At 48.3% G+C, this 71,872-nt stretch overlaps 3 protein-coding genes and 1 long non-coding RNA gene across 5 annotated transcripts; 3 read left to right on the top strand and 1 right to left on the bottom strand.

Annotated features, from left to right (window-relative positions):
• Nucleotides 1-30,220: 30,220 nt before the first annotated feature.
• Nucleotides 30,221-48,959, bottom strand: LOC125538681. Of its 2 annotated transcripts, XR_007296493.1 has the most exons (5): nucleotides 48,505-48,959; nucleotides 48,337-48,411; nucleotides 30,878-31,008; nucleotides 30,715-30,795; nucleotides 30,221-30,623 (listed from the first exon to the last, which is right to left on the bottom strand). It is a non-coding gene; the product is annotated as an uncharacterized LOC125538681 (long non-coding RNA). The 2 variants fall into 2 exon arrangements; XR_007296492.1 differs by having other exon boundaries at nucleotides 48,337-48,959.
• Nucleotides 41,423-42,165, top strand: LOC125538680 (disease resistance protein RGA5-like). The gene is made up of 2 exons (XM_048701948.1): nucleotides 41,423-41,565; nucleotides 41,715-42,165. The coding sequence occupies exons 1-2, from the start codon at nucleotides 41,560-41,562 to the stop codon at nucleotides 42,093-42,095; spliced, it is 387 nt and encodes a 128-aa protein (XP_048557905.1). The 5' UTR covers nucleotides 41,423-41,559; the 3' UTR covers nucleotides 42,096-42,165.
• Nucleotides 48,960-55,277: 6,318 nt separating the features above from the next.
• LOC125533623 (heavy metal-associated isoprenylated plant protein 46-like) lies at nucleotides 55,278-56,052 on the top strand. Its single transcript, XM_048697004.1, has 2 exons — nucleotides 55,278-55,442; nucleotides 55,588-56,052. The coding sequence occupies exons 1-2, from the start codon at nucleotides 55,437-55,439 to the stop codon at nucleotides 55,963-55,965; spliced, it is 384 nt and encodes a 127-aa protein (XP_048552961.1). The 5' UTR covers nucleotides 55,278-55,436; the 3' UTR covers nucleotides 55,966-56,052.
• An 860-nt stretch (nucleotides 56,053-56,912) lies between these two features.
• On the top strand, nucleotides 56,913-57,571 carry LOC125533622 (ethylene-responsive transcription factor RAP2-2-like). Its single transcript, XM_048697003.1, has one exon. The coding sequence runs from the start codon at nucleotides 56,913-56,915 to the stop codon at nucleotides 57,498-57,500; it is 588 nt and encodes a 195-aa protein (XP_048552960.1). The 3' UTR covers nucleotides 57,501-57,571.
• The last annotated feature ends 14,301 nt before the right edge of the window (nucleotides 57,572-71,872 follow it).

Raw genomic sequence — 71,872 nt, 5'->3', positions numbered from 1 at the left:
CCCGTCCCAGACAACCAGTCGGAAGCGGCTGCGGAAGCCATCCGACAGGCTGATATGATGATGGAGCGGGTGAAGATAGTGCACGAGAGCAGTCAGGCTGCTTACGGCACTAGTGCCGCCCTTCGGGCCAATGTCCAGGTGAGTATACTTTCCGACTGCTTTTGTTCTCGAAAAATCTTCTTCTGCACAATCTTCTGTTGTTTGCGTAGAATTAGAGCACCCACTGGGTGTCGCTGTCATTTTTGGTAGCTTCATTCTTCCACTCGGTCTAGGCGAGTGGGACCAGAACTGGTGGGGGCACGCTAAGTGCACCCACTGGGTGTAGTCCCCGAGACCGCGGTCGACTGCTGGCAGTCGACTGTGGTCTGAGTTCTTCTTTCTTGACGGTGCAATTGTTCTCTCTTTTCCTCTTTTTTTTGCACTCGACTCCGGCGGGCCGGTCGAGCAGGATCAGAACCGGTGGGGGCACGCCAAGTGCACGCACTGGGTGTAGTCCCCGAGACCGCGGTCGACTGCTGGCAGTCGACTGGGGTCTGAACAGCTTGTTGCCCACTTCTTTAGGTTTTATTCACTCGGAAATGAACTGCCTTCGATCCTATCGGTTGATCTGTCTTTTGCCTTCTGCAAAAGTCTTGTACCCTTATTTCCAAGTTTGCTGAACTCGAAGAGAAGCAGAGGCAACTCAACTTAGACTTGGAAAATTGGCTCAGCAAAATCTGAAAAAGCTCAATACGAGGCCGCTAGTATGGAAGGTAACTGATTGTCGACTGAATTTCAATATATCTCTTTGACCTCTTCTTTGATTCGATTACTTCTTTTGCAGAGAAAATGAAGTTGGCTCTGGACAAGAAGGGCTCGGACCTCGCCGCCGCGCAAAAAGCAGCCCAAGACAAAACCGCTCTCGCAGACAAGAAGCTTGCTTCAATCGGAATGCTTGAAGGAGAGGTGAATAAACTGAAATCTTGTCTTAATGAAGCTAACCGAAAAGTGAACAGCCTGAAGAAGGACACGGTCGTCCTGAACGAAAAGTTGGAGTCTGCGATCCGCAAGAGGAATGACACAGAAGCTTATCTGAGGACCCTCGCCAAGAAGCTTTATCTCGCGTTGGAAGGTATTTCTTTTAATCCGACTATGCTGATGCTTGCAATCGGATTTTGCTTGGTTGATGAACTGACTTTTGGCTGCAGAACTTTGCCGAGACTTCGACGAAGAAACTGGAAGGGTCGAGACGGGTCTGGACCCTATCGCTTCCCCAGTCTGCGACGAAACTGCGATGAACATGCTCCGACTGGAGTCCCGTATCGCCAGCGCCACAAGCTACCTCGCACGCCTGAAGGAGGTTGTCTCTCGAATCGACTCGACGCTTTGGCCGGGGGCGACGCTTCAGAATGATCTGGAATCTCTGATGACTCGACTGAACGAGATCCCTGACTGAGTGCAAGAATGGAAGAAATCCTCCGCCCGATGTGGTGCTGATGTGGCGTTGTCCCTGGTGCGAGTCCATTGCAAGGAGGCTCGTGAAGACAAGCTGGCTGCGATCAAAGTCGCTAACACCAAAAAGCACGACTTCTAGTCCTTCATGGAGACTTTCATTGCTGCTGCCACTCGGATCGCTGATGAGATCGATCTGGACTCATTCGTGGAGCCTGCCAGCCCTCCTCCGGCCGAGTGAACAATCTTATGAAACTTGGATACGCTTTAAATTTGCCTCGAAATGCCGAGTGGTTTCTGTAACCGTTAAACTCCTTCAGGCTTGGTGCCCGAGTACTTTTGATTTGCTGCTTGGAACTTTTTTAGGATTTATCTGAATTTGGTTTATCTCTGAATGTGCTTGTGTTTGCCTTCGGATGGACTTTGCTTGCTGCACCTCGTCGTCCTTGCGGATAGGGATGGAGCGGACGTTGTATTTGTGCCGCAGCTCCGAAGGAGGAGGTTGCAGTCGACCTGCACCTCGTCATCCTTGCGGATAAGGATTGAGCGGATGTTGTATTTGTGCCGCAGCTCCGAAGGAGAAGGTTGCAATCAACCTGCACCTCGTCGTCCTTGCGGATAGGGATGGAGCGGACGTTGTATTTGTGTCGCAGCTCCGAAGGAGAAGGCTGCAGTCGACCTGCACCTCGTCGTCCTTGCGGATAGGAATGGGTCTCAAACTTAGGCGAGTACTGGACTGCAGCTAAGCCCCCGAGTGGGAGGATTGCTCTCCACTCGGTAGGATTTTTCCAAACTTAGGCGAGTGCTGGACTGCCGTTAAGCCTCTTAGTGAGAGAACTTAGGCGAGTGCTCGACTGCAGTTAAGCCCCCCGAGTGGGAGGATTGCTCTCCACTCAGAAGGGTTTTTTCAAACTTAGGCGAGTGCTGGACTGCCGTTAAGCCTCTTAGTGAGAGAACTTAGGCGAGTACTCGACTGCAGCTAAGCCCCCGAGTGGGAGGATTGTTCTCCACTTGGTAGGATTTTTCCAAATTTAGGCGAGTGCTGGACTGCCGTTAAGCCTCTTAGTGAGAGAACTTAGGCGAGTGCTCGACTGTAGCTAAGCCCCCCGAGTGGGAGGATTGCTCTCCACTCGGAAGGGTTTTTTCAAACTTAGGCGAGTGCTGGACTGCCATTAAGCCTCTTAGTGAGAGAACTTAGGCAAGTACTCGACTGCAGCTAAGCCCCCCGAGTGGGAGGATTGCTCTCCACTCGGTAGGATTTTTTTCAAACTTAGACGAGTGCTGGACTGCTGTTAAGCCTCTTAGTGAAAGAACTTAGGCGAGTACTCGACTGCAGCTAAGCCCCCCGAGTGGGAGGATTGCTCTCCACTCGGAAGGGTTTTCTCAAACTTAGGCGAGTGCTGGACTGCCGTTAAGCCTCTTAGTGAGAGAACTTAGGCGAGTACTCGACTGCAACTAAGCCCCCCGAGTGGGAGGATTGCTCTCCACTTGGTAGGATTTTTTCAAACTTAGGCGAGTGTTGGACTGCCGTTAAGCCTCTTAGTGAGAGAACTTAGGCGAGTGCTCGACTGCAGCTAAGCCCCCGAGTGGGAGGATTGCTCTCCACTCGGTAGGATTTTTTCAAACTTAGGCGAGTGCTCGACTACCGTTAAGTCTCTTAGTGAGAGAACTTAGGCGAGTGCTCGACTGCAGCTAAGCCCCCGAGTGGGAGGATTGCTCTCCACTCGGTGGGATTTTTTTCAAACTTAGGCGAGTGGTCGACTGCCGTTAAGTCTCTTAGTGAGAGAACTTAGGCGAGTGCTCGACTGCAGCTAAGCCCCCGAGTGGGAGGGTTGCTCTCCACTCGGTGGGATTTTTTCAAACTTAGGCGAGTGCTGGACTGCCGTTAAGTCTCTTAGTGAGAGAACTTAGGCGGGTGCTCAACTGCAGCTAAGCCCCCGAGTGGGAGGGTTGCTCTCCACTCGGTGGGATTTTTTCAAACTTAGGCGAGTGCTGGACTGCCGTTAAGTCTCTTAGTGAGAGAACTTAGGCGGGTGCTCAACTGCAGCTAAGCCCCCGAGTGGGAGGGTTGCTCTCCACTCGGTGGGATTTTTTTCAAACTTAGGCGAGTGCTCGACTGCCGTTAAGTCTCTTAGTGAGAGAACTTAGGCGAGTGCTCGATTGCAGCTAAGCCCCCGAGTGGGAGGATTGCTCTCCACTCGGTGGGATTTTTTCAAACTTAGGCGAGTGCTCGACTGCCGTTAAGTCTCTTAGTGAGAGAACTTAGGCGAGTGCTCGACTGCAGCTAAGCCCCCGAGTGGGAGAGTTGCTCTCCACTTGGTAGGATTTTTTCAAACTTAGGCCAGTGCTTGACTGCCGTTAAGTCTCTTAGTGAGAGAACTTAGGCGATTGCTCGATTCCAGCTAAGCCTCCGAGTGGGAGAGTTGCTCTCCACTCGGTAGGATATTTTTAAACTTAGGCGAGTGCTCGACTGCCGTTAAGTCTCTTAGTGAGAGAACTTAGGTGAGTGCTCGACTACAGCTAAGCCCCCGAGTGGGAGGGTTGCTCTCCACTCGGTAGGATTTTCTCGAACTTAGGCGGAACGGATTCGCGACTAAGCCCACCCACTGGGGGATTTGAAAAGCAAATAAGAACAACACAATCGAATGAGAGAACCATAAGCTCTTGTCTTTGATAAACGAATTATAAAAGGTGTTGCTTATTACATTTTATTCGAGCGAGTGTTTAAGTATAAAAGGGGCGGAGCAGCTCCGCGTTTCAAGCCCGTGGCTCGTCTTTCTGATGCTCGATACTGTAAAGATGGTATGCTTCGTTGTGGAGAACTTTGGTGACGATGAAGGGGCCTTCCCAAGTTGGAGCGAGCTTGTGTGGTTTCTGCTGATCCACTCGAAGAACCAAGTCTCCTTCTTGAAAGGCCCGACCCCTCACATTCCTGGCGTGGAATCGACGCAAATCTTGCTGATAAATGGTCGAGTGGATCAAGGCCATCTCTCTTTCCTCCTCTAAGAGATCGACTGAATCTTGCCGGGCCTGCTCTTCTTCCGTTTTGGAGAAGAGTTCAACTTGGGGTGCATTGTGGAGCAAGTCACTTGGCAGAACAGCTTCGGCTCCATAGACTAAGAAGAAAGGAGTTCTTCCTGTCGACCGATTAGGAGTTGTCCTTAAACTCCACAGAACTGACGGAAGTTCATCAACCCAAGCACCTGTTGCGTGTTTGAGATCACGCATCAGTCGGGGTTTCAATCTTTTGAGAATTAGGCCATTGTCTCTTTCTGCTTGTCCGTTCGACTGCGGGTGAGCAATAGAAGCATAGTCGACTCGAGTGCCCTGAGAGGCGCAGAAAGCTCTGAACTCATCGGAATCGAAGTTCGATCCGTTGTCTGTGATGATGCTGTGTGGGACTCCATATCTGAATGTCAATTCTCTGATAAAACTGACAATGATGCTAGCGTCAAGGTTCTTGATAGGTTTAGCTTCGATCCATTTGGTAAACTTGTCGACTGCAACGAGCACATGAGTGAAGCCGCTTTTGCCGGTTCTCAGCGGTCCAACCATATCTAGTCCCCAAACAGCGAAGGGCCAGACGAGGGGATGGTCTTTAGGGCTGACACTGGCTTGTGAGACATATCGGAGTAAAATTGACAGCCTTCACATCTGTCGACTATATCTTTCGCCATCTCATTTGCTCGTGGCCAATAGAACCCAGCTCGGTATGCTTTAGCCACGATGGCCCGAGAGGACGCATGGTGACCACAGGTCCCCGAGTGGATGTCATTGAGGATCATTCGACCTTCTTCTGGTGTTATGCACTTCTGACCGACTCCAGTCACACTTTCTCTGAACAGCTGCCCTCTTATCACAGTAAAAGCTTTGGATCGACGGACGATCTATCGATCTTCTTCTTCATCCTCTGGGAGCTCTTTCATGAGGATGTACGCAATGTAGGGCACCGTCCAGTCGGGGGTAATGGCCAGAACCTCCATGATCAGGTCGACCACAGCTGGGACCTTGACTTCAGTCGGATCCGTGGCACTCTTAGGTTGTGGAGGCTCTTCGGTGAAAGGGTCTTCCTGAACTATCGGCGTGTGAATATGCTCCAAGAACACATTGCTGGGAATGGCTTCTCTCTTGGAACCTATATTTGCCAATTCATCGGCTGCTTGATTTTTCAATCGGGGGATGTGGTGGAGTTCTAACCCCTCGAACTTCTTCTCAAGCTTTCTCACCGCGTTGTAGTAACCAGTCATGGCTGGACTTCTGAAGTCCCACTCCTTCATCACTTGATTAACTACCAAATCTGAGTCGCCATAGACCATGAGGCAACGGACGCCGACTGAGATGGCCATGCGCAACCCATACATGAGTGCTTCATATTCTGCTCATTGTTGGAGGAATCAAAGTGAATCTGGAGGACATATCTGAGCTTGTCTCCTCGGGGGGATACCAAAACTACTCCAGCACCAGAACTGTTCAACATCTTGGATCCGTCAAAGAACATGGTCCAGTGCTCAGAGTGAACTTGAGTCGGCAGTTGCTGTTCGATCCACTCGGCGATGAAATCTGCCCTTGCTTGGGACTTGATAGCTTTCTTTGCCTCAAACTTGATATCCAAGGGAAGGAGTTCAATCGCCCATTTTGCCACTCGACCAGTTGCATCCCTGTTGTGCAGAATTTCTGACAATGGAGCATCGTTGACGACTGTAACAAAGTGATCTGAGAAGTAGTGTGTAACCTTCTTCGTGGTCATGTAAACTCCATAGACAAGCTTCTGATAGTGAGGATATCTCTGCTTTGACGGGGTCAGGACTTCAGAAATATAATAAACTGGGCGTTGAACTTTGTACGCTTTTCCTTCTTCTTCCCGCTCGACCGTAAGTACTGTACTGACGACTTGTCCAGTGGCTGCTATATAAAGCAATAGAGGCTCTTTGCTGATTGGAGCAGCAACCACCGGCTGGGTGGAAAGCAGGGCTTTTAGCTCTGCAAATGTTGTATCAGCTTCTGGAGTCCACTCGAACTTATCTAATTTCTTCATCAGTCGGTAAAGAGGCAGCGCCTTTTCACCAAGGCGAGAAATGAATCGACTTAGGGCGGCCAAGCAACCGGTAGGCTTCTGGACATCATGCACACGCACAGGGCATTTCATTCGGAGTATAGCGCCTACTTTCTCTGGGTTAGCATCCATTCCTTGTTCGGAAACAAGAAAACCGAGTAACTTGCCTCCTGGAACTCCAAACGTGCACTTTGATGGATTGAGCTTAATATCATACCTTCGGAGGTTGGCAAAGGTTTTAGCGAGGTCGGTTAGCAGGTCGGAACCTTTACGTGACTTGACCACAATGTCATCCATGTATGCTTCCACATTCCGACTGATCTGAGTGAGCAGGCACTTCTGAATCATCCGCATAAATGTGGCCCCGGCGTTCTTCAAGCCGAATGGCATTGTGACATAACAGAAGCACCCGAACGGGGTGATAAAAGTTGTCTTTATTTCGTCGGGTCCGTATAGACGGATCTGGTGGTACCCGGAGTAGGCGTCCAAAAAGGACAAACACTCGCACCCAGCAGTCGAATCGACTATCTGATCGATGCGAGGGAGAGGGAAGCGATCTTTCGGGCAGGCCCGATTGATATGCTTGAAATCGATGCACATGTGGAGTGAGTCATCTTTCTTTGGGACCATGACAACATTTTCTAACCACTCGGAGTGGTAAATCTCTCGGATAAACTCAGCTGCCAAAAGCCGAGCCACCTCTTCGCCGATTGCTTTTCTTTTCTGGACGGCGGACCGTCGGAGATGCTCTTTGACTGTTTTCACTTTCGGGTCGACTCACAAACGATGCTCAGCCAGTCCCCTGGGGACACCTGGCATGTCAGAAGGCTTCCATGCAAAGATGTCCCAGTTCTCACGGAGGAACTGGATGAGCGCTTCTTCCTATTTGGAGTCGAGTGTGGTTGAAATGTGGGTCAGAGCTGCGTTGGGGTCCGTCGGGTGAATGTGAACAGACTTCGTCTCGCCATATGACTGGAATGCTGAATCTGTGGCTGGCTTCTTGGCCCGCAGCAAGTCACTCGGGTCTGCATTTTTCTGGTATTCTTGCAATTCTACTATGGCCATCTGGGCATCAGCGATCTTTGAGCCCTTCTGGAAGCACTCTTCCGCCTTTTTCCGATTACCAGAGATAGTGATCACTCCTCTGGGACTAGGCATCTTCAGTTTGAGGTACATGTAACAAGGTCGAGCCATGAATCGTGCATAAGCTGGCCTGCCTAGAATTGCATGATACGCACTCTGAAAATCCACGACTTCAAACGCCAACTTTTCTTTGCGGTAATTTTTGGCATCACCGAAAACCACGTCGAGTGAAATCTGACCGAGGGACGCAGCCTTCTTGCCTGGAATGACCCCATGGAAACTCATATGGCTTTCGGCGAGTCTGGACATCGGAATGCCCATTCCTTTCAACGTTTCTGCATACAGAATGTTCAGGCCACTGCCACCGTCCATCAGGACCTTTGTCAGTCGAGTGCCTTCGACCACCGGGTCGACCACCAGCGCTTGCCTCCCAGGGGTGGCGATGTGCGCTGGATGATCAGACTGGTCGAATGTAATGGCAGTCTGTGACCATTTCAAGTAACTGGGTGTCGCCGGAGCGACCGTGTTCACTTCTCTGTTGATGACTTTCAATCGACTTTTGCTTTCAACATCAGCAAAAATCATCAGAGTGGAATTTACGTGAGGATAACCATCATCATCCTCTCCTTCACTCTCAGCCTTGTTTGCCTCCTTCTCCTTTTCCTTGGGATGTTTCTCTCGGAACTGCTGGATCAAGAGCCGACACTGTCGAGTGAAATGTTTTGGGTAAATGAAATTACCTTGTTCGTCTTTTTTGGTGTGGATATGGCACGGCAGATCCAACACGTCATTTCCATCTTGATCTTTTACTTTCTTGGGGTTCCACGGCCCTTTCGGCTTCCCCTTGAACTTTCCTTGAACCACAGCCAAGGCTTCACCCGGAGCAGCTGGTTCGGCCTTGCGTTTCTGTTTTCGACTGGAGTTCCCTCCCCCGGCTTCGTGGGCGACTGCTTTGTGTTTGCCGCTCCGGAGTTGCTCTTCCTCTTCACCATTGGCATACTTGGTGGCAATTTCCATCATCCGAGTCAGGGTCATGTTTCCTGTCCGACCGAATTTCAGATTCAACTCTCGGTACCTGACTGTTGGAAATATGCCCTAGAGGTAATAATAAATTAGTTATTATTATATTTCCTTGTTCATGATAATCGTTTATTATCCATGCTATAATTGTATTGATAGGAAACTCAGATACATGTGTGGATACATAGACAACACCATGTCCCTAGTAAGCCTCTAGTTGACTAGCTCGTTGATCAATAGATGGTTACGGTTTCCTGACCATGGACATTGGATGTTGTTGACAACGGGATCACATCATTAGGAGAATGATATGATGGACAAGACCCAATCCTAAGCCTAGCACAAGATCATGTAGTTCGTATGCTAAAGCTTTTCTAATGTCAAGTATCATTTCCTTAGACCATGAGATTGTGCAACTCCCGGATACCGTAGGAGTGCTTTGGGTGTGCCAAACGTCACAACGTAACTGGGTGGCTATAAAGGTACATTACAGGTATCTCCGAAAGTGTCTGTTGGGTTGGCACGAATCGAGACTGGGATTTGTCACTCCGTGTAAACGGAGAGGTATCTCTGGGCCCACTCGGTAGGACATCATCATAATGTGCACAATGTGATCAAGGAGTTGATCACGGGATGATGTGTTACGGAACGAGTAAAAGAGACTTGCCGGTAACGAGATTGAACAAGGTATCGGGATACCGACGATCGAATCTCGGGAAAGTATCGTACCGCTAGACAAAGGGAATTGTATACGGGATTGATTAAGTCCTTGACATCGTGGTTCATCCGATGAGATCATCGTGGAACATGTGGGAGCCAACATGGGTATCCAGATCCCGCTGTTGGTTATTGACCGGAGAGTCATCTCGGTCATGTCTGCATGTCTCCCGAACCCGTAGGGTCTGCACACTTAAGGTTCGGTGACGCTAGGGTTATAGAGATATTAGTATGCGGTAACCCGAAAGTTGTTCGGAGTCCCGGATGAGATCCCGGACGTCACGAGGAGTTCCGGAATGGTCCCGAGGTAAATAATTATATATAGGAAGTGCTATTTCGGCCATCGGGACAAGTTTCGGGGTCATCGGTATTGTACCGGGACCACCGAAAGGGTCCCGGGGGTCCACCGGGTGGGGCCACCTGCCCCGGGGGGCCACATGGGCTGTAGGGGGTGCGCCTTGGCCTATATGGGCCAAAGGCACCAGCCCCAAGAGGCCCATGCGCCAAGAGAAGAGAAAAAGGGGAGAGTCCTAAAGGGGGAAGGCACCTCCGAGGTGCCTTGGGGAGGATGGACTCCTCCCCCCCTTGGCCGCACCCTTCCTTGGAGGAAGGGGCAAGGGCTGCGCCTCCCCCCTCTCCCTTGGCCCTATATATAGTGGGGAAAAGGAGGAGCAACCATACCTAAGGCCTGGCGCCTCCCTCTCCCTCCCGTGACACATCTTCCTCCTCCCGCAGCGCTTAGCGAAGCCCTGTTGGAATCCCGCTACTTCCACCATGCCGTCGTGCTGCTGGATCTCCATCAACCTCTCCCTCCTCCTTGCTGGATCAAGGCGTGGGAGACGTCTCCGTTCCGTACGTGTGTTGAACGCGGAGGTGCCGTCCGTTCGGCACTAGGATCATCGGTGATTTGAATCACGACGAGTACGACTCCATCAACCCCGTTCTCTTGAACGCTTCCGCGCGCGATCTACAAGGGTATGTAGATCCACTCCTCCCTCGTTGCTAGATGACTCCATAGATAGATCTTGGTGACACGTAGGAAAATTTTAAATTTATGCTACGTTCCCCAACACTGACGCCTTCCTTGAAAGCACAAATTGCCTGATGATCAGACACATCTTCTACCGTGTGGTGTAGGGTGATCCACCTCTGGATATAATCCCTCAGAGTTTCATTCGGTTTCTGGACGCAACATTGTAATTCTGTCAAACCTGCTGGCCGTTTGCAAGTACCCTCAAACGTTCTGACAAACACTCGGGCGAGATCTTCCCAAGTATAGATGCTGCCAGGTGCCAACTAATTCAGCCATGCTCTAGCCGAGCCCTCCAACATCAGAGGAAGGTGTTTCATGGCCACCTCATCATTGCCGCCACCAATCTATACAGCCACTCGGTAGTCTTCAAGCCAAGTGTCAGGCTTGGACTCTCCGCTGAACTTACTGACTCCAGTCGCCAACCTGAAGTTGGGGGGAATCACCGCAGCTCTGATAGCTCTGCTGAAGCACTCTGGGCCAGAGACATGCACCCTGTTGCTGGTTTGCAGGCCTCTGTCATGGCCATCTCGGTGAGCTCTGTTTCTGTCGACCAAGCCCTGCACGAGAATAGATCTCGCATCAAAGCCTGGCTCCCTGGGTCGACTGGAACACCTCTTCCGACGCTGTGAGGGCGTCTGTCTTCATGCGGCCGAGGCACGTATAACCCACTCCTGGGAGGAGGCGTGGGCACTCGACGGTGACCATCGCGATCGGCTCGACGATCATACTGCTCCTGGTTTTTGTACTGATCACGCCGCTCCCCACGTCCCTCACGCCTCGGGGGCGATCTCGGGCTATGGGCTGATTGAACTGTATCTGTGACCACGGATCTGCTATGGGTCCTATTCCGCGACTGAGACACGACCGTATTCTGCTCTCCCGCTGCCCGGAGCAAGGCCCTGATCTGCGCCAGACCTCGGCCAGCTTCTAACTGGGAAGGTTGAATCGACTCCGCTATCCGGGCAGCAGCTGCTAGGTTTTGGATCGGTGTTTGGTATACCAGAGTCGGAGGTGGAAAAAGTTGGCGTCGACTGGACTCAGGAGCACGTTGACGAGCGTGATCGTCGAGTGCGCGCTGGAGGTTCTCAAGCCGAGTGCGCTCAGCCAGATTGGCCAAGCGAGCCTGCTCCAAGGCCCGGGCCTCGGGTGTTTCTCCAACTATAGGAGTATGCAGGGCATCCACGTTTCGGCGACGAAGTTCCTCTCTCTACTGCGAGGAGAGAGGCTCGGGACGGTACTCCTCGTGAACGCGTGACGGATCGCCGTTCCCGTCACCTCCATCTTCACGATTGAAGCCAAGAGGACCGCGTGGTCCATTGACCATCAGGACTTCCGCTGCCGAGTCATTGCTGCCGCACTCGGATGCAATCTCTACGGAGCCAGTCGACAGATCGAACATGCCGTAGAGAGACTCGTCGGGCTCGATCGCCGCGACTTGATGGGTGGCCAACTGGCGGGCACCGCATGCTTCACCCACCGTAGAGGCTAAATCCTAGAAGCTAGTTTATGATTATGATCGTTGTTGTCCTACGGACTAAACCCTCCAGTTTATATAGACACCGGAGGGGGTTAGGGTTACACAGAGTCGGTTACAGAGAAGGAGATCTACATATCCGAATCGCCAAGCTTGCCTTCCACGCAAAGAAGAGTCCCACCCGGACACGGGACGAAGCCTTCAATCTTGTATCTTCATAGTCCAACGGTCCGGCCAAAGTATATATTCCGGCTGTCCGAGGACCCCTAATCCAGAACTCTCTCACCCATCATGCGGGTGTGGCCTTCGTTGCCACGCGGCCTGTTTCGGGCGTTGTCTACAACTTTCCTTAGCCGGCCTTGGCGTGTCCTCCTTGTAGGCTCCGTCTTGTGAGCAAGGTCCTAGGTTGCTGGTTCCTGGGGTGAGTTTTGTGAACAAAAACTTCCTGTTGTTGTGTGTCGGGTCCTTGCCTCGACGGTGGTGCTCCCGTGCGGAGCTAGGTTCAGCGAGGTGGTTATGCTAGAAGACCTCCCTTTGGTGTCCTAGCCCTGGTCCCCATCCGCGTTCTAGGGTGGTGAACACTCCATCGTCCGATGGTGCGGCGCCTCTCGAGCCGGGGGCTCCTTCGAGCGATGGAACAGGATGGCGCTAGTCTATTGGGCGCCCAGGCGATGGCATTGTCATAACCCCCTCTGTCAGTTGATCTCTTTCTTGAGTTGGCTCCATTCGCAGCATTGGTCTTTCAAGTATGTACCAGTATCTCCTCCTTTATCTTTTGGGCCTTTTTTTTTGCCTCTGAGCACCCATCTATCTTGCCGCAGCTCTTTCTTTGATTTGTTCCTCTTTATTGTACTATACCGTTAGTTGGTTGTAAGGACTTTATTAATTTAAAACTGGATGCCAGCCTTTTTTCTAAAATCTGATGAAAAGGTTGAGCCAGTAAATTTTAAAACTAACAAAATCACCTCAGACATTTGCGTCCTCTTCTGTTCCTGCACAGCAAGGAATTTTTTGTCAACGCGTTCACTCTGAGAACAATTAATTACTAGTATTAATTAGAACAAAATCACGGCTGGTCTGCTCGGACAAATATTTTTGTTTATTTGCTCTCGTATATAAAGTGATACAGACGTTGTTGCGTCCAACCCGTCGCCGAATCCGCAACCCACACGACGCAACCCCGAACTCGTACAAACATTGTGTCATTTCACACGGTGATCACCTCCCTAAACAGAATCTAAACAACTTCGACAGGAGGACACTCGACCTACTGAATGTACGTGACCCTTGGGACCTGGTTAACTACAACACGTAGCAAGGTGGTTTTCTGTCAACACGTCACTCTGCGAACAATCAAGTACTTCCTCCGTTTGTTTTTATAAGACGTTCAGACAACTTGCTTCATGCTGTTTTTGAACAGTGTCTGAAAGTCTAAAACCTTTATAAAAACAAATAGAGGTAGTACTTATCAAGTCGAACAAAGCAGCTGCTGGTCTGCTCATCCATCGACGGGCTGAGGCCAACTCCATCGCACGACCCTATTCTGTTTGGTCCCGTCTGTTTGGGATAAAACGGACAAACAGGTCGATCCAGCGCGCGACGGCCCGGATTCATCTGGTTCGTTTTGTGTTCGGACCGACCCATTTCGAGCGCAAATTTGCACCGGGTTTGGGTCGTCGCGGACACCGAACGGACGCTCCGCTCGTCCGCGTCAGGCCGCGTGGCGGGGTGGCCACCTCTCCCACCCACCAACATCAATGCGCACGGGAGGTCGGCCCCACCTGTCATCGGCCCAGTGAAAGGTCACCGTCCTTCTTAAATGAGGAACCTGTGAACCGGTTGATGAAGCTATGTACCTAGGGTAGGGTCATGGACCTGTCCCAACTGCCCTACCCAAGGACATCTCTAGAAGAAATCACATTTCAATCGACTTGGAGGTGTTCCACCCGACAGACTCGAAGACACTCGTCCAAGAAGCAATCACTCGACCAAGATCCAACCACTCGACGGCCAGGAGACCTAAAGTCACTCCGCACGCTAACGATCGGTCATTAAGTAGCTTTTATGGTCATCATAGCACTTTATTAGGGGCGCTACCAGTAACGCCCGACCTTAATGTATTTAAAACCCTGCATAACTGAGGGCCGGAGGGATCCGGCGAACTCTATATAAGCTACCCTCCTCCTCAATGTAAAGGGTTCGCACCCCTGTAATTCATACACGCATAATCCAGTCGACTGCCTCCGGGCTCCGAGACGTAGGGCTATTACTTCCTCCGAGAAGGGCCTGAACTCGTAAACCTCGTGTGCTTACAACTACTCCATAGCTAAGATCTTGCCTCTCCATACCTACCCCCCTACATTACTGTCAGACTTAGAACCACGACAGTTGGCGCCCACCGTGGGGCCAGTATTTTAGCGATTTGTTGAAGGAGTTGCGATCTTTTCCGATCCAAATCATCATGTTTTCTGGCGGAGTCTTGGTGGAGGGCCGCGAGATCCGTCTCGGCGCGCTCACGTTCATCGCCGACGACTCCGCTTGGCTTCAGGAAGCTCCGCTCGACGTGGACGCACTCCCTGTCCGCGGGGCAACGCACTTTCGCGCGTGCGTCCGCGGCGTCCTCTTGCGGCAACCGTCGACCCATTATCGGTCGGCTCCTGTGTTGTCCTCCCTCCCTGTTTCCCGCCGGCGCAAGCGCTCCGGTCGGTCGAGACTTCAGCGGTGGGTGAGACACGCGGTGGCATGCCAGTCGGCCACCCCTCAAGTCGCGGCGATCGAGCCCGACGAATCCCTCTACGGCATGTTCGACTGGCTATGCAGAGACCGCATCTGAGTGCGACAGCAGTGATCCGGCGGCAGAGGTTCTGATGGTCGATGGACTGCCCAGTCCTCCCAGTTTTCCCCGCACCGACGGAGGGGCAGGTGGAGGCGACCCGTCGCGTCCCCATGAGGAATATCTCCCCGAGCCTCTCACGTCGCTGCAGAGAGAAGAACTTCGTCGCCAGAACACTGATGCACTGCACACTCCTATCGTTGGAGAAACCCCCGAGGCTCGTGCCTTGGAGGATGCGCGTCTGGCAAACTTGGCCGAGCGCACTCGACTAGAGAACCTCCAGCGAGCACTCGACGAGCGTGCGCGACAACGGGTTCCAGAATCCAGTCGACGTCAGCTCTTTCCGCCCCCGCAGGTATATCGAACTCCGATTCAGAATTTAGCAGCTGCAGCCCGTATAGCAGAGTCGATTCAGCATTCCCAGTCAGAGGCTGGCAGAGGCTTGATGCAGATCAGAGCATTACTCCGGGCAGCAGGAGACCAGAATTCCGCTGTTTCTCAGTCGCGGAACAGGATTCATAGCAGATCCATTGCTGCAGACACAGTCCAGTCGGCTCATAGCCCAAAATCGGCCCCGAGGCGTGAGGGACGTGGGGACCAGCGTGATCAGTACGGGAACCATGAGCAGTATGATCACCGATTCGATCGTGACGATCGACGTCGAGTGCCCACCCCTCCCCCGAGGAGTGGATCGTATGTGCCTCGACAACAGGATGACAGGCGCCCTCATAGTGTTGGGCGAATGTTTCCAATCGACCCCAGGGAACCAGGCTTTGATGCGAGATCCATTCTCGTTCAAGGTTTGGTCGACAGGAACAAAGTTCGCCGAGAAGGTCACGACAGAGATGCACCTACCAGCAGCAGAGTACATGTTTCGGGGCCAGAGTGCTTTAGTAGAGCCATCAGGGCCGCCGTTATTCCTCCCAACTTCAGGTTGGCGACTGGAGTCAGTAAGTTCACTGGTGAGTCCAAGCCCGATACTTGGCTCGAAGACTACCGAGTGGCTGTCCAGATTGGCGGTGGCAATGATGAAGTGGCCATGAAGCACCTGCCTCTCATGTTGGAGGGTTCGGCCAGAGCGTGGCTGAATCAGTTGGCACCCAGCAACATTTACACTTGGGAAGATCTCGCCCGAGTGTTTGTCACCACGTTTGAAGGAATATGCAAGCGACCGGCAGGGCTGACGGAACTGCGGTCTTGCGTGCAGAAGCCGAATGAAACTTTGAGGGATTACATCTAGAGATAGATCACGTTACATCACACGGTAGAGAATGTACCTGATCACCAAGCAGTCTCTGCCTTCAAAGAAGGCGTCAAGTACAGAGAACTGAATCTGAAATTCGGTCGAACCGGAGACATGTCTCTGAATCGGATGATGGAGATTTCCACCAAGTACGCTAATGGTGAAGATGAGGATCGACTCCGGAGTGGCAAACACAAGTCAGTCGCCCAAGAAACCGGAGGAGGAAATTCCAATCGGAAACAGAAGCGGAAAGCCAAGCCAGCTGCTCCTGGGGAGGCCTTGGCTGTGACTCAAGGAAAGTTTAAGGGGAAACCCAAAGGGCCTTGGAACCCCAAGAAAGTTAAAGACCAAGACGGAAATGATGTGTTGGATTTGCCATGTCACACCCACACCAAGAAAGATGAAGAGGGTAAGTTCATTTACCCAAAACATACCACTCGACAGTGTCGGCTCTTGATCCAGCAGTTCCAGGGCAAACAACCCAAAGATAAGGAAAAGGAGTCAGACAAAGTTGAGGACAAGGAAGACAGTGAAAATGGATACCCCCAGGTCAATTCCACCTTGATGATTTTTGCTGATGTTGAAAGCAAAAGTCGACTAAAAGTTATCAACCATGAGGTGAATATGGTTGCTCCGGCGACACCTAGTTATCTGAAGTGGTCTCAGACTGCCATCACATTCGACCAGTCCGATCACCCAAATCACATTGCCACCCCTGGGAGGCAAGCTTTGGTGGTCGACCCAGTTGTTGAAGGCACTCGACTGACCAAAGTCTTGATGGACGGTGGTAGTGGTTTGAACATACTATATGCTGAGACGCTGAAAGGGATGGGCATTCCGATGTCCAGACTCAGTACCAGCAACATGAGTTTCCATGGAGTCATTCCTGGGAAGAAGGCTGAGTCGCTCGGCCAAATTGCTCTTGATGTGGTTTTCGGTGATTCCAAGAATTACCGCAAAGAAAAGTTGACGTTCGAGGTTGTGGATTTCCAGAGTGCTTATCACGCTATTTTGGGCAGGCCGGCTTATGCACGCTTCATGGCTCGACCATGTTATGTGTATGTCAAATTGAAGATGCCGAGTCCCAAAGGTGTGATCACTGTTACGGGCAATCAGAAGAAACAGAAGAGTGTTTTCAGAAAGGTTCAAAGATCGCTGATGTTTAGATGGCAGTGGTGGAGCTGCAGGAATACCAGAAGACTGCAGACCCGAGTGATTTGTTGCGAGCCAAGAAGCCCGCTACAGAATCAGCTTTGCAGTCGTCTGGCGAAAAGAAGCCGGCTCACATTCACCCGACTGATCCCAGTGCTGCTCCGACTCATATCTCAACAACACTCGACTCCAAATAGGAAGAAGCGCTCATCCAGTTCCTCCGTGAGAACTGGGACATTTTCACATGGAAGCCTTCTGACATGCCGGGTGTTCCCAGGGGGCTGGCTGAGCACCGCCTATGAGTCGACTCAAAACTAAAACCTGTCAAAGAACATCTCCGACGGTCCGCCGTCCAGAAGAGAAAGGCTATCGGTGAGGAGGTGACTCGGCTCTTAGCAGCGGAGTTCATCCGAGAGATCTACCACTCCGAGTGGCTCGCCAACATTGTCATGGTCCCCAAGAAGGACAAGTCACTTCGCATGTGCATTGACTTTAAACATATCAATCGGGCCTGCCCAAAAGATCATTTTCCTCTGCTCCGCATCGACCAGATAGTCGACTCAACTGCGGGATGTGAGCGACTGTCTTTTTTAGACACCTATTCCGGGTACCATCAGATCCGTCTGTATGGACTCGACGAGATCAAAACAGCTTTCATCACTCCATTCGGGTGCTTCTGTTATGTTACCATGCTGTTCGGCCTCAAGAATGCCGGAGCCACATTCATGAGGATGATTCAGAAGTGTTTGCTCACTCAAATCAGTCGGAATGTGGAAGAATACATGGATGATATTGTGGTCAAGTCACGAAAAGGTTCCGACCTGCTGACTGACCTTGCTGAAACCTTCGCCAACCTCAGGAGGTATGATATCAAGCTTAATCCATCAAAGTGCACATTCGGAGTTCCTGGCGGAAAGTTGGTTTTCTCGTTTCCGAATGGGGAATCGACGCCAATCCAGAAAAAGTCGGTACTATACTCCGAATGAAAAGTCATGTGCGAGTGCATGACGTCCAGAAGCTTACTGGTTGCTTGGCCGCTTTAAGTCGATTCATCTCTCGTCTCGGTGAAAAGGCATTGCCTCTTTACTGATTGATGAAGAAGTCAGACAAGTTCGAGTGGACTCCTGAAGCTGATGCAATGTTTGCAGAGCTCAAAGCTCTGCTCTCCACCCAATCGGTGCTTGCTGCCCTGATCAGCAAAGAGCCTTTGCTGCTTTACATTGCAGCCACGGGACAAGTCGTCAGTGCAGTACTTACAGTCGAGCGGGAAGAAGAAGGAAAAGCCTTCAAAGTTCAGCGCCCATTATATTATATTTCTGAAGTCTTGACCCCGTCGAAGCAAAAATATCCTCATTATCAGAAGCTTGTATATGGGATTTATATGACCACGAAGAAGGTTGCACATTACTTCTCTGACCATTCCATTACAGTCGTCAGCGACGCTCCATTGTCAGAGATTCTGCACAACAGAGATGCAACTGGTCGAGTGGCAAAATGGGCGATTGAACTCCTTCCTCTAGATATCAAGTTTGAGGCAAAGAAAGCTATCTAGTCCCAAGCAATAGCAGATTTCGTTGCCGAGTGGATTGAACAACAACTGCCGACTCAGGTTTACTCAGAGCATTGGAACATGTTCTTCGACGGTTCCAAAATGTTGAATGGTTCCGGTGCCGGGGTAGTATTGGTCTCCCCCCGAGGATATAAGCTCAGATGTGTTCTTCAAATCCACTTTGATTCCTCCAATAACGAAGCAGAATATGAAGCACTTTTATATGGGTTGCGCATGGCCATTTCACTCGGCGTCCGTTGCCTCATGGTCTATGGCAACTCAGATTTGGTGGTTAATCAAGTGATGAAGGAGTGGGACGTCAGAAGTCCGGCCATGACTGGTTATTGCAATGCAGTGAGAAAGCTGGAGAAGAAATTCGAGGGGTTAGAACTTCATCACATACCCCGACTGAAAAATCAAGCAGCTGATGATTTGGCGAAAATAGGTTCCAAAAGAGAAGCCATCCCCAGCAATGTGTTTTTGGAACACATCCACACACCATCAGTTCAGGAGGATCCCTTCACCGAACAAGCCCCGCAGCCAAAAAGTGCCACGGATCCGATTGAAGTTGAAGTTCCAGCTGTGGTCGACCTGATCATGGAAGTTTTGGTCATCACTCCCGACTGGACGGTACCGTACATCGCGTACATCCTAAGGAAAGAACTCCCAAAAGACGAAGAAGAGGCTCGACAGATCGTCCATCGATCCAAGGCCTTTACAGTCATAAAGGGACAGTTGTATAAAGAAAGTGCGACTGGAGTCAGTCAGAAGTGTATAACACCAGAAGAAGGTCAGATAATCCTTGATGATATCCACTCGGGGACCTGTGGTCATCATGCATCCTCTCGGACCATTGTGGCTAAAGCATACCGAGCGGGATTCTACTGGCCAAGGGCGAATGAAATGGTGAAAGAGATAGTCGACAAATGTGAAGGATGTCAGTTTTACTCCAATATGTCGCACAAACCCGCGTCGGCCCTGAAAACCATTCCACTCGTCTGGCCCTTTGCTGTTTGGGGACTGGACATGGTTGGACCACTGAGAACGGGCAGAAGCGGTTTCACTCATGTGCTAGTGGCAGTCGACAAGTTCACCAAATGGATCGAAGCTAAGCCTATCAAGAATCTTGATGCTTGCACTGCTATCAGTTTCATCAGAGAGTTGATATTCAGATATGGAGTTCCGCACAGCATCATCACTGACAATGGGTCAAACTTTGATTCTGAAAAATTCAGAGCCTTTTGCGCCTCTCAAGGCACACGAGTCGACTACGCTTCAGTCGCTCACCCCCAGTCGAATGGACAAGCGGAAAGATCAAAAGGCTAAATTCTCAAAGGACTGAAACCCTGACTGATGCGCGATCTCAAGCACGCAGCAAGTGCATGGGTTGACGAGCTTCCATCAGTTCTTTGGGGATTGAGGACAACCCCGAACCGATCGACTGGAAGAACCCCATTCTTTCTGGTCTACGGAGCCAAAGCAGTTTTGCCGAGTGACCTGCTTCACAACGCACCCCGAGTCGAGCTCTACTCTGATGATGAAGCAAAACAAGCCCGGCAGGATGCAGTCGACCTCCTGGAAGAAGAAAGAGAAATGGCCATGATCCGATCGACCATCTATCAGCAAGACTTGCGTCGATTCCATGCCAGAAATGTGAAGAGTCGAGCCTTCCAAGAAGGAGACTTGATCCTCCGAGTGGATCAGCAGAAACCACACAAACTCGCTCCTACTTGGGAAGGTCCCTTCATAGTCACCAGAGTCCTCCACAATGGAGCGTATCACCTTTATAATGTCGATCGCCAGATTGATGAGCCACGAGCCTAGAATGCGGAGCTGCTCCACCCCTTTTATACTTGAATTCTCACTCGGATGAGATGTAATAAGAAAAACTCCTATAGTTTATTTATCAAAGACAAGAGCGTTGTAATTTTCCCAGTGATTGGTATCGTTTTGTTTGCGTGAGAAATCCCTCAGTGGGTGGCTTAGCTGCGAATCCGTTTTGCCTAAGTTTGTAAAATAATTTCCTACCGAGTGGTGAGCCAGCCTCCCACTCGGGGGCTTAGCTGCGAACCCGTTTCGCCTAAGTGTTTGAAAATCCTACCGAGTGGTGAGCCAGCCTCTCACTCGGGGGGCTTAGCTGCAGTCTAGTACTCGCCTAAGTATTTGAAAATCCTACCGAGTGGTGAGCCAGCCTCTCACTCGAGGGCTTAGCTGCAGTCCAGTACTCGCCTAAGTATTTGAAAATCCTACCGAGTGGTGAGCCAGCCTCTCACTCGGGGGCTTAGCTGCAGTCCAGTACTCGCCTAAGTATTTGAAAATCCTACCGAGTGGCGAGCCAGCCTCTCACTCGGGGGCTTAGCTGCAGTCCAGTACTCGCCTAAGTATTTGAAAATCCTACCGAGTGGCGAGCCAGCCTCTCACTCGGGGGCTTAGCTGCAGTCCAGTACTCGCCTAAGTATTTGGAAATCCTACCGAGTGGTGAGCCAGCCTCTCACTCGGGGGCTTAGCTGCAGTCCAGTACTCGCCTAAGTTTGAAAAATCCTACAGAGTGGAGAGCGAGCCTCTCACTCGGGGGCTTAGCTGCAGTCCAGTACTCGCCTAAGTTTGAAAAATCCTACCGAGTGGAGAGCGACCCTCTCACTCGGGGGCTTAGCTGCAGTCCAGTACTCGCCTAAGTTTGAAAAATCCTAACGAGTGGAGAGCGACCCTCCCACTCGGGGGCTTAGCTGCAGTCCAGTACTCGCCTAAGTTTGAAAAATCCTACCGAGTGGAGAGCGCCCCTCCCACTCGGGGGCTTAACTGTAGTCCATTACTCGCCTGAGTTTGAAAAATTCTACCGAGTGGAGAGCAACCCTCCCACTCGAGGGCTTAGCTGCAGTCCAGTACTCGCCTAAGTTTGAAAAGTCCTACCGAGTGGAGAGCGAACCTCCCACTCGGAGGCTTAGCTGCAGTCCAGTACTCGCCTAAGTACGAAACACATCCTACTCCGCAAGGACGACGAGGTGCAGGTCGACTGCCACCTTCTCCTTGGCAGCTTCGCCACAAATACAACGTGCGCTCCATCCTACTCCGCAAGGACGACGAGGTGCAGCTCGACTGCCACCTTCTCCTTGGGAGCTTCGCCACAAATACAATGTGCGCTCCATCCTACTCCGCAAGGACGACGAGGTGCAGGTCGACTACCACCTTCTCCTTGGGAGCTTTGTCACAAATACAACGTGCGCTCCACCCTACTCCGCAAGGACGACGAGGTGCAGCTCGATTGCCACCTTCTCCTTGGGAGCTTCGCCACAAATACAACGTGCGCTCCATCCTACTCCGCAAGGACGACGAGATACAGGTCGACTGCTACCTTCTCCTTCGGAGCTGCGCTGCAAATACAAAAAGTTGTCTCGAGTGAAGAACGAGTTCCACTCGACGGAGAATTCATGAAGATATTCAACGATAAACCAAGTTCAGATAAAATCCTAAAGGGTCCAGACCACAGATCGAAGTGCTTGGGCATTCAGCCCGAAAGAGTTTAACGGTTACAAAAACCACTCGACATTCCGAGGCAAATTTAAGGTGGGGCATAAAAGTTTGTTCACTCCGTAGGAGAAGGACTGGCAGGCTCGACGAACTCGTCCAGGTCGACGCCGTCGGCGATCCGGGTGGCTGCAGCAATAAAAGTCTCCATAAAAGATCGGAAGTCATGCCTCTGGGTGTTGGCGACCTTGATTGCTTCCAGCTTATCTTGTCGCACCTCCTTGCAGTGGACACGAACCAAAGACAGAGCCACATCAGCACCACACCGGGCAGAAGATTTCTTCCACTCCTGCACTCGACCAGGGATCTCGTTAAGTCGAGTGATCAGGGACTCAAGATCATTCCGGAGCGTGGCCCCCGGCCAAAGTGTCGTGTCAATCCGTGATGTGGCGACCTTCAGTCGAGCCAAGTAGTACACAACACCGTCGATGCGGTATTCCAGTCGGAGCAGATTCATGGCAGTGTCGTCTTTCACGGGAGAGTTGATGGGGTCCAAACCTGGCTCAATCCGCCCAGTCTCCTCCTCGAAGTTCTGGCAAAACTCTGCATTCACGATCCAAGGATAAGTAAGTTTTCGTATGCTGAGTCGACAGAACAAAAAAATGTGTACCTTCAAGCTTGATGAACAACTTCTTGGCAAGGCTCCTCAGATAGCTCTCCAGATCGTCCCTCCTGCGAGCGATGCCTTCCATCTTCTCGTACAGGTTGAGATTGTCCTTCTTCAAGCGCGTGCACTCCTTGTTGGCTTCGTTCAGAGCAGATTTCATCTTGGTGTTCTCTTCTTCCAATTGGCCGACTGAAGCCAGTTTCTGTTCAGCCAGAGCGGTTCTGTCGTCAGCTTCCTTTTGAGCAGCAGCCAAATCCTGTTCCTTCTTTGCCAGAGCTTCTCTCAATTTTTCTGCAAAGAAATGGTGCTTGATTTAGAAAGAGCAGAAGGGTACTCAAGCCTAAGACAAACCAGTCGACAAGCTCGTCTTACCATTGGCGTCGTCCTTGGCCTTTTGTAGCTCTGTCTTGGCCAATTCCAAGTCAAGGTTTAGTTGGATCTGCTGTTTCTCCAAGTCAGCAAAGCGAGCTCCAAGATCACAAGATTTCTGCAATCAGGGAGGAGAAGTTATTTTACAGCGAAAAACGACAAAGACAATAAATACTAAGACTACGGTCGACTGCCCGCAGTCCACCATAGTCTCGGGGACTACACCCAGTGGGTGCACTTTGCGTGCCCCCACCGGTTCTGATCCCACTCGATCGGCCCGCCGGAGTTGAGTGCAGGGAGTAAAAAAAGAGAGAAAGAAGAACTCTGACCATAGAACTCAGACCACAGTCGACTGCCAGCAGTCGACCACGGTCTCGGGGACTACACCCAGTGGGTGCACTTGGCGTGCCCCCACCGGTTCTGATCCCACTCGCCCAGACCGAGTAGAAGAGACAAACTACCATTTCGGTTTACACTCGACGTGGCCAGACCAGATCGAGTGAAAGAATCAAAATACAAAGACTATAGTCGACTGCTAGCAGTCCACCGTAGTCTCGGGGACTACACCCAGTGGGTGCACTCAGCTTGCCCCCACTAGTTCAAAAATTCAATCAACGCACCCAGTGGGTGTACAGATGCAAAGATTTTCGGAAAGAGAGTCTTCAGATAGCATATCCTAATAGAACAAGCGGTGACCAACTAACCTGAACGTTGCTATGGAGAGCTGAGCTGGCGTCGTAGGCGGCCTGACTGGCGTCCCGCACCGTCTTCATCTTCTCCATCATAATGCCCGCCTGGCGTATGGCTTCCTTGGCAGCATTCACTTCATCCTCTAGGACATGATGGGTCGCAAAAACTGAAGGTGGGTCGGCAAGGGCCTGAGCAGTCGACGAAGAAGGCAAGGCACTCGACAATGGTACGGCGAAGGTAACAGAACCCCGATTGGCATCACCAGCGTCCTGAACGACTGGTTCCGCCCTCGGCGTCGACTGTGGCACCTTGCTTGCAGGAGCTTGCCTATTTTTCCTCGTCAAAGGCCTCTCAGGCTCTTCATCATCATCATCGGGGAGGTCAATAATGTTAGGAGATGTTCAAAGATCAATCGCCAAAATCACATCACCCAATGGTACACATTGAAGTTGAGTCGACCAAATAAAGACAGAATGTCAGAAATCATACCCAGATTGGAAGTGACCGCATCCTCCATCACCTCATCCTCGTCCCTGTAAGCTGAGGTCCCGGAAGTAGCAGCGCTGCCAGTTCCAAAGTTCGTCTGGTTAAATCAAGAAAAAACAAACAGCACGGGGCGTCGAGTGAATACAAAGGGAGACACTCACGCAGAAGCGACGGGGATGTCAATCTTAATCTTCGGCAACGCCTTCCGAGGCTTCTGCTCTGCAACTTTGGGATGCTTTGACGCTTTTTCAGGGCGTCGCGCCAGCTCTGTGAAGGAGGAGCCCGCATCACCACCACACCGGGCCCCCGCGCCGCCCGCGTTCTCCATTGCACCCACGTTCGCTGGCGAGCGCGACCAGCACTACATCCGCGCGGATGGGTGCCGCTGTTATTGGAAGACGAGGACGCCGCTCCCCTGGAGCGACGTCCACCTCCCCAACAACTGGCACTTGTCCGCCGACTGTGTGCCCATCCCGCCGGCCCCGTTGAGCGGCCGTGCGCGCTGTGAGGAGATCGAGCGCCACCGCCGACTCCTCCCCGACGACCTGTACTACGACGCCAGGTACGCCCCGGACTCACACCTCTGGGACACCTGGCTCAGGGACGAGCACGACGTGCGGCGCGCCTCCTTCGCCGGCACGGCGTCTGGGCCACGGCGGCCACGTCGGGAGCGCACAGCGCCTGCTCCCCAGGAGCGCGGGCATAGGCGGGTGCGCGCCCTCACGCCGTCGCCTTCGCCATCTCCATCGCCACCACCACCTCCTCGCATGACTGCGGAGGAGGAGGCCTGTCTCATGGCGCGTGTCATGGAGGACTCCATGCACACGCATGATGAGCGGTAAATGGGAGGGCCTTGAGGAGATGATGTCCCACTCCGCCGCCGGCGAGGTCGCCATCCCCGAGGAGGTCATGGAGGAGGCACCGGTGGCCGCGTTCCACCCGGGCCTGGTGGGCCAGGGGTGGGGCTGGTCGTGCACTACGGAGGAGATGGCCGACGCCGTGGGCGTGAACTGGTGCGTCACGCCGCCGCGGTCACTGGAGCGGGAGGCGTCGCCTCGGGAGGAGGTGGTGCAGGCACCTCCCGCCTTCGTTTACCACGCACCGCCGGCCCAGCCGGCCCACCTCTGGACGCCGCCGGCCTACGTCGACCTCGTCAGCGACGACGACGACACCGGCGGCCACTGAAGACGGCGACGGCGACGGCATCGACGGGCACGGGCAGGAGCACGCGGGCGGCGGCCTTTTTTATTTTCTTTTTTATGTTTAATTATGGCACTAAGTTGGACGTGAAACTGGGTCGTTTTGTGGCCATGATCGTAACTTAAGTTTTAAGTTTTTTTAACTGCGTTTATTTATTTATTAAGTCATTTTATTTAAGTTTTTATGTTTTTTAATCACGTCCAACACGGGCAAGATTTGGGATGCGGCCGCGCTGGGCGCATCCACGACTCATCGGACAAACGCGGACATGGATGAATTCTTTACCGGCCCAAAGGAATAAAATCCGGCCAAACCGGACGTCTGTTTGGAGTCGTGCGATGGAGTTGGCCTGAGACGAGTTGCTCTCAACTACTGCTCAGCGTTGTTCGCCTACGCATGCCAATGCCACATTGCCAACCGTCACTCGGTTGCCCACTGGGCGCTACTGGCAGCGGCATGCGCGGCAGCCGAGATGAGACCGCACGAGGCGGACGCCATATTTCCACGGCCCCGTAGCTGTCTGCAGGGCCATGGAAGGGGGACTCCAAGGCCATGGCGTTGGCGCCTAGCTAGTAGAGGTAATGTTAGAACCAATGTTTTAAATAGCGGGCTATGGCATTTAGCGGCGACCCTTAAAAACAGCTATAGCTGGGCTATAGCGGGTTATAGTGGGGCTATAGCGGCAAATTGTACATGAAATCATTTAGCGACAACACCCTCAAACAGCTATAGCGGGGCTATAGCCGGCTATTTAAAACTATGGTTAGCACTCGAGTAATATTGTCATCACCCGTGGACCGTTGCTCTCCTCGTAGGGTCTCACAAAACATGCTCAACTCAATACTCAAATGCATACTGTTACTAGTTTCTTAAGCAAAATAGCAGGAGTACTAGCGGAGGCAGATTTTGGTCTATGGGCTATGGGGCATCTACACCCTATATGGAATTTTTTTAGTAATTTAACAAAAAATCAAAAAATCCTGAAAATATTTTTAAAATAAACTTGACCTTTTATTGTACTTGTGAGAAAAAATCCACAAAAAGAAAGTCTTCCTTTGACTTCTTTTCAAAAAAGACAAAATTTTGACTAAAATAGTGTGAATAGTGATCTATAATACAAATAAATTTTGTCTTTTCTGCTGTGAGGTCAACTTTGATTTTATTTTCATGAAATTTATATATTAGTGCAAAAGTAAGTCAAGTTTTTTTTTCAAAATAGTTCTTACCTATTTTGACTATTTATTAAAATATTAAAAAAATCCCCATATATTATGCATATACAACTAGAAACCAAAGTGCATTTCCCGAGTACTAGCAGTTGATAGCTACTTCTCTCCGCACGCCTATATATAAGAGTAATCTGAGGATATCACACGACACAACCTTTTTGGTTGCACTGCGTCTGTGCAAACGAGCCGATCAACATCTCCCAAGTCGCAACAAACACCACTCAGCATCTTTTTTACAGATGAAGGCAAGGCGCTTCGGTTTACTTACTGTTTGTAGAATTTTTTTTTTTGAAGCTGCTACGGCGGGCAAAAGCCGGCCTGAACCATTTTCATTTTCATAAACCAGAACAAGATACAATGCAACGACTACAAGATGTAGCACACGACACCCACAAGAAGGTACAAGGGAACAGAGAGAGAGAGAGAGAGAGAGAGAGAGAGAGAGAGAGAGAGAGAGAGAGAGAGAGAGAGAGAACCGAAACGAACTATGCCTAGCAGTACAAGTCTTGAACCTGGCCTCCAACAGAACTGGAACAAACCAAGAAGAGAAGGGAAGAGTCTTGTTGGATCAATCGAACGGATACTCAACGTCGAGACGATGGAGAGGAAAAAGTCCCTGGCCTACCCAGCGATCACTCTTGAACTTGAAGACCTAGGAGAGTCACAACACCGTCGAAGGGCATCCCATCACCGAGGTGACATCGCGAGAACGAAAGTCGCTGATGCCACCGAAGGGCAATGTTCCACCGAGACGAGCACTGCACCTCCTCTTGGTGTCACATCGACCACCTTCACCAAATGAGCAAACCTGGGCACCAAACAAAGCAACAAGAGCCTGCAACATCTTCGAAGGATGACGAACACCGAGACCTCATCGCCGCCACGAACATCCCTGAGAGGAGGCCAACCAGAGCTAGAGAGGGAACCAGAACTTAGCATGCACCGAATCAACACAGCACTTCCATCACCACCACCTACAGAACACATGCCCCCGCCGGCCACCCACGAACCCAAACCTCCCCCTACAGCCAGCCCCATAGTGACAGCCCTCCACAAGAACTCCACAAATGACGTCTCCAAGGAGAAAGTGATGGAAAACCAACACCGTCATCCGATCTGGCAACGCCCGATCTAAGGTTTTCACCCGGAGTCTGGATCAAAGTGTTGTGGGGTTGCAACATGCTCCTCGACGGCACCCCCAAGGAGGGAAGCGACGTCCACAGACGCCGTTGCCGCCGGCATCGACAAGGTCTTTGCAAGATTTTCATCCGGATCTGTGCAACCCACCCCATCAGCTCCCAATGCAGCCGACGCCACCAAGGGAAAGCCGGAGCATACCGGTTCGCACAGCCGCGCAAATCTGGGCAGACAGCACGAACCCATGTTGCACTCGCTACAAGGGAACGCAGGCAACTCGCAGAACTCGCTGAAGGGAAGATCACTACCCACCGCTGCCTGCCTCCACCACCAGAGCCGGACGTGAGCAGTACATCCCCGCCGCCGCCGCCACAGGCCCGCCGGACCCAGATCCAGCCCGCTCGGACCCCAGGATGATGCCCTGCCGCCGCCCGCTCTCCACTCCACGACCTCACGCCCACCACCGCCGGGGATCCGCGCTGACTGCGGCCGCCGCCAACCTATGCCAGATCCACCGCCCCGCCCGCGCCAAGTTCGCGCAGCCACCCCCACATCTTCCACCGCCCGGCGACAAGTGCTGGAAGGGACAACCCCGCCGCCGCCGTCCGCTGGAGAGGGCTTTGCCCGCCTTGCATCCTTCGGCGGCGGCGAGGGAGCGACGAGGAGGAGGGGTCTCGGGTGGCGGCTAGGGTTTCGCCACCCGAGTCGCCCTGGGAGCGATGCAGGTGTCGGGGGGGGGGGGGGGTGGGGGGGGGGGGGGGGGGGGGGGGGCTACTGCTTGTAGATGAGCATGTTGAGCAGTCAGTGACTGACTAGATGTGCATGATTGATTAACCGGTTGTTGCTTAGCCTGTCCTTATTGTTGTTCTTGTCGTCCTCGTTGTTGCAGCAAAGGATGGTCATCAGGGTGAGCATGCCTTGCGACAAGTGCAGGTCCAAAGCCATGGAGCTTATTCGCAAAAAGAAAAAGAAAAAAAAAGCCATGGAGCTGGCCGCCAAGACAACCGGTATGCATTTGCACACGTTTATGTGCCGTTACTTCTCGTTGAGACGGGACTATATGGCTCTCGTAAATGCGCTTGTTTTGCTTCTGATTGAAGTTAAGGCTGCGTTTGATATTGCCGTTGATTATCATAATCCCGTTTGCCTCGTCTGTTTTGCATATTTTAGGGTTTGTTGCACCACTTTTGACAGTTTTTATGGCTAATTTTATACGCATCACAGCTCAGCAACCGTAAATTGGGCCTAACTCAGCCTAGGAAACTTTATCGGGATTACTAAATCTCAGTCGATCAAGATTTAACCAAGTCTCAATTGATACTATATTCATGAAATTTTACATGAAAATCCGTGCAAAAAATTTCTTTTAGTTTTTTTTTTTACATGTTATATCATTTGACTTAGACTTGGTCAAGTCTCAGTTGACTGAGATCTAACCACACATAAACTTTATATTTTGTGGGAGTGCGACAGAACAGATGATCTAGTCTTTACAATAATGTTGTGTTAGGTTTGCTTTGTTATGCCTAAGTGCCAGGCATTACAATAATCCCGTCCCCTGGAAAAAGTTTACAAATTTATATGCAATCAACGATAGGGATTAAAATGTACCTTTTTTATAAAGAGCCTAGTTTAGTATGTTTCTACATGATCTTGTAAGACCTAATCGATTTCCCTATTACATGCGTCACACAAATCTCGAAGTCAACTTAGTGCTATCATGCTCAGAAATAGCAACTTGTCATGCCATGGCCGAAGAGCATGCCAGTTCGAGTGGCCCTACTTCTTTTCTCTGTAGGAAAAGACGGCACCTAGGAAGCGCTGAGGCACGCTTAGGCGTTAGGCAACGACCAAATGTCTCGTCTAGGGATAAACAAATCTCTAGACAAGGCAAGCAAGAAGTTGTCCTGAAGAAATCGTGTAATATTGCACATACAAGGCAAATGGGTCATATTCCAATTCAATAGATGGTAGTTTACTCACCTGTATTCTTAAAATTAATATTGATACACCTTGATAGCCAAACTCATAGGTCCACCTACGTTGTGCCTAGATTGCCTAAGTGCCAAGTGCTAGGCCAAGGCCAACCGTCTCGCTTATTTTTTTAGAAAGAGCCTTGGTTATGTCTCGGGATTTTTGAAACTACTTCTCCCCGACCCCCAGATTTAAACCATTACATGAACTCATCAATTGTTCATGGCCTTTTCACATACAATTATTTTTCCCCTTAAAAATGTTGGATAATTAGGCAAATTCATGATTAATTTCAAAACATAAATCATGATCTAAACTATTATTAGCACACAACAATCTAGCATACACTAGACCAATAGGAAATTATGATTAAACCATGTAGAATTCCTCGGTGCAGGATCACAAGAGCGACATGTTTCGAAAACCTGCTCTCTCGCTCTATATATAAGCGAACTCACATGTGGTGTTCTCTTTCTCTCTTTATACCGAACATTTAGTGGAGTGGTAGATTTCGTTTCTCACACCTCCTTCACTTTCAGGGTGGGACTAAAGATTGCACCTTCATTTGCCATTTATACATGGGCCTTTGTGATTTACATTAGGAATTTTAGAAAATCTTCATGTAGCAAGCCAAGCCCATTTATTCTAACAAAAAGACATATGATTAGCTTTTCCCGTGAACTACATTGTAATGTGCGCAACTCAAAATTTGACAATGTTACTTGTTTCTTTCTCTGCTCCGCCACCCCCCCCCCCCCCCCCCCCCCCCCCCCCCCCCCCTCCGCGCCCAGAATTGCTTCTCGCTCAAACGGATGTATCTAAATGTATGAAGCTCATTAGTCACGATATTAATTATTGGTTGCTTGAACAGGGGTGATATCGATAAAGATAGCCGGTGATTATACTGACCGACTTGAGGTGGTCGGTGATGGCATCGATGTGGTCTGCCTCGTCAACCGCCTCCACAAGAAGCTTGGACGCGCCATGATTCTGGAGGTGGGGGAAGTGAAAGATAAGAAACCAGATCCAGATGAGAAGAAGCCTGAGAAGTGTGAGAAGAAGTTGCATGTACCTGCCCCACAGTGTTATCCTGGTTGCTACCACTACCACTGCCCGCCGGGGCCACAAGTGGTCGTCTATGAGGAGTCTGGCGCTTGCTCTGTCATGTAATTTTCCAGAGATGGTCTTGCCAACCAAACAAATCTAGCAGGTGGGAAGGGAAAAACATAATTATTGAATACTTCCTCCGTCTCAAAATAAGTGTCCCAAGTTAAGTATAATTTTCTACTAAAATTAATACAAAGTTAAGACACTTAAAAAAATAAGTTGACACACTTATTTTAGCACTGGCCATGTAAAACGTGCAAACTTGAATTGGAAAAGAAGGTATTTGATTCCCTCGTCATGAGTTCAAAAACTACACTTCTTACTTTCTTGCCAATTGCGATGGACGAGGTTTTCTTTGGTTAGGATAACTCCTCTTCAAAGATACCACATGAAGATTTGAACTTTTAGTGAAATCTTTTACTTCCAATTTTTATGTTATTATCCGCTGGAACCTCTGAATGCATTAGCACATTGTACATGGAGTCGACTGTAAAGGGCTTAGATGTAATTATGTTCCAACGAAACACATCCCGTCTTTGTGTCAATTTAATCCATTCCAATCGGCGTAAAAGATTTTACAATGACCTAAGATGAGGGCAAATAAATCCAGCCTAAAAGAAATATCCGATAGGAATGAACTGAGCACCTGCGCAAGAGTACCATTCTTATCGTGAACAATATGGACCAAAGCTAGATATGTTCTCGGAGGATGACATTGCCTAGTCAATTGCCCTTCTAGAAACGAATTTTCGACCCGTTTTTTATCGCGAAGGATCCAAAATGAAAAAGATATTCCTTTGTCGCCGTCGAGGCTGGATCGGGCTGATCCCTCGGTAGGGAATCCTAGCTAGATGACTTGGCTGGATCCTTGCTTCTGATACCATATAGCCAAGTCGCCTAATTAGGATCCCATATCGAGGGATTTGCCGGATCCAGCTCTGACACTCCCCTAATTAATAGCATGCCTACTATGAGCGCTTCTAATTAGTTTTGTCCTATCTAACAACAACATATAGTTAATATCTCATCAAATATTAATTTGCAATGTAATTAATATATTGGCTTAATATTAACATACATTGCATGTACACGATTATACTGGTATAAATAACATAAAAAGTTGAGCCACTGAAAGACATCACCAGTCACGTACATGGCCAGATGTTTTTTCTTTTTGACCCGAGGACCTGGCCAGATGTTTGGACCAACAACTATGGGTTTGTGCTTTGTGGGTTGTGCTCATGAGATGTGTCCATGTTGTTTTTAAGTCACGTGGGTAACTAAGAAGGCCCCCTATTCCGCAAAAAGGAAAACTAATAAGGCCCTCTGCCTTCTTCCTCAAAGAGAGGAGGGATGAGAGGGCATCGCTTTATCTATCTTACAAATGTATGTATTTTTTTAAATCTTTCACATGTTTAAAAATATGATGAAAACTAAGAAATATAAACAAAGAAACCCGATGAAAACTAAGCAATATAAAAATAAAAAATAGAATAGAAAAAACAAATAAAAATGAAGAAAGCAACAAAAGAAATACTAAAAACAGGGAAAACGAAAAAATAGTGAAAACAGAATAAAACAATGGAGAAACAAAAAACAAAAAAACATGAAGATATAAAAAATGGAAGAAAAATGAAATAAATCCATAAAAACGAGCAAAACGCAGCGAGTGAACGAGCCGTGAGTGCGCAGAAACAGGCCGGCATGTTAGGGCATGTACAATGGTTGATAAAACAGTCTTATCTTAAGTCTTGCATGTAATTTAAAGATGACAAAAGAGTATGTCTACAATGGGTTATATCTTAGCCTTATCTTCAATAATTAGCAATTCCTTAAAACATGGTGAGACAAATTGTGCTAAGAGATCATCTCTTGTTTTATCTTAAATAAGAGAAAAACAAGCTTTTTTTATGAGCTCTCTCTCCTCCACATCATCATTTATTCTACGTGGCACTCCTAAAATAACATCGCTGTACATACCCTTACTGTAAATACAACGGGAAATCCTACAGCGAGGCAGAAGCTAGTCTTGGACTAAGCGAGATATAGCTCTCGCGGAAGACATGCTGGGAGCACCTATTCAGCGTTTGAAGCGTTTGGCGCTCGTGCACATGTGGGCTGCAGTCCTTTAAATTTTGTGTCTTCTTGGTTCTTGGCGCTAGTCACTGCTCGCTCATAGCAGTTTTATTTTAAAATACTGCACGGTTAAGTAAAAAACATATTTTATTTTTTCTGCATTTAAAAAATTACATGGTAAAATTTTAATAGCACAGAAAATTATGAAAATTTTATATATTTAAAAAGTTAATAATTTTGAAAATGTCGGCAGATCTGGGAAAAGTTCACAAATTAAAAAAATCATGGATTGAAAAAAGTTAGTGCACTTCTAAAAAACTTTGTGAATTGGAAAATAAAAAAAATGCCGCTAAGAAAAATAAACACGTATTTGATAAAAGTCCGTGCATTTCAAAAAAAGTTCACAAATTTGAAGAGAATTCACAGATTTTATAAATATTCCTAATTTTTAAAAAATAGTACACTAATTTATAAGAATTGTAAAAATATTTAAGAAGTTGAAAGAAATCATGAATTCTGAAATGAAAAAAGCGAAAGGAAATAAAATAAAAAAATAAAAAAATAAAAACCACAAAAACAGAAAGAACCAAGAGAAAAAATAGAAAGAAAAACAAAAAAACGCTCATAGAAACTTCTAGAAACTTCAGAAAACCGGATTTTAGCTCCACAGTACACTTCCTATTACTGGGCCGGTCTACTTCTTACTTTAGTGTGCCCCGCGCTATATAAGTGCCAACTACTACTTCCTCCGTTTCAAAATATTGTGCACCCGCACTTCTCAAGGTCTAACTTTGACCATAAATTTAACCAACGAGACTGACTGCAATGGGAGAAAAAATTAGATAATTGAAAACTTCTTTTAAATACGAATTCACTGATATAACTTTTGCTCCCGCCGCAATTGGTCTTGATAGTTAAATTTACGGTCAAAATTAAAGCACGAGGATAGAGGAAGCACTACATCATGAAATGGAGGAAGTAGCATTTACCGCTTCGCTAAAAAAAGAAAGCATTTATCGCTTGCAGTTGTGGGACCGTGGGAGTACTTCGAATCCTGACGGACACATGGGCGCTAGCGAAGGCCAATCCTCTACTGGGAAGCCAGCGCCAAGCATCATCCATCGGCTAGCAGACGAAAATCTTTGCCGCAATCCAGCCGAATTATAGCTTCATCGGGGACTTGAACAGCAGAGCGAATTGGCTCTGTTTGCGCTGACCCCATAACCATTAGAGCAACTCAAACCCGACCTAAATGAACGGCGAATTTGTTCGTTTTTTGTTCATTTGGCTTGACCGCCTGTTCATCGTCTATCCTTTTAAAAAAAGGTAAATACATTAAAAGTCACAGAACTTGCACGCAATGTTTAATTTAGTGCATAAACTTGTAAAATACATGTTTCTGGTCATCTAACTCGTCATTTCGTGCATATACGGTGCTTCCAACCGTATCCTTACGAGTGCCAACGTGGCAGGGCCACCATCAGTGGCTGAGGCTGTTTTTTTTTAAGAAAGGACCCATACATTCTATTTATTTTTACACAAACAATCCTCAAATAAAATGAAAAAAGCTGCAGCGCATGATGGGATTCAAACCGATGAGCTAGCACGATCCGCCTAGCATAGAGAGCGACTAGACCAACTAACAGTTGACGCTTCCTCAAAAAAGAAAATCTAACAGTTGACCGCTAAAATGCACAATTAAACCTATTTAACACGTACTGCATAAAAAAATAGAAATTAAAACGACAAAAGGATTTTCTGAAAAGGGAAAGCCCCAGTTTGATACTATGGCATCGTGTACAAGTGCCAACCATCAGGCCACACTGACACTTAGTAACACAAACAAATTTTATCTTGTATATTGTTTTTTCTATGTAAGATAGATTTGATTTTAGTTTATCAGTGATAAATAGAGATAAAAATGATAAAAGTGTTATGTATTGTATAGTATAAAATTTATGTATTCCAATGGCAGTGAGCTATGTTTAATTTTTTTTACGCAAAGATAGATCTTTTTTTGCACATAGTACCTAACTTTAAATATATATTCCCGCAGAAAATAGTGCAGAATGAATGAATGCAAATTCTTTTGGACAAACCAACGAAAATTTTGGTTGAATTTGATTTTTTAAAATTATAAAATCTGGATAAAGGAAATAAAATGTAGAATGAATATACGTAAATTCTTTTGGACAAATCAACAAAAAATTTGTTTGAATTCGAATAATTCCAAATTTAAATATTTATATAAAAGGAAATATAGTGCACAGTGAATGTACGTATGTTTTCGGACAAATAAACTCAATTTACGTTTGAATTCGAATAAATGTAAATTTAAAAATCTAGATAAAAGAACGTACAGTGCAGAATGGATGTACATAAATTATTCTGGACAAATCAAATATTTTTTGTTTGAATTCGAAAAAAATTAAATTAAAATCTAGATAAAAGAAAATATAGTGTAGAATGAATGTACATCCTCGAGCCCGAGGTCTGAACTTTTTCATAATAGTAGTCCAAGTAACTTTGGTTTTAGTAATGAAAAAATTCGGACAAATCGACGGAAATTTTGTCTGAATTCAAATAATTTTAAATTAATAATCTAGATAAGAGAAAACATAGTTCAGAATGTGTACTTTTACTTTTTGATATATATCTTAAGAGTCTCAAATAGGGTGCTATCTAAAAAAGTGCATGCGGATTACCACCGTCTCAGCCACTGACAGTGGGCCCCTCCATGTAGCATGCATAGGGATACGACTGGATACCGTAGAAAGCACCGTATATGAACAAGAGGACAAGTTAGATGACCAGAAACACGTATTTTACAAGTTTATGCACTAAACTGAACGTTGCGTGCAAGTTCTTTGACTTCTAGTATATTTACCTCTTTTTAAAATTTGGAAAAAATTTGGATCGACAGTGCGCCCAATCGCCACGGCCCATTTCATGCCGCACGCAAATTTTAAAAAAGGCTTGCAGTCATACATCATGGTACCGGCACAATGCCAGCGCCGGCATACAATACCAGCTTTAGAAAAACACCACGCAGTTCAGCTGGCGCACTTGCAGCGACCGGCACACATGTCAGCACAGAAAAAATGTGGGAGTTCGACTATGCCATCACGGTCATGGTCATGCCAGCACACTTGCTGACATACAAAAAAGAATGACACTCATAGCCATAGATCATTCATCGTCAAACTTGAGCATGTCGGCCTGCATCTTCTCAAACCACGAACCCTTTCTTAGCGACACGGTATTGAGATCCACCTTCATGATCTTCACCCTGTCATCATGCTTAAGAGAGCCACTTCTTTCGCCTTGGTCTTGGCGTTGGCGGACTCGACCTCTAGCATCTTGGCTTGCTTCTCCACCTCCATCTCAAGCATCTTGGTTTGCTTCTCCGCCTTCATGTCAAGCCTCCTTCTTTTGATCTCCATGAAGTCGTTCATTTGTTCTTCCTTGTATCGCCAACGCTCCTCCTCCCTCGAATCCTTCTTGGTCATCATGCCCTCCACGCTTGCGATCAAGGCGTTCAACGCCGCATCCCGCTTGCCCTTCTTCTTGGAGTTGGTCTTCCCCTGCGGTCGTGGCTTCTCGCCGTATTTCTCCTCCACGGCCTTCTCCCCCCACTCGACTTGAGAGCGGCATATTGCGCCTTGAACTTATCCTCGTCTTTGATGACCCTCCAATAATGGAAGAGGTTGAAGCACTTGCCATCGTGTTGGACCTTGAATGCCTCCAAAATTTGAAATGTCTACAAATGAATTGCATGCAAGCATATTGGCAAATGGATATAGAAATGGACATGCAAGCATAAACGGAATGACACAAAGAGGGTCGCTTGCTAGCATACCATGTCTTGCATGCCGATGCCGCTCATGGGGCATGCCTTGATGCTCTCAAGAGTGGCACAAAACTTGTTGCACTCTTGTTGGATCACCTTCTAACGCTTCGAAATGGACACCCATCCGTGCGTGTTTTGCATTTAGTATGGTGGAAACTTCTTGCGCTCACGGAACTCACGATGGACACGAGTCCAAAAGGTTGATGCGTTTTGTTCGGCGCTAGTCTTGGGGTCTTGCCCAATGTCCCTCCAACACTCACAAAGAAGTTTGTCCTTGGCCGCCGTGTATGCCTTCGTCCGCCTGCTCTTGCGCCTTGGCTTCCCCCCAGCGGCTTCGTTGGCGAGCTCGTCCTCGAACAAAGACTCCGTTTCAATGTCCAACTCATCCTCTTCCTCGAGACCGTAATCCCCTGGAAACTCGTGGTCGAGCGGGAAGCCGTCCAGGTCCACGCTAACCCGATCATGCATGAAGGCGACCTGATCTTGATCAAAGGTGGATGGCATGAATGGTCCTCGGCCGTCCTGGCTTTCTGTTTTGTCGGGATCGTAGCCAACCCCGGCGGCACCGCTAGTGATACGTCTCCAACGTATCTATAATTTTTGATTGTTCCATGCTATTATATATTCTGTTTTGGATGTTTAATGGGCTTATTTATACAATTTTATATTATTTTTGGGACTAACCTATTAACCGGAGGCCCAACCCAAATTGCTGTTGTTTTGCCTATTTTAGTGTTTCGCAGAAAAAGAATATCAAACGGAGTCCAAACAAAATGAAACCTTCGGAAGCGTGATTTTTGGAACAAACGTGATCCAGAGGACTTGGAGTGGACGTCAAGAAACAATCGAGGAGGCCACGAGGCAGGGGGCGCGCCTACTCCTAGGCGCGCCCTCCATCTTCGTGGGCCCCTCATTGCTCCACCGACCTACTTCTTTCTCCTATATATATATTCATATACCCTGCAAACATCCAGGAGCACCATGAAAACCTAATTCCACCGCCGCAACCTTCTGTACCAAAGAGATCCCATCTTGGGGCCTTTTTCCGGAGCTCCGCCGGAGGGGGCATTGATCACGGAAGGCCTCTACATCAACTCCATGGCCCCTCCGATGATGTGTGAGTAGTTTACCTCAGACCTTTGGGTCCATAGTTATTAGCTAGATGTCTTCTTCTCTCTTTTTGGATCTCAATACAAAGTTCTCCTCGATTCTTTTGGAGATCTATTCGTTGTAATCTTTCTTTTGCGGTGTGTTTGTCGAGATTCGATGAATTGTGGGTTTATGATCAAGACTATCTATGAACAATATTTGAATATTCTCTGAATTCTTTTATGTATGATTGGTTATCTTTGCAAGTCTCATCGAATTATCAGTTTGGTTTGGCCTACTAGATCGATCTTTCTTGCAATGGGAGAAGTGCTTAGCTTTGGGTTCAATCATGCAGTGCTCGATCCCAGTGACAGAAAGGGAAACGACACGTATTGTATTGTTGCCATCGAGGATAAAAAGATGGGGTTTATATCATATTGCATGAGTTTATCCCTCTACATCATGTCATCTTGCTTAAAGCGTTACTCCGTTCTTATAAACTTAATACTTTAGATGCATGCTGGATAGCAGTCGATGTGTGGAGTAATAGTAGTAGATGCAGGCAGGAGTCGGTCTACTTGTCACGGACGTGATGCCTATATACATGATCATACCTAGATATTCTCATAATTATTCGTTTTTCTATCAATTTTTTAACAGTAATTTGTTCACCCACCGTAATACTTATGCTATCTTGAGAGAAGCCACTAGTGAAACCTATGCCGCCGGGTCTATTCTCTATCATACAAGTTTCCAGTCTATTTTATTTTGTAATCTTTACTTTCAACCTATATCATAAAAATACCAAAAATATTTATCTTATTATTATTATCTCTATTAGATCTCACTCTTGCAAGTGGCCGAGAAGGGATTGACAACCCATTTATTGTGTTGGTTGCGAGGTTCTTATTTGTTTGTGTAGGTATGAGGTGGCTCGTGCGTGGTCTCCTACTGGATTGATACCTTGGTTCTCAAAAACTGAGGAAAATACTTATGCTACTTTGCTGCATCACCTTTCCTCTTCAAGGGAAAACCAAAGTAGTGCTCAAGAGGTAGCAGCCAGTGGCCGCCGCACCACCCTCGAAGATGACGCTCTGCATGTAGTCATCGTCACCGGAGGCCGGCATTTCGTCGAACAGGTTGCGTGTGCCCGGCAACACGTCCGTTGGCATCTGCCGCACGCTTTTCCTCGCCCCCCAGATGAAGAGCCACATGCCACCGATGTGGCGTTGAGGTCGATGGGCGCATACACGGGAGTGGAAGGCGCCACCACGCTCATCTCGGGCGAGCACTTCCCGGAGAGTCGGGAGGCCTACGGGTAGACGTGGAAGCCGGGCGTCGGCTGCGTCGCCGACGCGCGGGGCGACTCTGGCAGCACCATCCGAGGAAACGCATATGAGCCGGTGTTGGCCGCGGCCACGGCGGCGTTGACGAGGCTGTGCTGTCCAGGGTTTAACCCTAGGTACAACATCGCCTCCTTCGTTGCCGTCGCGACACGGGCGTTGGTGGCCTCCTGCGGCGCGGCCGCCGCGATGGCTTTCTTCCTCGCGTCCGCCGCGTGCCTCCGGTCTTTTCTCTTCGCCGACTCTCTTGCCCGCTCGTCGGCCGTCAGCTTCTTCTTCGGCTTGGGCGCTGCGGCGGTCTTGCGGGGGGTGCGAGGCTTTCCTTTGTCGGAGGGGGCGGACGCGATGCCGGACGAAGCGAGGGAGGCGAGGCCGACGGCGGCATCGAGGTCGGCGTCCATGGTGAGTGACGGGAGCGCGCTGGTTGGGGGGGGAGTGGACGGAAATGGTGGAGGCTGCCACCGACCAGTGCGCCATAGGGAATAGGCGGGAGCGCGCGCGTCCGCCTCTTGTCTACGCCAATGCAAATCCGACTAAAAAATGGGCCGGAAATGAGTCGGCAGATGGACAAAAAGCGGACGCGCGTCCGTTTAGGTCGACGCGTTGGACCGAATTTTCTGCCCGCGCCGACCAAAACGAACGAAATGGGTCGCCACGTTGGAGTTGCTCTTAGTGTTTAGTGAGTTTATTAATTAGTTGGAGGAAATATGAAAGGTTTTTTTTGAAAGCAAATATGAAAGGTTTCAGTTGGAAATCGAGGCAAAAACCGAACGCGTTTTTCAGTTTCTCGGTCGCCTCTTTCTTCGGCAAGTTCGTACATGTGACCTTGCGCTTGCGCATGTGCCGATCTCATGACCACTTGAGTCAAACCAATGTACTAATAACGATGTGATGTCCACTTGTGCCGATCTAAAGACTTTCCTGCTGTTATTGATATGGCCAGGTTGGCTCCAGTATAGAAGCGGCGATAGTGATGCGTTGACGGCTTGTTCTGGCGACGACAATGGTCGTTTAGTAATCCATGTATCTCCTGTAATTTTTATTATGTTTGACCTGCATTTTTTTATTTCAGATAAATCTTTATAATAGATCTGATCCTTTAAAAAAATAATAGTAGTAACAACATAACAAAGTCACGGAGGAGAGACGCATCATAACAAGAACAGGACGCTCAATATATGTAACATGAGTTTTACTGGGGCTATTTGTGCAGGTCAATGGCAACGTCTATGTCATGTCGATCGCTAAACTGACCCTGTAGGTACGTACGTACGACTCTTGTTGCATGGTACTAGTTATAGGTACATCCTTTCTTATTCATTTTAATAATAAGTACTAGCTTAGCACAATGTCTTTGGACTCATGAGCTCTGTGGACTAGCTTAACTACGGCCGAATTCTGTATGGTCATCATGTATTGATTATTTCGTAGGTTTGACTACTGGCTAAATACCCGCCCAGGAGTCCATGAACAGTCCCCTTTCAGCTTTGACAACGCGACGATTACTTTCGAAGGTTCAGTGGTTGAAAATAGCACAATACTATATAATTAAACACACACGGCGATATCGAACGTGTACACAAAGAATCTAAGAATAAATTACGACGAAATGTACAAAAGCGCAACTATATCTATCAATGCATGCATCCAGATCCAGGTTACCTGCTCAAAATAATTAATTAATTCGATTTGGTTCCACTTTTATTTTTGCGGGAATTAGTTTAACCTGATTCATTAGGTCAGATGTCACCTGTGAACGAGCTTTACATGGCGAGACCGGGCCGGGTCGCTGATATCGTTCACACCACCTGGTCATGGAAATAGGGCACCACATAAATCATTGAGGTCTTGCTAAAAGTTGATACTCTCTACTGTCTCTCCATGGGTAGGCTGCCGATGAGGAATATTCAACCGAGAGCTTGTGTATGATGAGGACGCGTTTACATGGATGGCTAGTACTACTTGCCCAGTTGCGCAGTTGTTTACTCACTGAGAGAGCTCAACTGCTGCCTGTCACCGTTGCTGCTACGAATCTTCTTACAGCTCGTTAGATAGTGTGTTGGGATCGCTCCTGATACTGACATGGCTCTACTTCTCCGCTCCCACACCCGCGCCCACTGCGAGCGTGTATATAAGGCGGGCAGGCGGCTATCCCCTTCACAAAATCATCACAGGCTAGACACTTGCATCTGCCGAAGATTGATCAGTAGCTACTCAAACCAATCTAGCCTCGCTCGAACACGAGCATCTCCCCTTGGCAGCTAGGCATCTAACAACCCAGTGGCAGCAATGAAGGTGAGGAACCCTACTCAGTTTCTGCTCCTAGCTAGTTTTTGTTGACTTCTCGTGTTGCTTCGTTTAGCAGCTCAATTTTGAGTCATCGATACAGTACTCTGAAGCTGGAGCATACGACTGATCCATCGTTTTTCTCTTTGGTGTTGCAGCAAAAGATTGTCATCCAGTTGAGCATGTCGTGCGACAAAAGCCGGTCGAAAGCACTGACGCTGGCCGCCAAAGCAGCCGGGGTGACGTCCATGGGGATAACCGGAGACGCCAGGGACCAGCTGGAGGTGGTCGGCGATGGCGTCGACCCGGTGTGCCTTGTCTGCTGCCTCCGCAAGAAGCTCGGCCACGCCCAAATCGTCAAGGTGGAGGAAGTGAAGAAGCCGGAGGAGAAGAAGAAGGATGAGCCGAAGCCGGCGCTTGCTGTGCCCGCGTACCCGCCGCCGTACTACTTCTACCCGCCCAGCTACTACCACCACCAGTACCAGGCCCCGCACATGCTAGTCTGCGAGGAACAGCCCGGGAACTGCCGGACCATGTAACTGCCAGAGATCCATTTTGACGTACTATTATACGCGTGTTTGTTAATTCATTGAAGGAAATGGAAATTAAGAAAAAACGAGGGATACTCGTATCTATATTTACGAACTCGCTTGGCTAATTTCCAGTGTGAAATCAAAGCAAACGCTATGGTTATATGAATCTCAGTCCTCACGCACTTGCTTCTTGGTGAAGGTGGTAGTTCCTAAACTACATGTGCGTCAAACAGGATAGAAAGATAGATAGATAGACAGTTCGTCACCTGCAAGAAAAGGTGGGACGTCGCACCATATGATGTCCTCAGCCCCACATTGTGACGCATGTCCTCCAATCATATGATCGGGTGACAATTCGAGTTGATCCATATATATATAAGCACGGTCCGTAAGAACTGGATAAGATCTGCACCGTCAAGTATAGTTAAAGGTTTGTATTCTCAAATTATCTGGATAAACATAGCACCGTGCAATGGTTGTCTCCAGTGTCAAAACATCAGGTGAAGGTCTGATTTCCTTTGTCGTTTTACATTCCATTTCATTTGGTTCCCGAACCAAACGCACGACTTTCTTCGTCTTACTACATCAGTCCACGACGGGAGTAGAGTAACCAAACTGCTGACCAGGAGTTTGTGACAATAACAAAAGTAGGAGTACAAGACTGTTGGTATCAGGCTGTCTACATCCCCACAATTCCCAATTCTAAACAAATGTATTGGCCACCAACTGCACAGATCGAGCACGGCAACCAGACTGGTGTATCGATCGGGATTTATGATCTGTCTAATGAATTGATTGTTAGAATTCTCTTGGACATTTGCACCGATATTTAAGTTTTTGCATATGAATGTTCACTCTGTAGAGTAAACTTCGAGCTCTTAATAGTACTAGCTTCACTGGTTAGTTGGAAATCCAAATACAACCAGAGCAACCAATTCCACAACACAAGGAGGAGCTGGAAAATGACAGACCGCACAATAATTAGAGTGCTACGCAGTTGGTCTAGGTTTACATTTACAGCAAAAATATAACTACATCCCAACAAATTAACCGTCGAAATGTCAGATTCTAAACCAGTACTGAAGTAGTCTCTAGTGACCTAGTCTGCATTTTTTTTTGTATAATCCTAGTAGTCTATTTACAACCGTATCAAGTAAGATGGTCAAAGTTGTGAATCAGCCAACTAACCTCAGAGCCTAAAGAAGAATTAATTCGATCATGCGTTCATGAAAATGACACCGCTGAACACAACGGCCCGCACAAAGGTCAATTTAATGGTATAGATGGCGTGAGATGGCAACGTTTCCTATTGTTTGATAACAACGTACCGCTGTTTGAAAAAGAATTGTGTTTCTCGACTATCAGAATTTGCAGATTATGACAGGTAGGTCATCGATCATATATTGATCATTTACAGACTATGACCGCTAAGTCATCATATATTGATTGACAATATCAGTGCCACGAGTCCAAGAACGGTCCATGCATGGTTATCTCACCGGTGATAACACAATTGCTTCAACGCTTAAATCATTGAAATAACACAATGATAGATAACTACACATGACACAATCCAGCATACAACAATGAATTGACGAATAGGTACTGGGGTATATGTACCCCATATACCCATGTACGAAAGGAAATGGCTTTTTTTAAGAAATGAGCTGCGGTATTTGTTTAACCAGATTTGTAAGATATATATTTATTTCTACGAGGATACGTGTTGATAATGCCGCTCTCTGAAAACAATATTCAGCTTTGTAATGTATTGCTCATGACAAAAATCATATGCTTGCGCAATTTTTGAGCACATTGCCGCTTAGGCCCCGTTCGGATGTCCTCCAGCTTCCAGCTTCGCGAGAAGCCAGCGAGAAGCTAGCCGAACGGTGCAGCTCCCAGAATCCTGCTCCTGGAGAACGAGCGGCCTGCAGTGCAAAAACGAGAAGCTGGTCGAACCCAACTCCCAAAATCAAAGGAGGAGAAGTTCGACATAATTACCCGATATATGCGACCTCCAAGTGACCCTGAGGCAGTGCTTCCTGGGCTGCCAGCCCATGCAAACGGGAGCTGGAGCAGCCGCTGCTGCCGAATGCAGCGCTGGCTCCCGCGAGAAGCCAGATCGCCCAGCTCCATGAGAAGCTGACTCGTTTCGGAAGCTGGAGAGCTTCGGAACGGGCCCTAATGTTCCTTTTCGGCGGAATTTGATCAAACTCCGCCTTGCGTCATGGCACACCCTTTTGGGGAGACTAGCGCGGTCCAGTTGACACAAAGCCAGGATGAATCCCGGTGGAACCTTTACTCGGAGATTTCAATATACTACTATTTCGGTAGATTCTACGTACATTCTATGTACTACTATTTCAGTAGATTCTGCGAACTTCGAGATTTCAATGGGCAACAGTAAAAAAATAAAAGTCAAAGGTAACAATAATTTTTTTAAATATGTGGTACCTTTGTCGAGGTGTGATCGTAAAGAAGGACAATCTCGCACGCCAAACTATTCTTAGGTGACTAGGGTTTCTTTTCCTTCCATCGGCGCCGTCGCCGGTCCACCTCGCCTCCCATGTCCTTGGGCCGTGGTGGAGCGGAGGACCTCGGCCCCTCGCCTGCGAGAGGGATCCCGCTCTCATTCTTGTTCGTTTCAGTGTCTCGGTTGAGGCTGTGTGGTGGCAGCGCTGTCCCCTAGTAGGAATAATATCTCCCACACCCAATCCCTGTCCCGATGGTGCGTCTAACGTCATCGGAGGGCATGTGGTGGCGTGTCTCCGTCAGATCTCGCGGGATTCAATCGGTGCTAGTCTTTGGTGATCTGCTTGGATCTTGTTATCATTATTTAAACGAATTCTCAATTCATAAACAAATTGTACTTTTGAATTGTGCCAAAACTCAAAAATGAGCAAAGGCCATGTCAATTTTTTATTTGAATCTGAATTCAACGATAGTATCGGTGATGTGGCAGATATGCACGAAGTTTCTTTTAAAATTAGCCCAAAGTTTGTATGCACGAATGCAACGCACATTCGAAAAAAATTTATTCCCGCTCTCGTCTAAACTATGGGTCATGACAGCCTCCACCCCTTAAAGAAATTCCATCCATGGAATTGTTGATGGCCTTTCCTTCCTGAAGACATCGTTGTGGTGCTCCTCTACGTGTCTGGGTTCCGGGTGAGAACCTTTGTTCATTGTGGACTTGACAGTGCCGATGTTTAGCACCGTTCTCCTTCCTGAGGCGTTATCATGAAGCTTAGGTGTTATAGAGCGTAGTATGGTGTTGTAATCAATTTCACATGTGCTTTCCCTGGACGGCATAGTCGCGTGCATCTTACATGGTCCGCTTGTCCTCGGAGGGTTATCATATATATGACCCTGTATCATTCGATCGTGTACTTCATTCGGTTGTTGATTTATATTTAAAAAGGGGCAAAAGCCTGTTTCAAAAACTAAGATAAAAAATGGTACTAGTAGCTGATCGAGGACCGCTGATCAGTTGAATTTGACGTATTGTATCCAGGTATTTTGTCTCGTTCATGCTGATATTGTTAACGAATCGATCGACTGGGTCTACGTGGGTATCTCCGCAGCCGCGTCTTCGGAGAAGACTGCAACATGGCCAATCGACAATAATTGGGTTGGTCGCGTCGTCCTGGAATTCAGATCTCGTCACAAGTCATTGTTTAATGTCTCTCCATTACTGGGTAGCCTGCCCATCGGAAAATTCAAGGAGCGCATGTGATTGTGATCAGGACGCGCTTACATCTACTTGCCCATTAGGGCACTTGTATTAGTCTACTCACTGCGAGCTCAACTGCCGCTGCAACGAATCTTCTTACGACTAGCTTCGTTGGGATCGCTCCTGATACTGATGACTCTGGTCTCTGCTTGCACACCCGCACCCACTGCGTGCGTGTATATAAGGCAGCATTGCATCTACTAAAGATCGATCAGTTGCTACCCCAACCATTCTAGCCTTGCCTCGAACACCAACATTTCCCCATTAAGTTCCCGGCCGTTTCTCCTTCACAGCAGCAGCAAGCAATGAAGGTGGGTTTCTGCTCCTGCAATTTGTTTACTTCTCGTCTTGTTTTGTTTAGCAGCTCATCGTCTCGTCTATGTACTACTCTGAAGCTGGAGCATACGATTGATCCTCCTTCTTGTTGCAGCAAAAGATTGTCATCCAGTTGAGCATGTCGTGCGACAAGCGCCGGTCCAAAGCATTGACCCTGGCTGCCAGAGCTGCCGGGGTGACGTCGATGGGGATTACCGGCGACGCCAGGGACCAGCTGGAGGTGGTCGGCGACGGCGTCGACCCGGTGTGCCTCGTCAGCTGCCTCCGCAAGAAGCTCGGCCACGCCCAAATCATCAAGGTGGAGGAAGTGAAGAAGCCGGAGGAGAAGAAGAAGGATGAGCCGAAGCCAGAGCCCGTGCACCCGCCGCCCTACTTCTTCTACCCGCCCAGCTGCTCCTACTACCCCCACCAGTACCCGCTCTACTTCTGACCATGTAACTGCCGGACCATGCATGTAGCTGCGAGAGAGCGATTTTTACGTGCTTTAATTTTGATTTTTGTCAGCAACTACAAATAGCTACATGCGCGCGTGTATATTAATTCATTGAAGGAAACTCTATCTATTTACGATCTCGCTTGGCTAAATTCCAGTTTGAAACCAAAGTAAACGCCATGGTTATCTAAATCTCAGTTCTCAGGCCGGCCGGTGCTTACTTCTTGGTGAAGGTGAGGTTCGTAAACTACATGTTGGTTTGGGGCTAGGGCATGTGCCGATGAGGCCGAGGAGCCTAAGAAAACAACACCATAGATAAATAGTAGCGAACCAACATGCGGAGCGCATTTTCAGTGCACGGCGTCAACGGTGCACTTTATCTGCCGCGTTCGTTGCGTGCATCGAGATGTAACTAAAGTCTGTCAGCCTGTTATATAGCTACTGCAACTGACAATATAGTATTCGTCCTACCGAGCATAATACCCGTGCCTTGGTCCAGTATAACATGCGCAGCTATATGTGTGCCGCCGTGCTTCTTAACCTATCCTAGGTTTGGAACTGGTTCGGGCTGAGAGTGGTATCTGTTCTTCGCACACATTGTGCCGGAGCTTAAATGCTGATATCGCACTGGAGACTGGACTCTGATAGACCCCACTAGTTTCGGGTGAGCAGTGGCACCGGTTCTCTATCTTTAGTGTGTGTGGTGGTGGTCATCGTCACAACACAAATAACACGCGAGGAGCGCCGATCTGACATTCGACAAATTTCAGATGTTAATGGAGTTTGTCGCCATGGAAGGAAATCTGAAGTACATATTGAAATTTGCAGTTGCTTAGTTTATAGTCCCAAACGTACTATCGATTGTCAATGATATGGCTTTTGTAGATCTCCTTCAAGCTTGATCCCGCACAGATTCACATCGTGCGATCGTGATCTGGATGTGCTCGCCACCCCAACAAAGTGCGCGTCCGGATCATCACGAGCATGCTCAGTTGCTGGAGTTGTTCTAGTCCGTGAAGAAATTTGCTGATTGATGGTGGAGAGGGTGAACTAGATGTCATGCGGGTAGCAATATCCAGGCTGCAGCGGCAACATAAGATGATGCTGTTCGCACTGCTAGCGTTTATAGTGATCAGCGCTAGCGTCCTCATCCATCTTGGAGACTGAAAGCTGATCTGGTGAATTTGTTAGAATATGTCTAGCCTGAATGCAATCGAACACGGTTGTTATCATGGGACTTGCTTGCTGTAGTGTATGCTTGGATTATATTTCTCAAGCATTGTATCCGTTTGAACAAAGCGTACCAATATGTATGTGTATGGCCCGTGGGGCTTGCTGGCTGTAATGTCTGGTTGAGTTATATTTTTTAAGCATTGTATGCGTTTGAACAAAAATCGAATATTGCACCGAGTTCACAGCTGGAAGAAAATGCAAGAAATCTTGAATGTTGTCAGGGACGGGCGTGACCAAAAATAATTCTGAAAAATATATCAAAGCCGACTAGGGTACATTCCTCTCCTGAATACTGACATTCTGAACTCCGAAAAAATGACCACAGAGTGTTTATAGATGATTTGATATGCTGCATTGCTGTGTTATGTGCATCGGATCGGTTCCGTTCAAGCTTCAGAATTTTGTGCAGGGTGGCGATGCGTGCCAATGCTATGTGTTTCCTATTGGAATGTATAATGAACGTGAATACTCTGTGGTATGGACATGTTCCAGTACAAAATTCATCTACATACCTTTGTGGTCGGGCTCTGAAGATTGTCGCCGTCGTATTTCCTCTGATGTAAATCGAACAAATGCCTGACTGCTCACTGCAGAGCGAGCAAGCTAACGTAAGTATATTCCTTCTTGTTTTATGAAGCTTGGTTAAATCACAAGATCAAAATGGGGGGTCTTGATATTACCTTGAGAACTTTTCAGTCATTACCGTGGGGTATGCTCTAGTCCATCCAATAGAATTGCAAGGCAAGCTAGAGTACATTGATTCCGCACATTTGAAAAATGCCCTGGGGGAATAATCCTACTACCTTGAAGCATTCGCAATTGACTCTGCTTGAATTCTCGTCTAATGGCTTCGATACTATGAATTCAGCGGCCTTCAGGTTGTGTACCCCTTTTGTACTAATGCTTGAGGCCTGTCTGTTGAACTCTATGCATACTTCCGATAAGTCTGTATGTCCTGGGGGAGTAATCCTACTACCTTGGGGCAGACCAAAGGCATCATTTATTTCTTGTTCGCGTTTGAAATTGCTAAACTGTATGCCCGCGTTTGAAATTGCTAAACTGTGAGACTACACAACAAAATTTCTGGATCGATATGCGAGAGGTAAGAGTTGCATCAGCAAGAACATTCCTGCCATTGATATTCTAACAGATCGCTGGGTCAGCAAACCCAAGATTGTGATATTGTTGGTTGGCGGCCAGTGATAAAGCCATGACTAGGCACATCGATTTACAGATCTAGCAAAACAAATCTTTACCCAAAAAGAAACTACTCCATCTAGACTTCCACTTACCTGGTGGATGTGGAGCGGGACGGTGTGGGAGAGGTTGAAGGACTGTTGTTGGGAAGCTTAACGAGCCCACACAGGTTGCGCCCGTGGGAGATGCGCGCCGGACCTGCCGCTCAGCATCTGGCACCAGCTCGATCTGTCCTTCGGCGAGGCGAAGCAGTTCTTTGGGTAGGTGAAATGCAGGTGAGGGGGGAGAAGAACAGTAAATGGTTGGATAGCCGTGGGCATGGAGTTATCTGGAGCAGGCCCGGGCCATAAAAAGTGCTACAGTACGCACACCCATAACTTACAACAAAAATATGTGCCTTATCATGAGCTGTGTTAATTTAAAAAAATAGTGTTACGGGTGGGTTTATTAATACATTCACCATCATTAATGGTGGACAACGATGAGAGCCTGTGTTTTTTAGATTTTGAGAAACAAAAGGACGCATCCCCTGTTCTGCCAAAACAAATGAATGCAATGCTAAAGTGGCAAAGAAAAATGATGAATACATGCTCGGTAAGGGCACGCTTTCATGGTACAAAAAGTTACCTGGGGTGGCACTTGTTGCAACCAGTTCCAAAATGCTCCCCCTTAAGGTGCGAGCTATGCACTCTACAACATGGACGACCGCGGGGTCCAGGACCAAAATCAGGGCAATACGGTGGAAACCACGTGAGATACTGCAACGTGGAATGAACTGCAATGTTTTTATACACAGGCGCAGTTAATGCTTGGGGATGATCCACAGGGCCGTACCTCCAAAACTTGGGGCCCTGTGCAAATTCCCATGGATGAAAAAGCCTAAAATGTATTCTTTTTATGTTTGCCTACGTTTTTCAAGAATTGCTCCTTGCCAAATAAAAAATTTAGTACTATGACATATACTGTACTATCTTTCGATCCGAACATCTTTCTGTTGTACTGATTAAGGGTTCGTTACACTTTCATTGACCATTTTTTAGAATCAATTAACCCTTAAGTAACAATAGTACTACTAGCTTTTTAAAGGAAAATAATAGTACTGGTACTTAGGAAAAATTTGGGGCCCCTAATTTTTTGAGGCCCTGTGCCATTGCTCCAGTTGCACCTGTCCAGATACGGGCCTGGTGATCCACCTGCAAACAGGAGGTGCGGATACATACCAGTGGACGCCGTGCACTGAAGTCATTTTTCGACCAACATGTGGTTAGATGTATAGGATGACACAGCCCACCAAGTTAGGTTTAAATCCTGATGACCGCATTTATTCTGGATTTATTTCAGTATTTGCGGCGATGCGTATTTAGTGGGAGAAGACGTTTCCGTCGACTACGAAGCGGCAACGATGACTTCGTAAAATCTCAAAATGATACGACTCAATATCTGAGAGGTGCTTATAGGGATTGGTTGTGTGTGTTCATAGGGATACGTGTATGTGCGTATATGTAAGCGCTTGCGTCTGTACTGTGTTTGAAAGAAAGATAGATAGTACATTACCTGCAACAAAAGCTAGGACGTCACACCATGATCGATACCCTTTGCCCCAAATTGTGACAAATTGTTGGGGAACGTAGTATAAATTCAAAATTTTCCTACGTGTCATCAAGATCTATCTATGGAGTCATCTAGCAACGAGGGAGGAGCGGATCTACATACCCTTGTAGATCGCGCGCGGAAGCGTTCAAGAGAACGGGGTTGATGGAGTCGTACTCGTCGTGATCCAAATCACCGATGATCCTAGCGCCGAACGGACGGCACCTCCGCGTTCAACACACGTACGGAGCAGCGACGTCTCCTCCTTCTTGATCCAGCAAGGGGGGAGGAGAGGTTGATGGAGATCCAGCAGCACGACGGCGTGGTGGAAGTAGCGGGATTCCAACAGGGCTTCGCCAAGCGCTGCGGGAGGAGGGAGATGTGTCATGGGAGGGAGAGGGAGGCGCCAGGGCTTAGGTATGGTTGCCCTCCCTTCCCCCCACTATATATAGGGCCAAGGGAGAGGGGGAGGGCGCAGCCTTGCCCCTTCCTCCAAGGAAGGGTGCGGCCAAGGGGGAGTCCCTCCTCCCCAAGGCACCTCGGAGGTGCCTTCCCCCTTTAGGACTCTTCCTTTTCCTCTTCTCTTGGCGCATGGGCCTCTAGGGGCTGGTGCCCTTGGCCCATATAGGCCAAGGCGCACCCCCTACAGCCCATGTGGCCCCCGGGGCAGGTGGCCCCACCCGGTGGACCTCCGGGACCCTTCCGGTGGTCCCGGTACAATACCGGTGACCCCGAAACTTGTCCCGATGGCCGAAATAGCACTTCCCATATATAATTCTTTACCTCCGGACCATTCTGGAACTCCTCGTGACGTCCGGGATCTCATCCGGGACTCCGAACAACTTTCGGGTTACCGCATACTAATATCTCTATAACCCTAGCGTCACCGAACCTTAAGTGTGTAGACCCTACGGGTTCGGGAGACATGCAGACATGACCGAGATGACTCTCCGGTCAATAACCAACAGCGGGATCTGGATACCCATGTTGGCTCCCACATGTTCCACGATGATCTCATCGGATGAACCACGATGTCAAGGACTTAATCAATCCCGTATACAATTCCCTTTGTCTATCGGTACAATACTTGCCCGAGATTCGATCGTCGGTATCCCGATACCTTGTTCAATCTCGTTACCGGCAAGTCTCTTTACTCGTTCCGTAACACATCATCCCGTGATCAACTCCTTGATCACATTGTGCACATTATGATGATGTCCTACCGAGTGGGCCCAGAGATACCTCTCCGTTTACACGGAGTGACAAATCCCAGTCTCGATTCGTGCCAACCCAACAGACACTTTCGGAGATACCCGTAGTGCACCTTTATAGTCACCCAGTTACGTTGTGACGTTTGGTACACCCAAAGCACTCCTACGGTATCCGGGAGTTGCACAATCTCATGGTCTAAGGAAATGATACTTGACATTAGAAAAGCTTTAGCATACGAACTACATGATCTTGTGCTAGGCTTAGGATTGAGTCTTGTCCATCACATCATTCTCCTAATGATGTGATCCCGTTATCAATGACATCCAATGTCCATGGTCAGGAAACCGTAACCATCTATTGATCAACGAGCTAGTCAACTAGAGGCTTACTAGGGACATGGTGTTGTCTATGTATCCACACATGTATCTGAGTTTCCTATCAATACAATTATAGCATGGATAATAAACGATTATCATGAACAAGAAAATATAATAATAATCAATTTATTATTGCCTCTAGGGCATATTTCCAACACAAATGTCATCCAATCATATGATCGGGTGATAATTTTAGTCGACCCATATATACAACCACGAATATAGCATCAACTAAGACATAGCTAAATTTTACTGGACTAAGATTTAGCAACACTCTACACTTGGCACTTGAAGCATTTAATCAAAGATTGGTGGGTGATATATCCGACACTTGAAGTGTTTAGTCAATGGCTACATCTATGTCCTGTTGACCGCTAAACTGACCTTGTACGTACGTATGACTCGTGTTGCATGGTACTACTGTACTATGTAGGAGTACTAGTTTAGTACTCCCTCCGTTTCATATTAGTTGTCTCTGAAATGAATGTATTTAAATGTATTTCAGTGCTAGATATATCCGTTGAAGCGACAACTAATATGTAACCAGAGGGAGTACAACGTGTGGACTAGCTTAGCTACGGCCGAATTCTGTATGGTCATCATGCATTGATTATTTCGTAGGTTTGACTACTGACTAAATACCCGCCCAGGAGTCCATGAAAGGTCCCCTTTCAGCGGACAACGCGACGATAACTTTCGAAGGTTCCGCGGTTGAAAATAGCGAACGTGTACACAAAGAATATAACAATAAATATGTACAAAAGCGCAACTATATTTATAGATGCATGCATTCAGATCCAGGTTACGTATGTGCTCTAAACTGGTGGAGTATTTAATTTGATTTGATTCCACTTTTACCATTGCGGGAATTAGTTTAACCTGATTCATTAGGTCAGGTGTCGATGTATGACATGTGAACGAGCTTTACATGGCGAGACCAGACCGGGTCGCTGATATCATTCATACCGCCTGGGCACAGAAATAGGGGACCACATGAATCATTGGGGTCTTCTTGAAAATTGATGCTTGGCCACATAATAATCTTATAAATTTGATAACGCTCTCTTCTACCATAAGATTTATATATTTGATACAAATATGTATTGTTTAACCGTGCTTTAAATTATTGTTTTTTGGTGTTTTAGTAAGGACTCGCCCCCGCGCCACCTTCCTCCGGCGACTCGGGGGTTAGCAACCCTTGCGCCGCCAGTTCATCTTCCTTGTCCCTCATCTTGCCGCCGCTGGAGGGCGCCCACCAGCGAAGCTCGGGCCGGCCCTGAGGAAGGTGGCGACAGGGCTCTAGTTCTCTACGGGTGTGGTGTGGGGCACGACATCGAGGCGGTCCTCTGCATCTTGGTGACTTCCGGGTCGTGATCACGCTAGGCATAGCCGGATTCTCGCGCTGGCTCAGGCGGGCATGCTCGAGGTGCCACAGTGCTTCGGTCAGTAGACGCGGTGCCGATCTAGTTTGTGCACTCTTGACCTAGCAGCTGTTGTGCTCCGCACGGGCGTACATTGGTGATCGTTATCAACCTATTGTGCTCCAGCTTTGGCCATATCAGCACCAGGACTGACGCGACTGGGTAAAGTTTTCTCTAGCGAGGTGGTATAGTCCGTGTTGTGTGCTCTGTCGGCGGTGTTGGTCCTTGTGGTGACTACCCCTGTAGGTGGTGGCAGACTCGTTGCAGGTTGTTGTGGCCATCAAAAGGTCTTTGTGAGGGTCCGTCTCTCCAGATCTGGTGGCTGGCTTTAGTGCGAAGATGCAAATTATGTATGACGACATGACACAGAGGGATGGTTGTGCTGCAACAGTCTCACATCGCATCTAGGTACTGGGATCGTGGAAAGTGTGATGGCAACAACACATGAGTTAGCCACATCCATGACAAATGGGTGGCACAGTCGTGAATAAAAATGCTAGATCCTCCACAACAATCAAGATTTTTATGGCAGATAACTATTTTTGCTCATTTCCAAAGCATAAAATCTGTTATTTGTGCTCGGAGCCATGGAGAAAGAGATTGTGTTGAGCGGTGTTTCGGGAGAAGATTTCTCGGATGGAGAGAGATTCAGTAGAGGACATCTTACCATGGTTCTCACTCCATGTCGATTTCGCACGAGATTTGTGAAATAAAGTGATTCAATTTCCTTAGTTTGAGATGGAGCCTTCTGCCTTCTCTACTTCTAAGTGCGCAACCGGGAGATGGTGATGGGCTAGAACCAATTAATTACCACATGCTAATTACTCGTGCCCACTACTTAATTAAATCAACTACTCAGGTTTATTATACTATATCCTTACCTTTCATGAGGTAAGGTAAAAGGGGCCATGTTAAAACTGCTCGTGCATATGCGGTTTGCATAGGTAGCAATGCCGATTGGAAAGAAAGAAATGTGTTACTATGTGCTATACAAGATAACAAATGAAATATCCTAAAATACTAACTTATAATATAATGCTATTGTACGCTAATATCATAGACACGATATATGCGGGGCACTCCCCACTACGAGCAGCATTGCAACACTCTCTTTTCTTGAAAAATCAGAAGAATTGCTTATTAATTGCGTGCGGTTGTGAAAAAGTTGGGTGTGAGCGTGTGAGCCCCCTCTCCTCCCGCGTGTTCCTAAGACAAAACTATTGTTGAGTGAGCTGATCGAGGACCGCCGATCGCTTGAACCTGAGCTGCTATTGTATCCATGCCATTTTTGTCCCGTTTCATGCTAACCGATCGACCCGGCCTACATAGTTATGTCCGCAGCCGCGTCTTCGGTGGAGCGTCCAAAGTGGCCAATCAGTGATACAATTGGGCAGATCATTGAAAAATGTCTCTCCATGTGTAGCGTGCCGATCGGGAAAATTCAACTGAGAGCTTGTGATTGCGATGAGGACGCGTTTACATGCATGGAACCCAGACACCCAGTTGGGCAGTTGTTTACTCACTGAGAGAGCTCAACTGGTGCCACCGCTGCTGCTACGAATCTTCTTGCAACACACAACTTTTTCACTCCTCATACTGACATCGCTCTAATTCTCTGCTCCCACACCCGCGGCCACTGCGTGCGTGTATATAAGGCGGGCAGGCGGCTATCCCCTTCACCAAATCATCACAAGCTAGATACTTGCATCTGCAGAAGACCGATCAATAGCTACCCAAACCAATAGCCTCGCTCGAACACGAGCATTTCCCAAATCTCTATCTCTCCTTGATAGCTAGCCATCTTACAACCCAGCAATGAAGGTGAGGAACCCTATTCAGTTTCTTCTCCTAGTTCCTGTGTACTTCTCGTTTTGCTTTGTTTATCAGTTTAGTTTTGAGCAATCGATACATTACTCTGAAGCTGAAGCATACGACTGATCCATCGCTTTCCTCCTTGATGTTGCAGCAAAAGATTGTCATCCAATTGAGCATGTCGTGCGACAAGAGCAGGTCCAAAGCCCTCACCATGGCCGCCAGAGCAGCCGGGGTGACATCCATGGGGATAACCGGCGACGCGAGGGACCAGCTGGAGGTGGTCGGCGACGGCGTCGACCCGGTGTGCCTCGTCAGCTGCCTCCGCAAGAAGCTCGGCCACGCCCAAATCATCAAGGTGGAGGAAGTGAAGAAGCCGGAGGAGAAGAAGAAGGAGGACCCGAAGCCGCCGGCGCCCATGCCCGTGCCCGTGCACCCGCCGCCGTACTTCTACCCGCCCAGCTCCTACTACCCCCACCAGTACCCGCCGCACTTCTGCGACGAGCAGCCCGGCAACTGCCGGACCATGTAATTTAATTCTGTCGGCGACTAGAAATAGCTACATGCGCGTGTTTATTAATTCATTGAAGGAAATGAAAAGGACGAGAGATACTCTACCTATTTACGAGTTCGCTTGGGTAATTTCCAGTTTGAAATCGAAGCAAACGCCATGCATGGCTATATGAATCTCAGTTCTCAGGCGCTTGCTTCAGTCCATTCATAAACCACATGTGGTTTGGGGCTGGGCCATGCGGTGAGGGCGAGGAGCCAAACAGGACAGCAATATAGATAGATAGTGCTGCGTCATCTGCAAGAAAAGGTAGGACGTCATACCATGATGTCCTCAGCCCCACATTGTGGCGAATGCCATCTAATCATGTGATCGGCTAATAATTCGAGTTGATCCATATAACCACGGTCCCGTAAGTACTAAATTAGATCTGCACTGTCAAATATCAGGAGACGGGAAATGACAGACCGCACAATAATTAGAGTGCTACGCAGTTGCTCTAGGTTCAAATTTACAGTAGAAACAGAACTACATCCTGACAAATTAACCGTCAGAAGAGTCAGACTGTAAACCAGTACTAGTAGTCTCTAGTGACCTAGTCTGCGTTTCTTATTGTATAATCTTAGAGCATCTTCAATAGATGGTTCAAATGTAAAAAAAATCAATTTTTGGATCGTCTAAGACAAAAAACACTGCTTCAACAGACGGTCCATATGCAAAAAGAATTGAAACGCGGCCTCCTCGTGATGTAAAATGCAACACCTCACGATGCAAATATACATCACGAGATGCATCTGGTCCAAAACCAGCCGCCGACCGCAAACGCCCAACCGCCACTTCATTTCCGTTCCCGCCCGCCCGCCGGCCGCCGCGCCACAGCTCCGCCACCGCCCCGCCCGCCACCGCCGCCCCGCAGCAGCGCCCCGCCCGGATCCATCCGCCACCGCCCCGGCCGCATGCCGCTCCCGATGGCGCCGAAGAAGACGCCGAAGGGCAAGTCGGGCTTCTTCGGCGTGAGGCAGAAGCCCTCCGGCAACTGGGGAGTGGAGTTCTCCGACACCGGAAGGCGTTGGTGGATCGACACGTACCCCTCCGCCCACGAGGCCGCGCGTGCCTATGACATGGCGGTGTGGCGTGCCGAGAGGCCTCGGTCGCACCTCAACTTTCCAGAGATCGAGAGTCGGGCGGAAGCGGAGTTGCTTGTGCCGCAGGGCATCAACATGAAGGAGATCACGATGAAGAAGAAGACAAAGAAGCCGTCGGTTGTCGTCAGTGCTGGCAAGACCGATGAGGAGGCGATGGCGAGGTTTGCTAGGGAGAATCCAGAGTACGTCCAGGCCGAGATGGAGTACTACTGGAAGCGTGAGGCGGAGCAGAAGAAGAAGAAGGGGCCGAAGAAGGAGGATGAGGCCGGTCCCTCAACGGTGATCCCCATCGAGTCCTCTTCCGAGGAGGACTGGGCAGACTTCTCAGAGGAGGAGGAGGAGGAGGAGGGGTGCGACGACCCGACGAAGGAGGAGTTCTGGGAGCAGTTCCGTAGCTCCGATGAGGAGTAGTTTATCTAGTAGTTTGAATAAGTAGTAGTTGAAGTTGATGTATGAAACTATGTTGAATTTGATGTTTGAACTATGTTGAATGGACTAGTAGTATGTCGTTCTACATCTTTATTTTAGACCATCTATTGGAGTTGCTCTTTTAGACCATCAATTTAGATCATCTGTTGGAGTTGAGCTTTTTTCAGAGCTCCAAAACGCACTTTTTGACGGTCCAAATTTTACATCTTCGGTTTTGGACGGTCAAAATTTGGACCATCTATTGAAGATGCTCTTAATAGTCTATGTACAACCGTATCCATGCAAAGAAGTAGTTAGATGGTCAAAGTTGTGAATCAGCCAACTAACTTCAGGGCCAAGAATTAAATCATGCGTTCATGAAAATGACACCACTGAACACAACGGTCAATTTAGTGGTGTAGATGGCAACGTTTCCTATTGTTTACTAAGGACGCACTGCTGTCTGAAATAGAATTGTGTTTCTGGACTATCAGAATTTGCAGATTATGGCCGGTAGGCCATCGATCATATATTGATTATTTAGAGATTATGACCGCTTAGTCATCATATATTGATTGACAATATCAGTACCACGAAAGGTCCATAGTTGTCTCACTGGTGATGACATGGTTGCTTCAACGCTCAAATCATTGAAAAGAATATTGTTGGAAGCATTTCGGAGCATCGATTTTTCTCCCAAGACCTCATTTCGAATGAAGATTTGCAGGCAGTTAAAACATTCGTCAATGTTTATCACGAAACTAATCAAAATCTTTTGAATTTATTTACCATTTTTCATATTTTACTCACCAGGGAGCATCAGAGCTTTTTTTGAAAAAAGAGGATGACCTCTAACCTCTGCATTAGGGCGATGCATTCAACAATTTTATTAATTAATTCTCAAGACCTTACAAATTAATACATTAATAAGTCTGAAGTCATCATCTTGACAACATTCGTCGCTACTCCTATCTACTTGATGGAGTGCAGATTGTCGAGGCCGTATATCCAGACCTCACAACAAAGCCCAATATCTAAAGTCGGAGGGCCCAACCAAGCCGAATTGCCGGGTTTGACTCACACACGTCTCCGGCGCACTCTCAGCAAGCACCGCACGCGCACGATGCAGAGCCATCGCCCCCGTCTTTCACCAATCCATCTTCAGAGCAGGTATTGACGCATCCATCTTGCCAGGCTCGCCGTCGATGCCACGACGGCACCAGACAACGCCACCACCCTATGTGCATGTGCATGTGCAGCTTCGTATGGTGAGGACGAGGAGTCAAACATCACAACTTTAGTGAGCGTATGTCATCTAGTCCATGTGATGATCTTTAGATGAACCTAATCATATGATGATTTGGCAATAATAGTGGTTGTATATCCAGTAAACAACTACTCTTTTGTGTTTGCGGTAGAGTTCACTTCTCCTCTCCCTCCCGAGGCGCTCCCGTGGGCGCCGTCGGGGGGCAACCCTAGCGCCTCCTCCTCCGGCCCTCCGCCCCGCCTCCTCCTCCCTTGCCGCCGCCAAGGGCGCCGCCGGCCGAAGGCCGCGTGGCCGAGGCGGCGGCGGGTCGGTTCTCCCCTGCGCGCAGATGGATGGCATCGCGGGCTGCCTCCCTCCTGCCCGCGGCGTCGGGTCCTGGCCGGCTCCTGCTCTGGCGCTCCACCCCGCGCCCTTGTGGCCCGCTGACGGCTCCTCCTCCCCTCTCCCCCCTGCGGCTCGTGGGGTCTGGTGGACTCGTGCATGCTGGCGGCGGATCTGGGCGTCCTGGCCCAGATCCGGTGGATGTAATGGTCACCGGTGGCGGGGGTGGCTGGCGACCTTGTGGAGGTGGTGGTGTTGCGGCCGGTGTCCTTGCTGCTCCGGTGCGGGGTGGCGGGGCTTCGGGTGGTTCTGACTAGGGCGTGGAGGCACAAGTGATGTGGTGGTGGCAGGTTTATTGCGGCGGCGACCAGATTGTTCTAGCGCCGGCTCGTCTGTAAGTTGCTTGTGTCGGCCTCCGACCCCTCTCCTCGGTGTCCGTTCGCTTCTCTCGCCGGAGGGTTGGCCTTCTCCCGACTGCGGTCCATCGACCGTCTCGCACCCGGTGCCGTAGGACCGAGCTGGTCTCGCGCCCAGCAGCAGGACCGATCCCGTCTCGCGCCCGACAGCAGGACTGCGCTCATCTCGCGCCCGGCAGTAGGACCGGCCCGTCTCGCGCCCGACAGCAGGATTGCGCTCCTCTCGCGTCCGGTGTAGCAGGATGGTTCGATGGAGGCTTGTTGTGGCCGGCCTATTGGGTCTCGGCGCTGGGACCGGCCAGGGGTGCGGAAGGCCGATCCTTTCCGCCCGTCTCTGCGGTTGGGGTAGCGGTGGGGCTCGGGGGACTTGGTGTCAAGATCTTGGAGTCCGGGGCGGTGGCCCTGGTGGTGGTGGCACAGTGCTCCTGGGCAGAGCTCGTGCCTCGGTGCTGTCCGGTTGCCACGGCCATGTGGGCGGCATGGTAGCAGGGGTGTGGCGTTCGGTGGCGGTGAGGGTTGGCCGGTGTGAAAACCTACTCTATATTCGGACGGACTGGCGACGACATAGATCGCTCCCTTCTTGAAGGCGTCGTCGTTCCTATCATTGCCCGTCGTGTTGCTCCAGGGGAAACTCTGATCCTTGGATCGGGCGGTGGCGGCGCTCCGGTGTCGTATCCTTCTTGAAGGCGCCGCCTTGGAGCCCACGGTTCGTCATATGCGGCTTCACTTCTTCGCGGTGGTGTTCACGGCTGAAGCCCTCGGCGGCTCTTGTAGTGCTAGGGAGTGTGTTGCTGCTTTAGCGCCTATGTATCCAGCCTTGGTTGTGTGTGCGCGTTTGTGTTGGGTGAGTGTGGTTGTATCGGGCACTGTTGGTCTATACTTTATATATAAAGCGGGGCGAAAGCCTTTTTCGATAATATCCAGTAAACGCGCAAATAGAAATGAACAGTCAAACGTGCTACCCCAGTAAGACCCAAATATTGTTTGAGCTATGTATTCTCAAAATATCTGAATAAACATATGGGATCACCATAGAATAAACATTTGGACAGGACCATGAAATTTTCTGATGAGAAAATATACACAGGGTTGAGTGGAACTCCTGCTACACTAGTAGAAAAAGGGTCAAATATGAAGCAAATTAGTGCCGGTTTGAATTTGAGCCGGCACTAATGTGACCATTAGTGCCGGTTCCAACGGCTAGGCGGACGGGCATCATTAGTACCGGTTCGTGGGCAACCTTTAGTACCGGTTCATGCCATGAACCGGTACTAATGAGTCCAGTGCGGTTGTGGTCAGGCTGGGGCCCCCACGAAGACCTTTGGTACCGGTTCATGGCATGAACCGGTACTAGAGTTTCTTAGTAAGCTGATTTTTAGTCCCACCTCGCCAAGAGAGAGGCAGTATGAGCGGTTTATAAGCCGTGAGTGCAGAGATAATGACGAAGAGGCGCAATGCTCACATGCACGTTGATTAGCTTCAAGCCTTTTGGAATAGCATAGATTGCACTGAGCTATGTGCAGTGCAGTCTACACTATTCCGAAAGGCTTGAAGCAAATTAACCAGCATTGCACCTCTTTTTTATTTTTAATAACTTATTTGAACTCCGGACTTCTTTTGTGTTCAGTATGCAGCATTCAAAGCGACGTCGTTAATTTCCAACATGTTCTGACATCGTTTGTTGTTTTTCGGTCATTTACCTAATTGTTTAGAGAGCTAAATGACCGTGAAATTAAAAATCACTACAAAATGAATTCTGAAAATGTTGAAAATTGGCATGGTATCATCATTTCATCCGCATAGCATGTGCGAAAGAGTAGAGAGGGTCACGGCAAAAACTGGACGCACTTCGTGTACAAACTGGACAAACTCTTTCGGAGTATCAGGGTTTCGGACGAGAACTCATCTGTTACACGGGAATTTCAATGTTTTTTAAACTTATTTAAACTCCGGACTTCTTTTGTGTTCAGTATGCAGCATTCAAAGTGACGTCATCAATTTCCAACATGTTCTGACATCATTTGTTGTTTTTCGGTCATTTACCTAATTCTTTAAAGAGCTAAATGACCGTGAAATTGAAAATCACTACAAAATGAATTCTGAAAATGTTGAAACTTGCAATGGTATTATCATTTAGGAGTATCAGAGTAGAGAAGGTCACAAAAAACTACTCAGAAATAAATAGAAATAAATAAATAAAGCAGAAAAGAATAAAACTATATAAAAAATTACTCAAAAATAAATAGAAGAAAATAAATAATGCAGAAAAGAAAAAACTATATAAAAATTACTCAAAAATAAATAGAAGAAAATAAATAATGTAGAAAAGAAAAAAACTATATAAAAAATTTGTTGGGGCGCTGTCCAGTGGGCCTGCCAGACCTAGAGTGTGCAAATGCAGGCTCAGAAGGGCCAGCAGACTCACAGGGCAGCGCGCCCTAGTTAGGCCCAGAAGACAGATATATAGAGAAGCTCGAAGGAGCAGCCGCGGCTGGGTTTATAAACCAGTGCGGCTGCCCTTCGCTCGGCGAGGTGGGACTAAACATTGTGCACCGCCGGTGGCAGCGCACAACCATTAGTACCGGTTGGTGGCTCCAACCGGTACTAATGATTGGGCCTTTAGTACCGGTTCGTGGCATGAACCGGTACTAAAGGGTCCGTTTCCCGCCCCTTGGCCTGGCGAAAATTGGCCTTTAGTACCGGTTGGTGGCTCCAACCGGTACTAAAGGCCCCTCCTATATATATGGCACTTATGAAAAATTCAGTTTCATCGACCACTTCTTCTCGATCCAACTTCTTCGTCGCGCCCGCCGCCCATCGAGCGCCGCCCTCGCCGCCCCGCCGCCCGTAGTCGCCGTCACCGCCGTCGCCCCCGCCACCCGTCGTCGCCGTCACCGCCGTCGCCCCCGCCACCCGTCGTCGTCACCGCCGTCGCCCGTCGCCGCCGCCTCGCCCGCCGCCCGTCCCCGTCGCATCGCCCGCCGCCGCCCGTACGCCGCCGCCCCTTGCTCGTACACACACACACACACACATTGTTTTTACTTATTTTCTATTTCCTGTTGTTTAGATTAATGTTAGATAAATTACGTAGATGATAATGTTAGAATGTTAATGTTAGCTAGATGAATAATATGGAAAAGATGTTAAATATTAATGTCAATTTTAGATGAATTTGCTAGATATTAATTAGGTATATATATGAGATTTGAAGTAGTTGAATTAATATAACTAGTTTATTTTTAGTATGAAAATTAATACAACAAGTTTATTTTTGGTAAGAAAATTTAGGTATATGAGATTTGATGATCTAATCAAAATATTACTATATAGAACTACCTACTTTATTTTAGTAAGAAATTAATAGAACTAGTTTATTTTTAGTAAATGTTTTGTTGAATTGATAGAACTAGTTTATTTAGTTGAATTAATAAACTAGTAAGTGTTTAATGTTTCACCTATATATGAACATATGTTAGATATATATTTAATTTAGTTATATGAGATTTCATTATCTAATTAACATTTTATTATATAGAACTAGCTACCTTATTTTTAGTAAGAAAATGAATAGAACTAGTTTAGTTGAATTAGTTGAATTAATTAGTTGAACTAGTTAGTTGAATTAGTTCAATTAATTAGATATATTTTCCATAAGTGCTTAGTTGAATTAGTTCAATTAATTAGTTGAACTAGTTGAATTAACAGAATTAGTTGAATTAATAGAACTAATAAGTGTTTAATGTTTCACCTATGAACATAGGAATGTCGTCTGACGACGAACACGATTTTATTATGTGCGAATACTGCGAAGACCAGCACGGTCTGTGCGGCAGAAATTTTCTAGTTGATGATAGACGCTTCAGCATCAAGCTGGATGAGAACTTCGAAGTGGATACAGTAAGTCACAACGACAAGTCTTTTTTCGTAATTAAGCATGACTTATGCTTCATTTGCTTCAGCTTTTAATTTTAATTTTTCACTATTCTACTAGCGTATCCTTGCCATGCAAGAATTTTTGTGTTGGATAAGATAGGTTTCAATCCTAATGAAACTATGGAGGTAAAAAGAGTTTACTTCAAGACCGAGCATGGTTATACCTTCAACGTCAAATTATACAATGCAGACACATACACCTATTTTGAATGCAAAACTTGGCAAATACTATGCAAGGCTTATGCATTTGAGCCTGATATGGTTATCACCTTTGATATTCGTCAGGAAGATGATATTGAAGGTAATAGAGACATCTGGGTCGGTGTGCAGACGCCTCCAGTTCTACCATTATGTGAGTTTCTCAACCATATTTATGTCTTCGATATGAGATTATTTGAACCAGTTGAATAATTAATAGATCTTAATTTATATTGACAGCTTACTTCTAATCAAGCAAACATGTCCGGCGCTTGATAGACAGGACCGTCCACTGTCCCGGGGCTGAACTAAACTGCGAGGAGACAAGTCATTATGTTTCATGGCTTGAGGATCTTGATGCTGTCAAGACAAATTTCTTTCCTGCACTTAGAAATGTTAGTACTCAAAACGTGTGACCAATAGTGTTCGTATTGAACTACGGTCACATATATTTAGGAAAGATGGTAAGATTTCTACAATTTCTCCTCAGTGCATCTTTTGCATACATTATTTTTTTAAGCTAAACTTCATTGCTAAGTATGTTACTATACGATGTTCTTCAACAGGGACTCCCGATGAATGTTGTGCCTGATTGGATCGAGACTAAAGGTACCATGAATATTGTTAGCTTACGGCCAAGATATCGTACAATGCACTTTAGTGCATTCAGGATTTCTAATAGCGAGGAATGCTTAATAGTAAAAGACTGGAGCAAAATTGTGAACGATCACAGAGAAGTACTAGGGGGCAACAATCAGAAGCGCAACCCACGATTAGGATACAGGTTCATCTGCATGCTCCAATATGATGAATCAGCAAAGTTATACATGTTTTATGCTATTTTACCTGAGAGAGAGCAGCAGGAGTGATTAATTAGCTAGTTCATGCTCTTAGTACTTGTCCTCTCATGTCCGTGTTCTTCGTCCTGAACTTAATCTTAAAGAGTGATTTGCTTTTGTGGTGTTATGCACGCTTATAATATCATTACCATGTTGAACTCGATGATATCTTTGCTATGAAAACCGTTGGTGATGATATATATGATGCAAGAGTTTTTATATTAATATGATGACGATGATGATGAGTTATTATATCATTTATGAAAAAAAAACTGCATATTAGTTTCAACTGGATGGATTCTAGCTAAGTGATCAAGTATATGCCATATCCATATTACCTCGATCACTTAAGTAGGTGACCAAGTATATATAATATGGATATGACATATACTTGATGACTTAGCTAGGATCCACCATCCAGTCAAACTAATATGCGGTACATTCACCTAATGATTTAACAACTCATTATAATGTAAAATAATCACTAAATTAAATTGAAAACACAAAATTAAAGTAAAAATAAAAAATAAAACCAAAACACACCCAAACATTTAGTACCGGTTGGTGTTACCAACCGGTACTAATGTCCTACGCGCACACGGAGCTGGCTCGTGCCACGTGGTTGCCCTTTAGCACCGGTTCGTGCTGAACCGGTACTAAAGGGGGGGGGCTTTAGTGCCCACGATTTAGTGTCGGTTACCGAACCGGCACTAAAGGCCCTTACGAACCGGTGCTATTGCACGGTTCTGCACTAGTGCTATCCTTTTCTTTGATTTAGAGTGGCCATCTTCCTGTCAAGGTTCTTAGAGCATCTCTAGCAGATCCCATATAATGCTCCGACACGTAAAATAAAGGCCAAAATACAGGTTCGCGCGAAAAAAGCCGTCCGATCAAACACTGCAAACGCATTGGACCTGTAATTTTTTGGAAGGGCACTGAAGACATCCCCTTTGAAACTGTGAAAATAAATATTTCGGAGCCAAACCAAAGAGGCCCTATATAAGTGAAAGACCGTTGGCGGGAGTCTAACTAACACTGGAACCTTCATGGCTCGCTCCTGTACGCCCATTCCAGACGCTGGCCGCCCGCCCCGGTAGCCGCGCTTGCCCGCCGGCCCATCCCCGACGCCAGCCGCCCACCCCGGCCACCGCGCTCGCCTGTGGCTCCACGGTTCTCGAACGAAGCTAGCTAGCTAGCTAGCTAGATGAATCGATTCAAACAACTAGCTAGCTCGATGTGTGTCTCTCCCGATGGTCGTTGGTCCTCGGAGTCCGGCCGCCGCCTGTGCCGCCCCGGCCGCCTTGGCTTCTGCCCGCACGCCGCGGCCATTCCGTGTCTTCCTCGTCCGCCGCCCGTCCGCCGGCGGCCGCGCTGGCCTACGCTATGTGCCGATTTCAAATTGGCTTGAGGAAGTGGACGACCAGAAAGAAAAAAGTGAGCTAGTTGTGGGCATGTTCGGTATATTCAGAAAATATTCGTTTTTACGGGATCTGTTCCGTCGCGGCTAAAATCAACCCTTAAAACACGTTTTTCTCAACGCACACAATTATTCCACGTCCAACAAACATCACATCGTTTTCCTCTCGACGTCTCTCGTTCCTGGCGGCTGGAACCCTAACTTCCGCCAGGAGAATCCAATCTTCCAGCGCCATTCTCCGGCGACTCCCCTCCGCTGGTGACCTCGGTCGTCGGTGGTGAGGGGGGTCGCCGGATCCACGCGTGTGGATCGTTTTTACTCTCTCGTAGTCTAGATTTTTAGGTTGTTCATCGTCTTGGCTTCGACGACGACGATAACCGTGCTGAATAAAGATTCTTCGGATCATTTCCTGACAAGGCCACCGATCCTATAGTTGGGGATGGATTTGGAAACCAGTCTGTTCAAGTAAGAATGCCGTGGCGGCGGCATCCTCATGGTGGACTTGTGTCCTCGGGCTCCTTCGTTGCGACGGCGTGGAGCTTGAGAGGTAGCCCAGGAGCGGATGCAGATTGTGGTCTGCATCGATGATATCTGAAAGACGGAACGTGTGCTGGGTTCGTGGCTTGTGGATGGTAGGTATGATTTTCTCCTTCGGCGTCTTAGACGTGGTGGGGTGACAGATCTGGAGTTCGATGGCGTGTCTAGGGTGTTGACTTGGTCTGATTCGTTCAGCGACATGGGCTTCACTTTTGGTGAGCCATCTTAGAGCTCCGTAAAGTTGCATATCAACGATGGAGTCACGTCGAGCTCGGGTGAGGAGGTGATCCATCATTCTTTTCTTCGGTGGCTGCTATGGTGGTGCTGGAGACAGGTGATGGGCGTTGGTGTCAAGCTTAGAAATTTTCTGCAATCTTTTCAGTTTTATCGTGTCCGTCCTTACGTGACTTGTATTTTGATCTCGATGATATGAATGAAACACATATTACCATGCAAAAATTATATTTTTCTCAGTCCTTATAACAATTTTAAGGGTCCGCGATATATGGGGTCTATTAGAGATGCTAGCTCTAAGAGTGCCCTGGTTTCTTGGTTCCTCGCCTGGTCTTCTTCGTTTTACATTAATTAGTGCCTTCGTGGGGTATGCGAGGGCGACCAGCGGAGTAACCAAACTGTTGACCATAAATTCAGAACAATAATAGAAGTGCAAGACCGTTGGCATCAGATTGTCCCCATCTCCACAATTCCTAACTGTAAACAAAAAAAAATTAGCCACCTGCTGCGGAGATCGAGCACGGCAATCAGAGGGGTCTATTTTTTATAAGAAAGTGTACAACTTCTGTCCTAGCTACCCCATTTCTGCGCGTTTTATTTTTTTATAGGAAGCATCGTCTAGTCATCACATAGGAAGGCTTTTCTTATAGGAAGCATCGTCTAGTCATCACATAGGAAGGCTTCAACGCAAGCAATATATATGTATGTATTTAAGCTCTATAAAGTGTTTGCCTTTTCTCCTGAGTGCTGGCAAAGTCATCATCGTACATATAGGACTCACTGATTTATCATGTACGAATCAAGAGTTTTACGTCAAGTTTTTTAATCGGACACGCTAGCATTCACCTCACTGATGGAGCTGTGTACGTCCACTGCCTCCACTTCCGTCAGATCCGTTTCTGATCAGACATTCCGTAACCATCTACACACCATTGCAACCTGTCCCCTGTTGCAAAGCAAAGAATGCAACATGACCATTGTTGCAAAGGCTTCTCCTCAACGGTTGATTCCAGCATTCTCTTAGCAGTCGTTTTACCACCGCCGCTGCTTTCCAAGCATCCACGACCACCTATGTGAACCCGGTGAGCCGCGCTCTTGTCATATTCCGTCGCCGTAGGCCTTGCCCCGCTCGGAATCAAGGGCGAGTGCCATGACTGCTATGGAATGGATCTGACAGCCTACATCGACAGTCACCAGTTGTGCCTCGTGTTTCATGCACACCCACCTGGCCTGACACATGCCCATCTGCTGCCTCAGTGCCCTCGCGTGTGCTCGTTTGATGAGTAGTTGTGCGCTCCGTTGCAACGACGGTGTTGCAAACGGCAGCAGTGAACAAGGGCAGCGATATAGCTGAGATGATTTTTTGCTTTGCACAAGAGCCATGTTGGTTTTTTGCAACAAGGATCATGTTGTAGGATGTTTTTGCAACAAGGATCATGTTGCAATCAATGTGTGTGCAAATTGGATCGGATGGCTCGCGACCGAGCCGATCTTTAAAGAGACTAGCCGGCCCATGCATAGCATGCCCCTTTTAGTTAGCACATAGGGAATTCATGTATGAGGCGATACAAACATGTGGAGATATTTGAGCACGTAGGGGGTTGATACAACGAGCGAAGAGGCTCCCATGTCACTCCTAGTGGGAGACCCAGGAGCAATGCAAAACCTATACTAGTGTCATTGCGGCGGTAGTGCTTTGCATTCAGTGGTGGCTGGTGGCATCACTACATCAAGGTGGCTTCTGGGTGTTGACCTATCGAGCAGTGTGGTAGTAACTCCAGCCGGGAGATCATGGCGGCACGACAAATTCCAGGGCGCAAGACAGAGCGATCGACATCTCCCCTAGTAGGGTTCCCTTGTGGGGACGTGCCACTCTCCTAGATCTAAGGCAATGCTTCTATGGTCTGGCCTCATATCTGCTTCATGGTGGCTTCGTGATTTTGTCGTTTAAGCTTAGCCCTGAGTAGGAGAAGGGGCTTGTCCTTTTCCTATGTGAAAAATGCCCTCGTTAGGAGAAGCGGCTTGTCCTTTTCCCTCCGTGAAAAATGAGGCATATTTGCGTGGACCGTCTTTGACATTCTAGGGTCTATGGACATGAGTATTTCGTGGATGTTCTAAAGGATGCTAAGCCCATCAAGCTACACCTATGCTGCTTAGGTTGAGACCGGTACAAGGTCATTGGTGAAGAGATAGTGTGACTTCTGGTTTCATGCTTCATCATGAAAGTGTATCATCCCGAGTGGCTGGCTAATCCGGTTCTCGTTCTAAAAAATGGGAAGTGCAGGATAGGCTTCAACTATATTACTTTGAACAAAGCATGTTCAAAAGATCCCTTCATCCTGGTGTGAATCGACCAGGTGATTGACTCAGTCGCAGCTTGTCAAGCGCTCAGCCTCCTGCGAACCTACTCGGGCAATCACGAGATCAAGATGAAGTAAGGGCATCTCTGACGGCAACCCGCAAATTTCCTCCTGCATCCATCCGCAGATAGGGGAGACTAGTCCGCGGACACGGATGCGGGAGGCCGCCATCCAACCATAGCCGCATACATTTCAATAACATTTCGAACCAACCGGACGAAATTCATGCGAACAAAACGCTTTTCATTAAAATTCAGACATAATTTACATAAAATGGTCGATACGTTTAACTAAAAAACTAAAAAACACTAAACCCTATATCGGACGACCACCTCATATGCGTGGCCGCCCTGCCCTGCCGCACCGTCATTGTCGTCTGTGCCGTCGTCCCTGTCGTGGTTCTAACTCTGACAGTGATGTAGGGGGGTAAGTATGGAGAGGCGAGGTCTTAGCTATGGAGAGGTTGTAAGGACGCAAGGTTTTACGAGTTCAGGCCCTTCTCGGAAGAAGTAAAAGCCCTACGTCTCGGAGCCCGGAGGCGGTCGACTGGATTATGTGTGTATGAGTTACAGAGGTGCGAACCCTTGTCTTAGAGGAGGGGGGTGGCTTATATAGAGTGCGCCAGGACCCCGGCCGGCCCACGTTACGAAGGGTTCAATGTACATTAAGGTAGGGCGTTACTGATAACGCTAGTAATAAAGTGCTATGATGACCATAAAAGCTACTTAATGACCGACCGTTAGCGTGCGGGGCGCCTTTAAGTCTCCTGGCCGTTGAGTGGTTGGGTCTTGGTCGAGTGTCTTCGAGTCTGTCGAGTGGAACACCTCCAAGTCGATTGAAAGGTGATTTATTTTAGAGGTGTCCTTGGCTAGGGCAGTTAGGACAGGTCCATGACCCTACCCTAGGTTCATAGCTTCATCATTAGCCCCCGAATGGATCGAGGTTTGAGTGGGAAAGGAGTTGAGGACCTCTCCGACTCGTTTTTCATGCCGTGAGCATATCTTGCTTTGGACCAACGGACCCGAGTGATGACAACAACTTCCTTTTCAGTCGCCTTGATCCATTCTTAGTTCTTCGTCGAGTGAGTTTCTTGACCTGTAAGGCTCCGAGTGACGGTGCGGAGGGGATCTTTTAGTCTGACAAGTTTGTTTGCTGCCCGCGGATTTAGTGGGATCTGAATTTTGGGAAGCGCGCGGGACGGGGGAGGCCGCAGTAATCGGATGGGATAGAGCGGAATCGCCTCGATCTCCGTGCCACCTTTTTCGCCACGTATCGCTCGCGCGGTTGTTACGGGATTTGACGGAGCCGTCTGGGCCTACCAGTCAGCCACTCGGAAGCGGCCTCATATAAGGCGTTGGACCAGAGTCCCCCGAACAGTGCGCCCCATTACTTCTTCTCCTCCTCACGCCTCTCTGCTGCGCTCGCTCTCGCTCCAGCGCCACCGCACCGCACGCGTCTCGTCGGCAACAATGGTGAAGGAGAAGACAGCGGCTCTGGAGTGGGCGAAGAAGGCGACGGCGAAATCGAAGGGGAAGGCGACGAGCCGAGGCGGATCTTCCTCGCGGACTGGTCTGCCGAAGGGTTGGATCCAGGGCGACTGGATCCACTCGAGGATCTCCCAAGAAGACCTCGACGACCTGGCCAAGGGAGGGCTGATCCCCTACGACTCGGCGCGGCTTCCGGGGAAGGAATCCGAGCCGCAACCCCGGGAGGGTGAGTGCGTTCTTCTTGCCACCCACGTCGACCGTGGGTTTTCCTTGCCTCCTCATCCTTTCTTCCGAGGGTTTCTGAATTTCTTTGGGGCTCAACTCCATCATTTTACCCCCAACTCAATCGTTTATCTTGCCGCGTTCATTTTCTTGTGTGAGAACTTCTTGGGTTGTCGACCTCACTGGGGTCTTTTGAAGCATATTTTCACTTGTCGCTCCCAGACAGTGAAAAAGGCTAATCCGAGTGACGAGAGGACCCAAGTGATCCAGATGTGTGGGGGTCTTGGCATCCAGACGAGGGGAAAAAGCTCCTTTCCGGCCATGATTCTTCCCGATTCAGTTCGCGGATGGCAGTCGACCTGGTTCTACTGCAAAGACCAGTCGACGCCAGGGCAATCGACTGGCCTCGCTCCCTTTACCATGGACCGAGTGGAAAAACCCTCCCCTTTGAAGGTGCTCCCGGAGGAGAAGGCACACGTGAAGGTGTTGGTCAACCGAGTGGTCCAGCTCATTCGTGACGGGGTCACTAGTATGGATCTCTTGGAGGTCTTCCTTCAGCGGCGCATCCAGCCTCTCCAAGCCCGAGACCACCCGATGTGGATGTATTCGGGTCTAGAAGACTCCACTCGGATCTACCCGGAGGAGGTCGATGACGACACGCTGGAGAAGTGGCTGTCGAGCATTACCGGGAACAAGGACAATCCCAGAGGAGCCAGGAGAGTTCTCCCATTCGACCAGTCGCGTGCACCAGAGCAGGTCTGATTCTGAGTTTTTGCTTGTAATCCGAATTCACTCGCGCTGCTGTCTGTATTGCGTCGACTGACTTTGTTCTCCTTGCTTTCTTTCAGGCCATTACTGAAATGTATTCGATGCCCAACGGGGAGCAAGAGCAAGCTCTGGAAGGCGAGGCGAGTGGTGGCGAAAGTGGCGAGTGGACTTCTGATGGTGAAGGGGATGGTGGAAGTGACGACTCAAGTGATGGGGAAGAAGTCAAGTCGCCTCCTCGCATAGAGAGACGATCCAAGCTTGACCAAGAACGGTTGAGTGCCCGCGACAAGGAAACTGCTCAGGCTGGACAGTCTTCGAAGCGTCCTCGGGTCTCTTCACCAACCCTGACTGAGAAGGCGCCAAAGCACCGCAAAGT

The sequence above is a fragment of the Triticum urartu genome, chromosome 2 (genome assembly GCF_003073215.2).
Source record: "Triticum urartu cultivar G1812 chromosome 2, Tu2.1, whole genome shotgun sequence".
In the NCBI taxonomy this organism is placed as follows: Eukaryota; Viridiplantae; Streptophyta; class Magnoliopsida; order Poales; family Poaceae; genus Triticum; species Triticum urartu.
Note: the sequence above shows the minus strand (reverse complement) of the source record. Positions and strands in the feature narration are given on the sequence as shown.

Excerpts from the sequence above, each read along its gene's own strand:
- LOC125533622 (XM_048697003.1), top strand. The coding sequence starts at position 56,913 with ATGGCGCCGAAGAAGACGCCGAAGGGCAAGTCGGGCTTCTTCGGCGTG.